Source organism: Coregonus lavaretus (assembly GCF_964263955.1).
Source record: "Coregonus lavaretus genome assembly, chromosome: 23".
NCBI lineage: Eukaryota > Metazoa > Chordata > Actinopteri > Salmoniformes > Salmonidae > Coregonus > Coregonus lavaretus.
In genome coordinates, this window is record NC_140010.1 from 20,943,080 (window position 1) to 21,004,027 (window position 60,948).

General features: G+C 40.9%; 2 protein-coding genes across 2 annotated transcripts; one reads left to right on the top strand and one right to left on the bottom strand.

The window, feature by feature from the left end:
- Positions 1-9,279: 9,279 nt before the first annotated feature.
- Positions 9,280-27,405, top strand: trpa1a (transient receptor potential cation channel, subfamily A, member 1a; the record flags this gene model as incomplete). The annotated part of the gene is made up of 27 exons (XM_084139453.1): positions 9,280-9,375; positions 11,802-11,952; positions 12,146-12,321; positions 15,799-15,906; positions 16,061-16,169; positions 16,276-16,421; positions 16,932-17,068; positions 17,169-17,217; positions 17,311-17,410; positions 17,499-17,599; positions 18,013-18,182; positions 18,356-18,520; positions 18,691-18,805; positions 19,041-19,207; positions 19,379-19,469; positions 19,591-19,650; positions 19,790-19,888; positions 23,276-23,346; positions 23,562-23,727; positions 23,836-23,925; positions 24,198-24,367; positions 24,513-24,642; positions 25,933-26,124; positions 26,224-26,292; positions 26,414-26,518; positions 26,863-26,972; positions 27,192-27,405. The coding sequence occupies 27 exons, from the start codon at positions 9,280-9,282 to the stop codon at positions 27,403-27,405; spliced, it is 3,357 nt and encodes a 1,118-aa protein (XP_083995579.1).
- Positions 26,634-37,057, bottom strand: dnajb6a (DnaJ heat shock protein family (Hsp40) member B6a). The gene is made up of 10 exons (XM_084139174.1): positions 36,908-37,057; positions 35,915-36,002; positions 35,637-35,746; positions 35,142-35,207; positions 34,871-34,981; positions 33,813-33,956; positions 33,317-33,548; positions 33,054-33,124; positions 28,264-28,446; positions 26,634-27,908 (listed from the first exon to the last, which is right to left on the bottom strand). Exons 2-10 carry the CDS (start codon positions 35,977-35,979, stop codon positions 27,838-27,840), a joined length of 1,053 nt encoding a protein of 350 aa, XP_083995300.1. The 5' UTR covers positions 35,980-36,002; positions 36,908-37,057; the 3' UTR covers positions 26,634-27,837.
- Positions 37,058-60,948: the final 23,891 nt, after the last annotated feature.

Genomic DNA, 60,948 nt, shown 5'->3' on the forward strand with positions numbered 1-60,948 from the left:
GGCTGCCTAAGCGTGCTCCAAGCCAATACAAACTACGCATAGATCGTGAGTATCTTTCAGAGTAATGCTATAACCGCATGACTGGGGGCAGGATCTCAACCCCGAACCCGGCTTAGCCATCGTCGTCTTGGTCGTTTTCTTAGCCATCTTACTCATTGCACCAGCAAATTGAAGAATAACTAATTGTTTGTGATTCAAAAACTTATGAGAACAACATTTACATTACATTTACGTCATTTAGCAGACGCTCTTATCCAAAGCGACTTACAAATTGGTGCATTCACCTTATGATAGCCAGTGGGATAACCACTTTACAATATATATACACTGCTCAAAAAAATAAAGGGAACACTTAAACAACACAATGTAACTCCAAGTCAATCACACTTCTGTGAAATCAAACTGTCCACTTAGGAAGCAACACTGATTGACAATACATTTCACATGCTGTTGTGCAAATGGAATAGACAACAGGTGGAAATTATAGGCAATTAGCAAGACACCCCCAATAAAGGAGTGGTTCTGCAGGTGATGACCACAGACCACTTCTCAGTTCCTATGCTTCCTGGCTGATGTTTTGGTCACTTTTGAATGCTGGCGGTGCTTTCACTAGTGGTAGCATGAGACGGAGTCTACAACCCACACAAGTGGCTCAGGTAGTGCAGCTCATCCAGGATGGCACATCAATGCGAGCTGTGGCAAGAAGGTTTGCTGTGTCCGTCAGCGTAGTGTCCAGAGCATGGAGGCGCTACCAGGAGACAGGCCAGTACATCAGGAGACGTGGAGGAGGCCGTAGGAGGGCAACAACCCATCAGCAGGACCGGTACCTCAGCCTTTGTGCAAGGAGGAGCATGAGGAGCACTGCCAGAGCCCTGCAAAATGACCTCCAGCAGGCCACAAATGTGCATGTGTCTGCTCAAACGGTCAGAAACAGACTCCGTGAGGGTGGTATGAGGGCCCGACGTCCACAGGTGGGGGTTGTGCTTACAGCCCAACACCGTGCAGGACGTTTGGCATTTGCCAGAGAACACCAAGATTGGCAAATTCGCCACTGGCGCCCTGTTCTCTTCACAGATGAAAGCAGGTTCACACTGAGCACATGTGACAGACGTGACAGAGTCTGGAGACGCCGTGGAGAACGTTCTGCTGCCTGCAACATCCTCCAGCAAGACCGGTTTGGCGGTGGGTCAGTCATGGTGTGGGGTGGCATTTATTTGGGGGGCCGCACAGCCCTCCATGTGCTCGCCAGAGGTAGCCTGACTGCCATTAGGTACCGAGATGAGATCCTCAGACCCCTTGTGAGACCATATGCTGGTGTGGTTGGCCCTGGGTTCCTCCTAATGCAAGACAATGCTAGACCTCATGTGGCTGGAGTGTGTCAGCAGTTCCTGCAAGAGGAAGGCATTGATGCTATGGACTGGCCCGCCCGTTCCCCAGACCTGAATCCAATTGAGCACATCTGGGACATCATGTCTCGCTCCATCCACCAACACCACGTTTCACCACAGACTGTCCAGGAGTTGGCGGATGCTTTAGTCCAGGTCTGGGAGGAGATCCCTCAGGAGACCATCCGCCACCTCATCAGGAGCATGCCCAGGCGTTGTAGGGAGGTCATACAGGCACGTGGAGGCCACACACACTACTGAGCCTCATTTTGACTTGTTTTAAGGACATTACATCAAAGTTGGATCAGCCTGTAGTGTGGATTTCCAGTTAAATTTTGAGGGTGACTCCAAATCCAGACCTCCATGGGTTGATACATTTGATTTCCATTGATAATTTTTGTGTGATTTTGTTGTCAGCACATTCAACTATGTAAAGAAAAAAGTATTTAATAAGATTATTTCATTCACTCAGATCTAGGATGTGTTATTTTAGTGTCCCCTTAATTTTTTTGAGCAGTGTATATATGTGTATATATATATATATATATATCTTTTTTTTGGGGGGGGGTAGAAGGATTACTTTATCCTATCCAAGGTATTCCTTAAAGAGGTGGGGTTTCAAGTGTCTCCGGAAGGTGGTGAGTGACTCCGCTGTCCTGGCGTCGTGAGGGAGCAAGTTCCACCATTGGGGTGCCAGAGCAGCGAACAGTTTTGACTGGGCTGAGCGGGAACTGTGCTTCCGCAGAGGTAGGGGGGCCAGCAGGCCAGAGGTGGAAGTACAAACTTCAGCACACAACGTCCAGGGGGTGAGCACGCTCTACCACTATGGATCAGTTTAGTTGGCGCAACGTAAGACAGTCTCGTTTTCTAATTGTTTATTTTAGTAGCATGAATCGTTCCTGTTTACACCGAGGTGAAGCGCAGAATAATTGAAGGAATGAATCCGAGCCTCACGCTTATCACCTGTGGAAGGCGGGGCTTCCAGCGAGGCGCGGATTTCATTGGCCTTGTTAGGCATGATTGTAGATCCTTCAACCGAAGTCGCGAGAATGCGACTCCCCATAGTATGTTGTACCGAAGTTGACTGACTGAAAGGGAAATGTTGTTTCATGGGTGCTGTGTCATTTGGCTTAGGGAAGCCGCAACGTGGTTAGCTTTTAAGCTAGGACCGTTATTTCTTGTCCCGGAATCCCACTTAACTGACTGGTTAAAGTCTGCTTGAAAGAGCAGCTAACCTAGCTAAGCTGCTAATGTTAGCCATCAAGCTAACGAAGTTAGTCCCAGATGAGTTTTCCAATGGAGCCCTCTTTGTCTGGAGAAGTAAATGAACGGTTCCAGCGCTGTAGGAGCTGTATCTACTACGCTTTGTTTCAGGACAAACTGGATCACTCAGAGTTCCAATGTGGCAATGAAAGCTCTTACAATATTCGATGATTACATTTCTCTATACAAGGCTATAGGCTACATGTGCACCACCAAGTCAGAACAGTAAGCTAAATTATGAGGGGAAAACGGACCAAATTATTAGGGTGAGGCACATGGGCTACTAACAGCTTACTACACAACATACACTTAGTATTACTTTCTTAGCTACAGTATACATATCTCCCTGGCATATTACATCATTTATGCAGCAGCATACAATACATTTTTGGACCCACCTTGTTGTGCTGTGCTCACTTGAACAGGAAGGTGGCGCGGTGGTCCTTCGTGGGCAATTTTTTCGTCAGACTTTGTCATCAAAGTCTGGCATTCTCTGGATGTATGGTGCTTTTAACACAAATGGGAACTCTGAAAAAAACAAGGTAGAATCATGATGTTAGTGATCTTCAGGTCGGAGCTCTAGAAAGAGGCCTGAGTTCCTGACTAGGAATTCCGAGTTGGATGACCGTTCAAATATATTTTCCCAGTCGGAGCTAGTTTTTTTCAGAGTTCCCAGTTGTCTTGAAAGTGGCAGAAGTCATGCTGGATTGACAGCATGGCCAATGTTGAATGTTTCTCCTTTTAGGCTTGGAAAAGAGACCCTTAAACCAAGACTTGGACCACACATTCACTCCACTGAATAGCAGGCTAGGGATTGCTTTGTCATGCTTGCAGTTAGCCACTGATGCCTTCCAAACCCCTCATTGTTGAATTTGCGATTTCCAACTTGTTGTGTAATGTTTATGTCCAATGGCCGATGAGCACCGATACGTTTATCTATAATTTCTCTTCATAATTTCTCTTCATATGACAAGGATTGAAAAGGATTTGCCAGTAGATTGTCGACTTGATTCATGATGATGACTGCTAGCTTGCTAGCTAAGATTTTGAAAGTATGATGTTGACATGATCAGTCCAATCAAAGTTACTGTAGCTATAACGTGATTTGATGTCATTTTATCTGTGGCCAATGACCCTGAGCCTTCTTGGATGGGCACTTCTAATGCAACGCTATGGCAGCACCCAAGGGGCTTGAATTTTCGAGCCCTCCCTGTGAGAACATTACCAACCCCTATGCTCCGTATTTTCCGCTGGCTGCCCCACCACCATAGAAAGCACTGAGCTAGGCTGAAACACCTGCATTTTGGAGCGGCCTTACTCAAGAAAGCAAAAAAGAAAATGTTTGTATGCGGCTTTATTAACTCAATTTTTATTAATTGTTTTACATTGTTTGCAAACTGATATGTGACACGTATTAATGCCAAAATAACATGCAAAACAGGCACACAAAGAAATGCATATACATTTACATTTTAGTCATTTCGCAGACGCTCTTATCCAGAGCGACTTACAGTTAGTGAGTGCATACATTTTCATACTGGCACTATACACCCGATTCCACTCAGACCCAGTTACAATGGCTTGATATTGAGTTGATTATTTGAATCAGGTGTGTAGTGTTAGGGGAAAAAAACAAAAATGGGTCCCCAGGACTAGGATTAAGAAACACTGGGTTAAGGTTGCAACAATATAATGGCAGAGAAGGTGCTGTGGTCCCATTTACATTAAATACTGTATTTAACAATGCACTTTCAATCAATCTCAAGTTAGTCATCAAGTACGTTGAATGCGAGAAAATGTGTTTCCTGGTATGTTTGTAGAGTAATTAAAAAGTCTAATGAACCCCTTAATTTTTGCCATCTCCGATCAGTAACATAAGGATACAGAGCTTGTGAGGGGCATATATATATTACTTTTTTTGTTGCTAAGCAGGTGGGGATCAAAACAGGTGGGGCACCTACTCTGAATGACGGGTTGCCATTGACTGTATGTGGCTTTCTAAGAAGATCCTGTTTGCCAGGGATGTGGATATCTATGACTTCATGATGGGTAAAATAAATAGCTGTATCAAAGGTGACCACAAGAGGGGGTAGGTTGCTTATTCATAGTATAAAAGATGTTCCACATAAGCATACAGTATAAGATAATACTGTTTTCCGTAAGAACATTATTTTGCATTGACAAAGTTTGACATTCAATCCAGTGGACTACTTACATTACTACTAAAGAAATCAGTCAGAGTTATCCATTGAAACAGCATTGACTCTTGCATTGCACCAGTAAAATATGAAATGACAGTAGAAAATTCCACTCAATTAAATAGGCCCTTACATTATTATTTCATTAAATACCGTATATAATTATTATTTCATAAATGTAAAAGCAATATTTCATGACAGTTATGACTAATAACTCTATGTGTTGGGACATTTCTAGCTCAACTACAGTGCATTCGGAAAGTATTCAGACCACTTGAATTTTTTCACATTTTGTTACGTTACAGCCTTATTCTAAAATGTATTACATTGTTTTTTTCCCTCATCAATCTACACACAATACCCCATAAGGACAAAGCTAAAACTGGTTTTTAGAAATTGTAGCAAATGTATTACAAATAAAAACAGGAAAAATCACATTTAAATAAGTATTCAGACCCTTTACTCAGTACTTGTTGAAGCACCTTACAGCCTCGAGTGTTCTTGGGTATGACGCCACAAGCTTGGCACACATGTATTTGGGCAGTTTCTCCCATTATTCTCTGCAGATCCTCTCAAGCTCTGTCAGGTTGGATGGAAAACATCCCCACAGCATGATGCTGCCACCACCATGCTCCACTGTAGGGATGGTGCCAGGTATCCTCCAGACGTGACGCTTGGCATTCAAGCCAAATAGTTCAATCTTGGTTTCGTCAAACCAGAGAATCTTGTTTATCATGGTCTGAGAGTCCTTTAGGTGCCTTTTGGCAAACTCCAAGCGGGCTGTCATGTGCCTTTTACTGAGGAGTGGCTTCCGTCTGGCCACTCTACCATAAAGGCCTGATTGGTGGAGTGCTGCAGAGATAGTTGTCCTTCTGGAAGGTTCTCCCATCTCCACAGAGGAACTCTAGAGCTCTGTCAGAGTGATCATCGGGTTCTTGGTCACCTCCCTGACCAAGGCCCTTCTCCCTTGATTGCTCAGTTTGGCTGGGCGGCCAGCTCTAAGAAGAGTATTGGTGGTTCCAAACTTCTTCCATTTAAGAATGATGGAGGCCACTGTGTTCTTGTGGACCTTCAATGCTGCAGACATTTTTCACTACCATTCCCCAGATCTGTGCCTCGACACAATCCTGTCTCGGAGCTCTACGGACAATTCCTTCGACCTCATGGCTTGGTTTTTGCTCTGACATGCACTGTCAACTGTGGGACCTTATATAGACAGGTGTGTGCCTTTCCAAATCATGTCCAATCAAGTGAATTTACCACAGGTGGACTCCAATCAAGTTGTAGAAACATCTCAAGGATGTTCAATGGGAACAGGATGTACCTGAGCTCAATTTCGAAGTCTCATAGCAAAGGGTCTAAATACTTATGTAAATAAGGTATTTTGCTTTTAATTCTTATAGATTTGCTAAAATTTCTAAAACCTGTTTTCGCTTTGTCATTATGCGGTATTGTTTGTAGATTGATGAGGAACAGTTTTTTATTTCATCCATTTTAGAATAAGGCTGTAACGTAACAAAATGTGGAAAAAGTCAAGGGGTCTGAATACTTTCCGAATTGGCAATCAATCAAACATAGTAACATACAGTGACTTCAGAATGTATTCACACCGCTTGACTTTTTTCACATTTTGTTGTGTTACAGACTTAGTAAAAAAATATATTACATTGAGATTTTGTCTACACACAATACCCCATAATGTCAAAGTGGAATTTTTTTGTAGACAATTTTTGAAATTAATAAAAATGTAAAAGCTGAAATAAGTCAATAAGTATCCAACCCCTTTGTTATGGCAAGCCTAAATAAGTGCAGGAGTAAAAATGTGCTTAACAAAAATCGCATAATAAGTTGCATGGACTCATTCCATGTTCGATAATAGTGGTTAACATGATTTTTGAATGACTACCCCATCTTTGTACCACATAAGTACAATTATCTGTAAGGTCCCTCAATCGAGTAGTGAATTTCCAGCACAGATTCAACCACGAAGACCAGGGAGGTTTTTCAATGCCTCGCAAAGAAGGGCACTGATTGTAAAAATAAAAAAAACAGACACTGAATTTCCCTTTGAGCATGGTGAAGTTATTAATTACACGTTGGATGGTGACACCCAGTCACTTCAAAGATACAGGTGTCCTTCCTAACTCAGTTGCTGGAGAGGAAGGATACTGCTCAGGGATTTCACTATGAGGCCAATGGTGATTTTTAAAACAGTTACAGAGTTTAATGGTTGTAATATGAGAAAGCTGAGGATGGATGAACAACATTGTAGTTACTCCACAATACTAACCTAAATTACAGAGTGAAAAGAAAGAAGCCTGTACAGAATACAAATATTCCAAAACATGCAGCCTGTTTGCATTAAGACATTTAAGTTATACTGCAAAAAAATTGGCAAAGAAATTAACTTTTTATTCCTGAATACAAAGCCTTATTTTGGGGGCAAATCCAACACAACACATCACTGAGTACCACACTTCATATTTTCAAGCATGGTGATGGCTGCATGATGTTATGGGTATGCTTGTCATCAGCAAGGACTAGGGAATTCTTTAGGATAAAAAGAAACGGAATACAGCTATAAGCACAGGCAAAACCCTAGAGGAAAACCTGGTTCAGTCTGCTTTCAAACAGACACTGGGAGACGATTTCACCTTTTAGCAGGACAATAACCTAAACCACTGGAGTTGCTTACCAAGATGACATTGAATGTTCCTGAATGGCCTAGTTACAGTTTTGACTGAAATTGGCTTGAAAATCTATGGCAAGACTTGAAAATGGGTGTCTAGCAATGATCAGCAATCAACTTGACAGAGCTTGAATAATTTTTAAAAGAATAATGGGCAAATATTGTACAATCCAGGTGTTTAAAGCTCATAGAGACTTAGCCAAAAAGTCTCACAGCTGTAATCGCTGCCAAAGGTGTTTCTACAAATTATTGACTCAGGGGTGTGAATACTTACGTAAATAATATTTTTCTGCATTTCATTTTCAATACATTTGCAAAAAAATCTAAAAACGTGTTTTCACTTTGTCATTATGGGGTATTGTGTGTAGATGGGTGAGATAAAAAATCAATCTAATTAATTTTTATTTCAGGCTGTAGCACAACGAAATGTGGAATAAGTAAAGGGGTATGAATACTTTCTGAACGCTCTGTACTTTAATTCAAAATACAACAATAAACCAGATGTTTATCAGATGATGGCAAGGGAGCATTATGAAATATAACACCATGTTTGCCCCTCTGTAATGCTAACCAAACAAATATTGACTGTGATTGGACTCAATAATGGAGGTCCCTATCTTTATTGAAAATATTCATGAACATATATATGGTTCATTGCCCAGGCTCCCACAGAGCATTGTTATCAGCAGAAAACCTGAATGCCTTATGAAAGCACGCTAATGAAATAATATAATAAAAGAGCTTAACAAGCTGAAGCTTAAGTCAATAAATGCCGAAAGATTTGTTCATACAGGAGGTGTATTCTTTTTTCTTTTTTTTTTACAGCGGACTGAGTAAGAGTAAGCATTGTGAATGGGGTATTTTATACTAAATGTAATGTTTTGGAACAACTACGTTCACAGAGTTGAATTGGCAAAGTTAACACAATGCATGTAAATTGAATATAAGCCATGATAGAAATAAGGTAATTTCCTGGTTTTAATAATTGTTTATGGTACTATAATGTTTTATAAGGATTGGAAAAGATCCTCAGCTATATGTTACATATGAAACATAAGTGAATAGGTCCATTCCATTGTGGTCATTACATAATTCGGAACAAAGAGAGAATTATTGATTTTAGTTTACTACTGGAAAAACATAGTACCATAGTGCTGTAATGAGATTGTGAATCTCATAGGTTTACTCTAAACCACAAAGTTACCCCTCAGTTTCAGCTAATGTTGTTTTTCAGGAAGGACTGTTTGTCCAATTAACTTGTCTAGTCTGTGACAATGGACCAGATGCATTTACATTAGGATAATAAGCCTCTCCACTGTCAGTCCAAAGTCTGACCAACCAAGAGGCAATGTAATTCGATTTGTTTGGCAAATGTCTCTATATAAACCCCACCCCTCTAATAGCAGCAGACACTAGAAAGCTCATCTCACACCCAGAGAACATAAAGGTAAGATCATATATTACATCTTACTGCTTGGACTCATTGGTTGACATGTTTTAATATTTTACAGCCGGTTATGCAGCCTGCTGGATGTGTTTGTTTTCAATACTGTATGTTTTTTATGTACACTTAGTGCTTATACATTGACAGCTGTTTACTGTAGATATTAATGTATGTTGAAATGTAACTTCTCTGCTCTTACCTATTGTAGAACATACTACAAATCTACACATTCTGTCACAAACCAAACCACATGAAACGTTCAAGTCCTTGTGGAAATGTCTACATGAACAGAAAAGCCTGATGAGCTCCTCAAAGACCGACCTGATGCAGGACAAGACCTACCAGTCTATGATTCATGGAGATGATGCTACAGAGATTTCTGGCAAAATATTTGAGGTAAGTCATGTGGAAAACAGATCTTGCAGATGTTCAATTCCTCTTTCATGTAGAGTTTTTTATTTTTCAACTTTACTCATTATTAGTTGAGTATGAGAGCCATCATCTCCAAATATGCTAAACTATTTTAATATGTTTTTGTGATTAGTAAAAAATATATTGCTCTAAATCAAATCACATGCACCGAATACAACTGGTATAGAGTTTACTGTGAAATTCTTGCTTAAAAATTGTAACACAAGACAAATAAAATAAAATAAACAAAAATGGAGCTACAGTGCCTTAAGAAAGTATTCATACCCTTTAACTTATTCCCCAATTGTTGTTACAGCCTGAATTCAAAATGGATTAAATATATGTTATTTCTCATCCATCTATACACAATACCCCATAATGACAATGAAAACATGTTTTTAGAATTTTTTGCAAATGTATTGAAAATGAAATACAGAAATATCTCATTTACATAAGTATTCACACCCTTGAGTCAATACTTTGTAGAAGCACCTTTGGCAGCAATTACAGTTGTGAGTCTTTCTGAGTCTCTAAGAGTTTTCCACACCGGGATTGTGCAATATTTGCCCATTATTCTTTTCACAATTCTTCAAGCTCTGTCAAATTGGTTGTTGATCATTGCTAGACAACCATTTTCAGGTCTTGCCATAGATTTTCTATTCGATTTAAGTCAAAACTGCCACTCGGCCACTCAGGAACAGTCACTGTCTTCTTGGTAAGCGACTCTAATGTAGATTTGGCCTTGTGTTTTAGGTTATTGTCCTGCTGAAAGGTGAATTCATTTTTTTAAAAGTGTATTAGCTAGAAAGATATCTTGCGTCGTAGAGAAAATGTTGCTGTTGTAAAGCACATTTTCAGCAACTCTACACATTTTTCCATTGAGCTGAGTGAATTTTGCAGTTTTCAAGCTAATTTCCTGAAATTCTATGCATTTTGCCATCGATAATGCTGTGTTCCTCTGCTCAAACATTATAATAAAATCAATGGGCATGTGCCCTGATTGCCCTTCTTTTTTTTAATTCTTTTTTTTTTTTACTGTAACTTGGCAACTCAGGAACAGTCACTGTCTTCTTGGTAAGCAACTCCAGTGTAGATTTGGCCATTTAAGTTATTTTCCTGCTGAAAGGTGAATTCATCTCCCAGTGTCTGGTGGAAAGCAGACTGAACCAGGTTTTCCTCTAGGATTTTGCCTATGCTTAGCTCCATCCCGTTTCTTTTAATCCTGAAAAACTCCCCAGTCCTTCACAATTACCAGCATACTCATAACATGATGCAGCCACAACTATGCTTGAAAATATGGAGAGTGGTACTCAGTAATGTGTTGTATTGGATTTGTACCAAACATAACACTGTATTCAGGGCAAAAAGTTGTAATTGCTTTGACACATTCTTTGCAGTATTACTTTACTGCCTTGTTGCAAACAGGATGCATGTTTGGCAAAAAAAATCATGAACTTATTTAGGCTTGCCATAACAAATACTTAGTGACTCAAGACATTTCAGCTTTTCATGTTTAAAAATTAAAAACATAATTCCACTTTGACATTATGGGTATTGTGTGTAGGCCAGTGATAAAAAAAAATCTCAATTTAATCCATATTAAATTCAGACTGTAACACAACAAAATGTGGAAAAAGTCAAGGAGTGTGAAGACATTCTGAAGGCACTGTATATACAGTGAGTACCAGTACCAGATCAATGTGCAGAGGTACGAGGTATTTGAGGTAGATATGTACATGAAGGCAGGTTAAAGTGACTGGGCATCAGAATAGATAATAATAAGAGTAAAATAAAGAACTGAGTAGCAGCAGCAAATGATGAGTGTAAAAGTGTGTATGGGTGTGTGTGTAATGTGTATGAATGTGTGTTTGTGTTTTGTCGATATGCGTGTGCGTGTTATGTGTGTGTGTGTGTGCCTATGTAGTGTATGTGAATGTGTAAGGGTTTTGTGTGGGAGTGTCAATGTAGTGTTGTGAATGTGGGAGGGTTTTGTGTGGGAGTGTCAATGTAGTGTGTGTGAGTGTGTATATGTTGTGTATACTGTATATAGTCTAGTGAGGTATGCATAGGGTCAGTGCAAATAGTATGAGTACCATAAATTGACTATTTAGCATGTAGTCTGGCTATTTAGCAGTCTTATTTCTTGGGGGTAGAAGTTGTCTCGGAGCCTGTTGGTCCGAGAGCTGATGCTCCGATACCGTTTGCCGGACGGTAGCAGACTGAACAGTCTATGGCTTGGGTGGCTGGAGTCTTTGGCAATTTTTTCTCTGGTTTTAGTTCAGATGTTTTACTTAACTGTCAATTGAACAGTAACAGAATCCAGTATGTACAATAGTCTTTTGAACAGATGTGTTACTGTAAACCAGATCATAATACAGGACTGATATGGTCTTTCCACACTATGATATTAGTGGGCTCTGCAAGGTGACTCGGCAGTGTTGGGAAAGCACTCAGCCCTGCTGGGGGTCCGTGACCAAGCCAATGCCAGCCCTCTGCATTACGCAACCTCACACGGGCATATCAGCACCATACAGCTCATTGTGCAGTTGACTGGTCCAGATGGTAAGACGTATTTATTTACTGTATGCAGTGGTACCACAGGTCATAGGGAATATCTTCCTTTAAACATCATTATTGTTTGTCATTTGATATTGTCGCCAAAATCTTATTTATTTTGTTTTATCAATCATTTGGTATTGATGCATGTATTTAAATGTATTGAGAAAACAAATATCTATCTGTGACCTTTGTGAAGAACTGAATGCCAGTGATGAGGAGGGTAACACTCCATTGCACTGGGCTGTGCAGAGGACCCAGAGAGAGAGCTGTGCTTGCCTGCTGGACCTGGGGGCAGACCCGAACATCCTCAATCTCCGCCTCATGTCTCCCCTGCACCTGGCTGTCAGCCTCAGGCACAACGCTCTCGTCGAGGTCCGTCCCCTACCTGACCCCCCATTCATCTCTACTCTAGGGGTTTTCAAACTTTTCTTGCCCAAGGACCCCAAACCCCATCATATGTTAACAAAAAAATGTTTTACGTCTTGTCTTCAATCAATCAATTTTATTTTATATAGCCCTTCTTACATCAGCTAATATCTCGAAGTGCTGTACAGAAACCCAGCCTAAAACCCCAAACAGCTAGTAATGCAGGTGTAGAAGCACGGTGGCTAGGAAAAACTCCCTAGAAAGGCAAAACCTAGGAAGAAACCTAGAGAGGAACCAGGCTATGAGGGGTGGCCAGTCCTCTTCTGGCTGTGCCGGGTGGAGATTATAACAGAACCATGCCAAGATGTTCAAAAATGTTCATAAGTGACAAGCATGGTCAAATAATAATCAGGAATAAATCTCAGTTGGCTTTTCATAGCCGATCATTAAGAGTTGAAAACAGCAGGTCTGGGACAGGTAGGGGTTCCATAACCGCAGGCAGAACAGTCATCAGGTGAATGATAATAGCAAGTAGAAGTAATCAACATTTGAAAATGAATAGATTTGGTGGACAGTTCCATTATATAGACCTCCCCACAGTTCATTGGAAGAGGAAGTGTACACTCTAACATAGTCTATTAGCTAGAAAGGTGTCTTGGCATGTAGTGAAAATGTTGCTGTTGTAAAGCAAATATTCTGCAATTCTAAAAAAAATTCCATTGAGCTGAGAGAATTTTGCAGTTTCGAAGCTAATTTCCTGCAATTCTATGCATTTTGCCATGGCTAATGCTGTTCCTCTGCTCAAACATTTTAATAATATCAATGGGCATGTGCCCTGAATGTCCATTTACTTGAATTTTCTATTTTCCCTGACTGTCTAGCTTTTATTTTATTGTTCATTCTCAAAGATGGTATTATTTTAAAATATAGTTCCAATATCTTTCCTGCATGCTTTCTATCCGGTTTTGGTTGTTTAAGTTGACACTGAAACAGTTGATCCATCCCGAAAAAAATACCACAATAATTTTCTATACAGAAAAAAACTGTAATTAGCTCCAATGACTGTAATTTCCTCCATATTAGTTTTGAGATTTGGCAAATAAGCTATTTATCCACTTCCCCAGAGTCTGATTAACAGGAACAGCTAGCATGCTAACTGTTCCTGTAGACTTCCAGTCATTGTGCTAACGCTAGCGAGCATTGGCTCGTGAAACTACCTCTAACTTCATACTGGATGTAGAGACATACAAATGGTATGCACGATGGTATTCTGTTGCAACTCGAGGTCTTCACTGATCCACCTGTAGCCCCTGAGTGGGTCCGTTTCCAGAATTCTAAATAATGTCACGGTTTTTGGGTCGGATCTGCTATGATTGTCACCAGGGCGATCAGAAAACGTGTGATGAGGCTGCACTTACCACAGCACTTTTCAATCCGTTGTGGCAGCTCCACCCCACTTTTGATTTAGTTGAATAAAATAGCGTTAAAAAGAGGGGAAAAGTGCAGTTTAAAAAAAAAACAATTTGCCTCATGATTTGTCAAATAACACATCATTTCTATGTCCTTCACATCGGAGTGCTGCTGTTGGGTCTTTGTGTGTCTTCTTGAGCGATCAGATTCACAGACATCTCAGGTCGGGCCGGGCACAACGCACAAAGCTCAAGGCGCGCGCTCTCCACTTTCCTCAGGTGTTTAGCAACACATCACTACTGACAGACACAAGCAAAAACTATTATATAAATGTAGCAGCCTATACACATCAACATTAGCGATCTGACATATTGTATTCCATGGAAACGAAACTATTTTTCAGTCTGATCAACTGTAGGCTACTAACAACAGCAGCTGCATAGTCTAGCCAACTGTGCACCCTGTTCCTCTGGGCTGGCCAGGTTAAACAAAGCGGTAACGTTTTGAATTTATAGCCCATTTGTTTGTGAGAAAATGTGAATGGGATCCTTTTGGTTTATATTCAAACTTGGGCTGACTAGGCTACCTATACTTTTTCAATCCAAAATGATTAACTGGAATTAATCAGTAAACACAATAGCTGACATAAACTGTGAGTTAATGTTTAATTAGGCCTACAGTTGCATAGGGTAGGACTACATAATGCAAACCTGCATAAAGAAAGCTCAGCCCTGTGAGATTTATTGTCCATTCATGTTGCTTTCTATGCATAGCCACAGTAGGGGTGCTGAGGGTGCTGCAGCACCCCCAAATACATTTTGGAAAAAAAATATCCACAAAATGTTCAAAATGTGTTAACTAGGCCTTTATTACTCCCCCCATCGACAATACTCCCAACCCAAAACATCTTCCCGCGGCCATGTTTCTCTGTGTCTGTGTAGGATATAGGTAACCTAACGTAGCAGGCTTAAGAGAAACGCTTGAGCAGAGTTCCCACATCCGGTTTTCAGCAGAAAGAAATGTAACATATGGTTGTTGGCAACTCCGCTAAAGCTAGTGTAGGCCTATAGGAAACCCCCCTAGTCTTTAACAAATAATTCAAATGAACAAGTACAAGGTTACTGTAGTTGACAGGGTTTTCATCAAGGCTAGGATTTTTTTTTAATGACGTGACCTGATAAGAAAAACTCTGCCCATTTAAACCTTTTACAACAGATTAATCAGTCATACCATATAAGGTCTAGAGTTTTACCTGGTTAGGTTACCAGATCGGGAAAAACTACGGGCCCCACCACTCTGGGCCCCACCTATCTCGGATATGTGTCATTTTAACTGACGTTCCGGAAGGACCCGTACAGACCCGAACCCAACTGCTGTAAAGAGAGAGAGAGAGTGGCGCGTGGTGCATGTAGCTGGTCGCGTGTAGCTCAAGTGGTGCGCATGGCCAATCATAAGTCATCAAAATGGCAATAGTCATAGAGCCTCAGTGTGTGGCAAAAGTGAGGAGATATCATGGGAAATGTAATTAAAATGACAGAATTAAAAGTTAAAGGAGAAGGATAGGCTACAACGACCAAGAGCCAACAGGTAGGCTGCTACTTAATATTATGAATGGAGTTGTTGTTATTTGTAACTGTAGGACAAGAAAGCACAAGCAGCCTCAATTAGCCTAGCTATCTAGCTAGCTTAACTAGGTTCTCCCAGTTTGATGCAGTCAAGACAGGCACTACTTAATCATATTGGATGATAAATAACCTAGCTATGGCAGCTATTAGTCTGCTATAGCGTGAGTCGGCTTGGTTGGTTGCGGTCTCTCGTCTCTCTCTCACAGAACGTGCACCCAGGGGGGGCCCCGGGACCGAGTTTGGGAAACCATGTTCTAATACACCTCTATAACACTTCTACACTTCTAGCTAGTGCACCTCCATGTACTATTATTCATTCAGTCTAATAACATATATTATGTGATATGATATACTACGATATTATATGATGATATGATATTATATGATATAATAAGATATGATATCATACAGTATGATTTATATTATAAGTAATTGGGTTTTTCCACAGCTGTTACTGTCTCACAGCAACACGGATGCCAACCTGGAGGGAGACCAGGGGAACACACCTGTAATGTTGGCCTGCTCGCTTGATAACCATGAAGCTCTTCGTCTACTTGTGTGTGAATATTAAATATATGGCCACTGTATAATTGTCAAATTGTGTGTTCTTTTATGTTTGAACAAGGATATGTGTGTGATTCATCGTTCATTATTGATGTCCTATGAGGTTTTTGTAATGTAACTGCTCAAATTTCACGTACTGTTCTCAGTTTAAATACAGAGCCAGACTATGTCAACAGAACAAGCTGGGGCATTATCCCATTCACGCAGCAGCATTTGCAGGTGCTAAAAAATCAATGCTGGTGGTTCTTCAGAAATGTAAATAAGAAACATTTGCTTTCCTATTATAATAATCAAATACACATTTTGGTACTCAAACAATGTTAATCAGATAATTCTTACTCACTAATGTTCTCTGCTGAAGGTGAGGAGATGGGTTGCTCAACTGAAACGCACATCAACTACGTGGACAAATCATTCAGCACTCCTCTTCATCTGGCCGTCCATGGAGGCAACCTGGAGGTGATCAAACTCTGCATAGAACATGGAGCAAAAATCGACCAACAACAGGTATGTCAGCTGGTGATGATGAAGTTAAGAAGCTTTTTCTGTGGATATGTAAATAATCATTCAAACTGCACCTACAAATATCATATACATATATCTAACACAAAAATAACTTTGGTTCTTTCTCAGAACCATAGACAAAAACACATATATTTCTAAGGCTTCTGAGTAATAAGAAAGACCAATTATGAACCTTAATTATACTTTTCTTCCAATATAAAACAATGTAAATATCACAGTTACCATTACAGGCATTCATTTGAAAGGTTCTTAGAACTGAGGTTCTTACAATGTGTTACAGTAAGTAACAATAGGTTATTATGCATCCATAAGCATCCACCCATAATGGGTACATTGTCAGTTCATGTTACTCCCACGAGACATTGGAAGATTACCAAATCCACTCTAAATCTAATCAAGGGGAACCGACCGGTGTCTGTAATATCCTGACATAATTTCAAGCTGGTCTGAGTCATTGTAATCTCTGTTATGTCTTTCTGCTTCTCTTTACAGTGTGACAACTCCACAGCCCTCCACTTTGCCTGCACCCAGGGAGCAACCGAGGCGGTCAAACTCATGCTATCAGCATATGATAGAGTCTGTGATGTCATCAATATCACAGATGGAGCTAGCCAAACCCCACTGCATAGGTAGTACACTGTATACTGTATGCATTTTTCATTGGAAAATACTTTTAGGTAAAAATTATAACCTACTCTCTTACTCTTTTATCATGTTTTTCACCAACAGGGCAACAATATTTGACCATGTTGAATTGGCTGAATACCTCATTTCAAAGGTAAACACAAAACATGAAAAGAACCATGAGAAAATTATGAATATTTTTCCAGTGTTTCACGATCTTATCATATTAATATTTATTCTTTGACAGGGCGCAGACATTAACTCCATTGACTGTAAGGGTCATACCCCACTGCTTCTGGCAACAAGCTGTAGTGCATGGAAAACAGTGGGGCTTCTTCTTACACATGGTACGATTCTCAAAGAGAGGCGAATGTCACATTTAGTTTACACTAGTGTATGGTTTGTCGTAATCATGTTCATCCTCTCCTATTTTAGGCGCTAATTTGAAAATAAAAGACAAATATGACTGCAATTTCCTTCACCTTGCCATCTTGCAGCCTAAAGGTCTGAAAAACCTTCCTCCAGAAGTCTTACAGGTAATATTATATGATGAAGGTACCTGCTAGAAGTTTCAATAGCAATGATGAAGCTTCCAAAATGACCCTGAGATCCATGTTAAAATGTTCAATGCAAAGTCATAAGTTCTAAATATTGCAATGAACTCATACAGTATGTTGTAATGAGCACTAGTGGGGGATCTTGTAAGAACACGTAGTGCATTACTGCCACCTAGTGTAGAGAACTTGAAGCAAATCCAACACACAGAGAAGGATCCCAGAATCATATTGTTAGCCTTTGTATTAAACAAGGTTCAATATTAAAACCATATATCTTCTTGTGACTGTCTCAGTAGGGTTGACATGTACAATCATTTTTAATCAAGTTGGCAGTAAACGCTTAGTTTGACTCATGAGATCCCAAACTTATCATATTGTCTCTTGCCACACAGTGCAGCAATGTGAGAGAGCTCCTGGGTGCGGAGGACAATGAGGGTTGTACTCCCCTGCACTACGCCTGCAGACTGGGAATCCCAGAGTCAGTGACGAACATGCTCGGACTCAATGTCTCACTGGACCAGAAGTCTAAGCAGAAGAAATCTGCACTGCATTTCGCAGCCGAGTTAGTTACTTCTGAATACATTTCTACATTATTGACTAATTAAGTTGTCAATAGACTCATTATACTCCAACAACATGAATGATTTTCCCTGTTTTCTATTTTGGCTGGTTTTCAGTTTAGCATTATTTGTATTTGATAACTTACTTTTTAATGATCAATCTTTTCTATTCCAGGTATGGGAGGATAAACACCTGCCACAGACTCCTGGAGAGCATGACCAGCACCAGGCTGCTGAACGAGGGAGATGAGAGGGGGATGACTCCCCTCCACCTGGCATCCCGCGGCGGCCATATTAAAGTGGTAGAGCTGCTGCTGCGAAAAGGAGCTCTGTTCCACAGGTACAGTACTTCAGACCTGCTACGCACACACGCACTCACACTCAACGCTAATCCGAGTGAGGTGAACCATTATTGCCCAAACCAGTGGAAACCAAGGTCTATCTTTTTACTACATTTTCCATTTTGAATCAGCTGCAGTAGTAATGAATGTTTACAGTATGCCATTGCAGTGATTATAAAGGTTGGACCTGTCTACATCACGCTGCAGCAGAAGGCTACACCCAGACCATGATCATACTCCTGGCATCAAATATCAAACTGCTGGACAAAACAGATGACGAAAGGGTTTGGTTCCTCTCTTTTTCCACATTTCCTTCACTTACCCTGAGGTGTGCTCATCTTATATGTTTCCTTTCTGTTTTGCTTGAGGGAGTAAGATGTCTATGTTGAAATTCAGAGGAAGTCTTCCACAAATAGATATCATTCCTCTTTCTGAAAAAGTCAATCTAAAGGTTATTGTTGCGGTTATATACAATCCTCTGTTCTAATTTCAAAGTGCTATGTTTTACTTTTGGTCCAGAACACAGCGTTACATCTGGCTGCCAGGGAGGGTCATGCGGCTGCAGTGACACTGCTCCTGGGCAGAGGGGCCCAGATGATGCTCAACAAGAGTGATGCCTCCTTCCTCCATGAAGCTGTTCTCAACGGCAGGAAAGACGTTGCCATCGCTGTCATCCACAATGAGAGGTTGGGCCACTGTTCTAAGATACAGTGGATACTTAATCTATTAACTATGTACAGTATGTGCTGTTATGATGCTTTGACAGTACAATGATGTGTTTGATTATTGGTATTCAGTTGGATTGCATGACAATGTCATGTTGACATGTAAAATAAAATATAACCTGTTTGTTTCAGATGTGCTGAGGCTATGCTATTGTTCGAAGTGAAGTCAACTAAGCGATGTGTTGTCATGGACATGATAGAGTTCCTGCCAGAGTCATTCAAAGTTAGTTTTATCCAAGAAACTATGCATAAAGGAAACTGTCATAAAGTAAATGGATACAAAACTCTCCCATTTCCCAGTCAGCATGTGAGAAGTACATTTATCGTGCAATGTTTTTCCACAGCATCTTTTGGACGCTTGTGTGAATGAGTCAGATGATGACGTAAATAGTTACAACTACTCTGTAAGTCTGTTCTCTCTATTCTGTATGTGGTATTACCTTCTTAAAACTCAGGTTCATTATTGCTTAATCAAATTCCCAAAAACATTCCAGTTAGGGTATGTGTTGTAATGTAAAATAATGTATTTTTTTAAATCAACAGATCGAGTACACTTTCAAATGGCTACAAGCTCCCATGCATATCATTAAGCTTGCAAAAACGGACAAAAGCTACTACTTCCAGCCTCTCACTGCTCTGAACGTTAGTACCCATTACAATACTGTAGACTGAACTTCACTGTCTTCAAACATGCTATTTTGCTCCAGAGTTAAGGGCCATGAAGTTTCAACAACTAACATTTTAAAGCAAAACAGTGCAATATCAGGAACAAGTCATATACAGTGCGTTCGGAAAGTATTCAGACCCCTTGACTTTTTCCACATTTTGTTACGTTACAGCCTTATTCTAAAATTGATTAAATATTTTTACACAAAATACCCCATAATGACAAAGCAAAAAATGTTTTTTAGAAATGTTTGCAAATGTTTTAAAAATAAAAAACTGAAATACCTTATTTACATAAGTATTCAGACCCTATGAGACTTGAAATTGAGCTCAGCTGCATCCTGTTTACATTGATCATCCTTGAGATGTTTCTACAACTTGATTGGAGTCCATCTGTGGTAAATTCAATTGAGTGGACATTATTTGGAAAGGCACACACCTGTCTATATAAGGTCCCACAGTTGACAGTGCATGTCAGAGCAAAAACCAAGCCATGAGGTCGAAGGAATTGTCCGTAGAGCTCCGAGACAGGATTGTGTCGAGGCACAGATCTGGGGAAGGGTACTAAAAAATGTCAGCAGCATTGAAGGTCCCCAAGAACACAGTTGCCTCCATCATTCTTAAATGGAAGAAGTTTGGAACCACCAAGACTCTTCCTAGAGCTGGCCGCCTGGCCAAACTGAGCAATCTGGGGAGAAGGGCCTTGGTCAGGGAGGTGACCAAGAACCTGATGATCACTCTGACAGAGCTCTAGAGTTCCTCTGTGGGGATGGGAGAACTTTCCAGAAGTACAACCATCTCTGCAGCACTCCACCAATCAGGCCTTTATGGTAGAGTGGCCAGACGGAAACCACTCCTCAGTAAAAGGCACATGACAGCCCGCTTGGAGTTTGCCAAAAGGCACCTAAAGACTCTCAGACCATGAGAAACAAGATTCTCTGGTCTGATGAAACCAAGATTGAACTCTTTGGCCTGAATGCCAAGCACCACGTCTAGAGGAAACCAGGCTCCATCCCTACAGTGATGCATGGTGGTGGCAGCATCGTGCTGTGGGGATGTTTTTCAGTGGCAGGGACTGGGAGACTAGTCAGGATCGAGGGAAAGATGAATGGAGCAAAGTATAGAGAGATCCTTGATGAAAACCTGCTCCAGAGCGCTCAGGACCTCAGACTGGGGCGAAGGTTTACCTTCCAACAGGACAACGACCCTAAGCATACAGCCAAGACAACGCAGGAGTGGCTTCGGGACAAGTCTCTGAATGTCCTTGAGTGGCCCAGCCAGAGCCCGGACTTGAACCCAATCGAACATCTCTGTGGAGAGACCTGAAAATAGCTGTGCAGCAATGCTCCCCATCCAACCTGACAGAGCTTGAGAGGATCTGCAGAGAAGAATGGGAGAAACTCCCCAAATACAGGTGTGCCAAGCTTGTAGCGTCATACCCAAGAAGACTCGATGCTGTAATCACTGCCAAAGGTGCTTCAACAATGTACTGAGTAATGGGTCTGAATACTTATGTAAATGTTTTAATAAATTAGCAAACATTTTAAAAAACCTGTTTTTGCTTTGTCATTATGGGGTATTGTGTGTAGATTGATAAGGGAAAAAAATGATTTAATCAATTTTAGAATAAAGCTGTAACGTAACAAAATGTGAAAAAAGTCAAGGGGTCTGAATACTTTCTGAAGGCACTGTATGTACAGTACCAGTCAAAAGTTTGGACACACCTACTCATTCAACGGTTTTTCTTTATTTTTACTATTTTCTACATTGTAGAATAATAGTGAAGACATCAAAACCATGAAATAACACATATGGAATCATGTAGTAACCAAACAAGTGTTAAACAAATCAAAATATATTCATATTTGAGATTCTTCAAATAGCCACCCTTTGCCTTGATGACATTTTTGCACTCTCTTGGCATTCTCTCAACCAGCTTCATGAGGTAGTCACCTGGAATGCATTTCAATTAACAGGTGTGCCTTGTTAAATGTTAATTTGTGGAATTTATTTCCTTCTTAATGTGTTTGAGCCAATCAGTTGTGTTGTGACAAGGTAAGGGTGGTATACAGAAGATAGCCCTATTTGGTAAAAGACCAAGTCCATATTATGGCAAGAACAGCTCAAATAAGCAAAGAGAAACGACAGTCCAACATTACTTTAAGACATGAAGGTCAGTCAATACGGAACATTTCAAGAACTTTGAACGTTTCTTCAAGTGCAGTCTCAAAAACAATCAAGCGCTATGATGAAACTGGCTCTCATGAGGACTGCCACAGGAAAGGAAGACCCAGTTACCTCTGCTGCAGAGGATAAGTTCATTAGAGTTAACTGCACCTCAGATTGCAGCCCAAATAAATGCTTCACAGAGTTCAAGTAACAGACACATCTCAACATCAACTGTTCAGTGGAGACTGCATGAATCAGGCCTTCATGGTCGATTTGCTGCAAAGAAACCACCACTAAAGGACACAAATAATAAGAAGAGACTTGCTTGGGCCAAGAAACACGAGCAATGGACATTAGACTGGTGGAAATCTGTCCTTTGGTCTGATGAGTCAAAATTTGAGATTTTTGGTTCCATCCGCCGTGTCTTTGTGAGACGCAGAGTAGGTGAACGGATGATCTCCGCATGTGTGTTTCCCACCGTGAAGCATGGAGGAGGAGGTGTGATGGTATGGGGGTGCTTTGCTGGTGACACTGTCTGTGATTTATTTAGAATTCAAGGCATTCTGCAGCGATACGCCATCCCATCTGGTTTGCGCTTAGTGGGACTATCATTCGTTTTTTAACAGGACAATGACCCAAAACACACCTTCAGGCTGTGTAAGGGCTATTTGACCAAGAAGGAGAGTGATGGAGTGCTGCATCAGATGACCTGGCCTCCACATTCACCCAACCTCAACCCAATTGAGATGGTTTGGGATGAGTTGGACCGCAGAGTGAAGGAAAAGCAGCCAACAAGTGCTCAGCATATGTGGGAACTCCTTCAAGACTGTTGGAAAAGCATTCCTCATGAAGCTGGTTGAGAGAATGCCAAGAGTGTGCAAAGCTGTCAACAAGGCAAAGCGTGGCTATTTTGAAGAATCTCAAATATAAAATATATTTAGATTTGTTTAACACTTTTTTGGTTACTACATGATTCCATATGTGTTATTTCATAGTTTTGATGTCTTCACTATTATTCTACAATGTAGAAAATAGTACAAAATAAAGACAAACACTTGAATGAGTAGGTGTGTCCATACTTTTGACTTGTACTGTATTTGTCATTCCCACAATACAACATTGTTGGATAGAGGAAAGGAAAACATAATTATCTGACATGTTGTCAAAGTGTTTATTTTGTTATTTGTTTACTAGTCCATGGTGCAATTTAATCGCATAGAGCTTCTGACCCATCCTGTCTGCAAGAAGTATCTAGAAATGAAATGGTGAGTGACACTGCTAGACTGCATATTATGCATGAACGTTATCATCATACTACTGTCTCCAACACTGTAAATATTGACAACATCATACTACTGTCTCCAACACTAAATATTGACAACATCAGATTAAAAGTCATGCCAAGCTACAGTATATACAAAATATATTAGTGCACAATCACCTGCGAATATTCACCAAATGGTTTCTTTTATCTATTTAGGAACGCCTATGGTATCAAAGTGCATCTGCTCAATCTGGCCATCTACTCACTTGGTCTGGGGCCTCTGACACACATCATTCATACTCTGAAGCCCATCCTCAACACCAATGTCACCAATACTACATCACCATCATCAGTAAGCATGGTGACCACCTCCCTTGACAAGGTGCCGTATGAGATCCGATTACATCCACAGCAAGACATTAGACTTATTTTCTAGTGTATTTGTTTGTCTCAGAAACCTAGTTCAATAACAACTCCTCCATCTTCACAGCAATGCTATTTTATCACCACCTGCATGTTCCTGATTCTTGCCATGAATATGTACACAGTTGGCAAGGAGCTGGTGCAGGTAGTTCATCAGGTAATCATGGAAATCTAAAGCTGTTCTAAATACTGTAGCCTCAATCCATGGTATGTGATTTATCTGGTAGTGTGATTTGATCATTTAAATTATATTGTAGCGAAGTTAACCCAACACCTAGCAACCTTGTCAAGGAGTTTGGATCACTTGGTGTAACGTTTAAGGTGTTGGTTTGACAGCCCCTGAACCCAGGTTCGAGTCCCAGTCGGGGCTACCGCCCGAATTCATTACAATATTGAAATAGACGTTAATTTGATGTGTTTCTATTCAAGGGTTCAAAGTACTTCCGTGATGTGACCAATGCATTGGACTGGGGTGCTTCCGTCACTTCTCTGATGTTTGTGATCCCGTTACTGATGGACTTCAAGGACACATGGCATTGGGAGGCTGGGGTAGTGGCAGTTCTTCTATCCTGGATCAACTTTCTTCTCTATTTCCAACGGTATGGAGACAAAGTTTTTTTTTGCCATAAAATAGTGTAGGTTTATTGAGATCCATCTTTGAAGAAACATTTATATAAATTGATCAAATGTATTTGTTGATCAACAAAAGCAATTTTAACAAATAAAATCACTCTTGGTCCACAGGTTTGAATGTGTTGGGATCTACGTGGTGATGTTTTTAGAGATTGCAAAAACTCTTTTAAGCATCATTGTACTGTTCTTCTTCTTGCTGCTGGCGTTTGCTTTGGCTTTCTATGCCCTGATGCTAGAACAGGTATGTTTACAGGACCATAGAGATATAACAATGTTTTATCTCTATGTGAAGAACATTGTATTGTATTGTTTTGTGTAATGTATGTAGCTGAGTGTTTTGTCTGTGAACATCTGTTTAAAATGGGCGATAACTTGTATTTGTATAATGCATTTCTACAATTACAGTGAGCTCCAAAAGTATTGGGAGAGTGACACATTTGTTGTTCTTCTGGCTTTGTACTCCAGCACTATGGATTTGAAATGGTTAAAGTGCAGACTGTCAGCTTTAATTTGAGGGTATTTTCATCCATATCGGTGAACCGTTTAGAAATTACAGCACTTTTTGTACATACTGTAGTCCCCCCATTTTAGGGGACAAAAATAATTGGGACAAATTCACTTGTGTGTATTAAAGTAGTCAAATGTTAAGTATATGTTGGATGCATGATAGCACGCAATGACTGCTACAAATTTGTTGGATGCATTTGCTGTTTGTTTTAGTCGTGTTTCAGATTATTTTGTGCTCAATAGAAATGAGTGGTAAATAATGTATTGTGTCATTTTGGAGTCTCTTTTATTGTAAACAATAATATAATATGGTTCTAAACACTTCTACATTGATGTGGATGCTACCATGATTACGGATAATCCTGAATGAATCGTGAATAATGAGTGAGAAAGTTACAGATGCACAAATATCATACCCCAAGACATGCTAACCTCTCACCATTACAATAACAGGGGAGGTAAGCATTTTTTGGGGGGGTATGATATTTGTGCATCTGTAACTTTCTCACTCATCATAATTCACGATTTATTCAGGATTATCCGTAATCATGGCAGCATCCACATTAATGTAGAAGTGTTTAGAAACAGTGACTCCAAAATGACACAACACATTACTTACCATTCATTTCTATTGTGCACAAAATAATCTGAATCGTAACCAAAACAAACAGCAAATGCATCCAACTAATTTGTAGAGTCACAAACTAGATACAATCATTGCGTGCTAGGAATATGGGACCAAATACTAAACTGTTGACTACTTTAATACACATATTAGTGAATTTGTCCCAATACTTTTGGTCCCCTAAAATGGGAGGACTATGTACAAAATGTTTCCAAACGGTTCACCCGATATGGATGAACATACCCTCAAATTAAAGCTGACAGTCTGCCCTTTAACCTCATAGTCATTGCATCACTTCAAATGCTGGAGTACAGAGCCAAAACAACAACAAAATAATGTGTCACTGTCCCAATACTTTTGGAGCTCACTGTATATGACTTTATGCATCTTTGTTCCCAGAACTTTTTTGACAGTAGATCTAGTTTACTGCTAGCAATTATGCAAGCATTTGTCATGATGGTTGGAGAATTCAACTACCAAGAAAATATCCTGAAGCCATTTCTGGAAGGGATTCTGCCATTCCCTTCTTTGACCTACGCCATTTTTGTTATGTTCACCTTCGCTGTGCCCATTCTCCTCATGAACCTAATGGTAAGTCCTAAAATCCTACATGAAGCCATTTACCTATACTCCCATTATCAACTAAGGATGCTTCATTGCATCTACATGACTACATTTTGTGTGACATAGATTGGCTTGGCTGTTGGTGACATAGCAAAGGTACAGGAGAATGCTGTGCTGAAGCAAATGGGAATGCAGGTGTGTTTTGACTTCTTTGTCATGCTTTTTCAAACTCATAAAGAATTTTCAAACTCTTTACTAGTGTTTGACTGCCAGGATAAAATAAACTATGCATGTATTATAAACCATTATTCCACAGATTGAGCTTCACACTAGTCTAGAGGAGAAGATGCCGTACTGGTTAATGAAGAGGGTTGACCAGGACTCTCTCACTGAGTACCCTAACAGAGCCTGCAGCAGAAAGGTGTGTCCTTTCTACAAGTGGTCGTATTTAAAAGAATATGTTAATAACTGCCCTTTGAATGTTTGTGTAAAATTGAAGGGCTTTCAAACTGAAGAACAGAACAAATATTTTGAGATCCTCTTGAAGGCGTTTAATACAGGACTTTCTTCAGTGTATCTATTGACCTATAAAAATTGTGAATCAGTTAGTTTAAAGGATTGTTTAATCAACTAATACTCTGCATGTAAATACTTATGGAGAGACATGGAGGTTGTCCAAGCCCACCATAGGACACTGTTAGTGTTTGGTATAGGTGTTTGGTAAACAACATAGTCATAATGAATAGTCTGAATCTCCTTTAACAGAGAGAAATGTTCTTTGCAATGCTGGGTATGGGGCATGAGAGAACCCGTCTCAACTCCACTTCCCATCGGTTTACACCTATGGAACAGGAAATCAGTAAACAGAAGTACAGGTGAGGACTTAGTTCACACCAGTGGTTTGTTTGACCTTATTCAAATACAACAGCAGAGCAATGCACAAGTATTAACATTATATTGTGTATCAGTATTTGGTTTATCAGTATTTAAAAATCTATCAGTGTTTAAAGTGCATTCTATCAATTTTGTATTAAGTGCTTCAATACTACACCGTTTTTGAGACTATTAAAATAGACAATATATGAATTCTCCAGGCTGAAGGAGATGTCTAATGTTATTGAGAAGCAGCACAACCTGCTGAAGCTGATCGTTCAGAAGATGGAGATCAGTTCGGAGGCGGAGGAAGAGCATGACGGTCCTCAGCTGTTCCAAGGCTACAGGGATAAGCCCCTCCCCCCCAAGAGCAAATGGAACCCTCTGCTGAGGGCACTGGCAGCCAGGGAGTATCATCCATCACATATATTATAATGGACTGTCCCCCCCCCCCCCCCCCCCAACGCAACTACCATTCCCCGTTAACTTTTGACAAGTCGACCCCTGCACATCACCCATTCAATATTTAAGCTAAACTAATTGACAGTGTTCCTTTAGTAATGTATATTACTGGATGTAAGGAAAGACAAGTGTCATGATTTAAACTAATTTCAATTGTAGTTTGCATGGTTTTCTGAATCATTTAGTCGGATGCACCCCACATTTTCGTATGGTTGTAAAATAGGATATATAATAGAAAAGTAGTCAGGATTATACATTTACTGTATGTGTGCATGCTTGCTAAAGCGCTTTGAGGACCCCATATTTAAGTGTCCTTTAAAACAATATTCATTGTTAAGGGTGTATCAATAACATATTGTTTCCGTAGCTGACTAGGAGGAAAAGGATCTGTGTGTACTGTATCCATCATGTTTTTCTCTTTTTGGCATCCTCTGTGGGCTCAGGCATGGGTTTCTTCCTCTTGTTTTCACTGTGTACTGGAGAGAGATGCATAAGAAAAAGACAGCTTATTTGATTGTGGATCCAATGAGTCCAGGGCCCATATTCACATAGCATCTCAGAGCAGGAATCCTGATCTAGGATGATATCTCTCCTTGTCTTATTCATTATGATTTACAAGGCTAAATTGATACTAGATCACCACTCCTACTCTTTTGATAGGCCCAGAACTACAGTATGAAAACAAATAATACATTATTCCACTTTGATTGAGAATTGAATGCCTGCACACCTTCTCCATGATGTTTCAAAGAAACGTATAAATTAAAGAAAAATTGCCCACTGTACTATTATGGGAATGTTAGGGGATCATGTATTAAAAGGGGTTCTAACCTGAAGCTGGGCTCCTTCCCTCCTCTCTGTCTGGAGTGGGCCTGTGGGAGGAAGTCTTTACATGATGATAAGGAGGACGGGGAACAGGGGACCGGGAGGCATGTGCACTGGAGGAGTGTGCAGTAACAGTTTGTCTGCACTCTTCCTGTTGGACTGCTTGAACTGTGGCATTAGGCTTTGCCCCTGAGGAGAGGAATGGGGTGTTGTAAGAAGAGAAGGGTGACACCAGTTACCCCCTACAATACATTCGGTCTTCAATAGGAAACGCTCATTGAATTTCCATGCGTGGATCAGGACAGACGTACAGTATGTAAATGAATGAACCTAAACAGGGGCAACCATCAGATGGATAATGTTGAACTGAACAGTTAATTGCTAAATACATAAAGGGGACAGAGGCAAAATGCTGTGAAATATCAAACATGCCGTATTGTGAGTGAAAGTTGTGGCTTATTCAATAGGGTGCATTATTTTGGGACATAGAAACAAAGGAGTGAGAGAGAGAACACAGTCTGTTCTACATTGCATCTTTCTATCTGCAATAACGCTAAACATACTCCAGTAAAGAATAATCTCCAGGGCCTGGAGTGAAATGTAGAAAATTGGGATTTAATAATCTCACATACAGTGCATTCGGAAAGTATTCAGACCCCTTGACATTTTCCAAATTTTGATATATTACAACCTTATTCTAAAATTGATTAAATAATGTTTTCCCCTCATCAATCTACACACAATATCCCATAATGACAAAGCGAAAACAGGTTTTTAGAAATTTTTGCAAATAAAAAACAGCAATACCATATTTACATTAGTATTCAGACCCATTGCTATGAGGCTCAGGTGCATCCTGTTTCCATTGATCATCCTTGAGATGTTTCTACAACTTGATTGGAGTCCACCTGTGGTAAATTCAATTGATTGGACTTGATTTGGAAAGGCACACACCTGTCTATATAAGGTCCCACAGTTGACAGTGCATGTCAGAGCAAAAACCAAGCCATGAGGTCAAAGGAATTGTCCGTAGAGCTCAGAGACAGGATTGTGTCGAGGCACATATATCTAGAGAAGGGTACCAAAAAATGTCTGCAGCATTGAAGGTCCCCAAGAACACAGTGGCCTCCATCATTCTTAAATGGAAGAAGTTTGGAACCACCAAGACTCTTCCTAGAGCTGGCCGCCGGCCAAACTGAGCAATCGGGGGAGAAGGGCCTTGGTCAGGGAGGTGACCAAGAACCCGATGATCACTCTGACAGAGCTCCAGAGTTCCTCTGTGGAGATGGGAGAACCTTCCCAAAGGATAACCATCTTTGCAGCACTCCACCAATCAGTCCATTATGGTAGAGTGGCCAGACGGAAACCACTCCTCAGTAAAAGGCACGACAGCCCGCTTGGAGTTTGCCAAAAGGCACCTAAAGGACTCTCAGACCATGAGAAACAAGATTCTCTGGTCTGATGAAACCAAGATTGAACTCTTTGGCCTGAATGCCAAGCATCACATCTGGAGGAAACCTGGCACCATCCCTTCGGTGATGCATTGTGGTGGCAGCATCATGCAGTGGGGATGTTTTTCCGCGACAGGGATTGGGAGAAGGACGGAGCAAAGTACAGAGATCCTTGATGAAAACCTGCTCTAGAGCGCTCAGGACCTCAGACTGGGGCGACGGTTCACTTTCCAACAGGACAACGACTCTAAACACACAGCCAAGACAATGCAGGAGTGGCCTCGGGACAAGTCCTTGAGTGGCCCGGCCAGAAGCCAGACTTGAACCCGATCGAACAGCTCTGGAGAGACCTGAAAATAGCTGTGCAGCGACGCTCCCCATCCAACCTGACATAGCTTGAGAGGATCTGCAGAGAAGAATGGGAGAAACTCCCCAAATACAGGTGTGCCAAGCTTGTAGCTTCATACCCAAGACTTGAGGCTGTAATCGCTGCCAAAGGTGCTTCAACAAAGTACTCAGTAAAGGGTCTGAATATTTATGTAAATGTGATATTGCAGTTTTTTATATATATATATATATATATATATATACACTTCTCAAAAAAATAAAGGGAACACTTAAACAACACAATGTAACTCCAAGTCAATCACACTTCTGTGAAATCAAACTGTCCACTTAGGAAGCAACACTGATTGACAATACATTCCACATGCTGTTGTGCAAATGGAATAGACAACAGGTGGAAATTATAGGCAATTAGCAAGACACCCCCAATAAAGGACTGGTTTTGCAGGTGGTGACCACAGACCACTTCTCAGTTCCTATGCTTCCTGGCTGATGTTTTGGTCACTTTTGAATGCTGGCGGTGCTTTCACTCTAGTGGTAGCATGAGACGGAGTCTACAACCCACACAAGTGGCTCAGGTAGTGCAGCTCATCCAGGATGGCACATTAATGCGAGCTGTGGCAAGAAGGTTTGCTGTGTCTGTCAGCGTAGTGTCCAGAGCATGGAGGCGCTACCAGGAGACAGGCCAGTACATCAGGAGATGTGGAGGAGGCCGTAGGAGGGCAACAACCCAGCAGCAGGACTGCTACCTCCGCCTTTGTGCAAGGAGGAGCAGGAGGAGCACTGCCAGAGCCCTGCAAAATGACCTCCAGCAGGCCACAAATGTGCATGTGTCTGCTCAAACGGTCATAAACAGACTCCATGAGGGTGGTATGAGGGCCCGACGTCCACAGGTGGGGGTTGTGCTTACAGCCCAACACCGTGCAGGACGTTTGGCATTTGCCAGAGACCACCAAGATTGGCAAATTCGCCACTGGGCCCTGTGCTCTTCAAAGATGAAAGCAGGTTCACACTGAGCACGTGACAGACGTGACAGAGTCTGGAGATGCCATGGAGAACGTTCTGCTGCCTGCAACATCCTCCAGCATGACCGGTTTGGCGGTGGGTCAGTCATGGTGTTGGGTGGCATTTCTTTGGGGGGCCGCACAGCCCTCCATGTGCTCGCCAGAGGTAGCCTGACTGCCATTAGGTACCGAGATGAGATCCTCAGACCCCTTGTGAGACCATATGCTGGTGCGGTTGGCCCTGGGTTCCTCCTAATGCAAGACAATGCTAGACCTCATGTGGCTGGAGTGTGTCAGCAGTTCCTGCAAGAGGAAGGCATTGATGCTATGGACTTTCCCGCCCGTTCCCCAGACCTGAATCCAATTGAGCACATCTGGGACATCATGTCTCGCTCCATCCACCAACGCCACGTTGCACCACAGACTTTCCAGGAGTTGGCGGATGCTTTAGTCCAGGTCTGGGAGGAGATCCCTCAGGAGACCATCCGCCACCTCATCAGGAACATGCCCAGGCGTTGTAGGGAGGTCATACAGGCATGTGGAGGCCACACACACTACTGAGCCTCATTTTGACTTGTTTTAAGGACATTACATCAAAGTTGGATCAGCCTGTAGTGTGGTTTTCCACTTTAATTTTGAGGGTGACTCCAAATCCAGACCTCCATGGGTTGATAAATTTGATTTCCATTGATAATTTTTGTGTGATTTTGTTGTCAGCACATTCAACTATGTAAAGAAAAAAGTATTTATTCATTCATTCAGATCTAGGATGTGTTATTTTAGTGTTCCCTTTATTTTTTTGAGCAGTGTATATATATATATACACATACATACACACACACACTTTTAAATTCAAAAAAACTATTTTTGCCTTGTCATTATGGGTCACCTATACCTAAACTACAATAAATTGATTCTTATGGTAAAAGTAGCTCTTATGCTACTTTATTATGGACTCAGCTGACCAGTTGATATTATGTACATTGCAAGAATATCCTCCACTGATTATGCCTTCACACCATGAAGACATAGTAAATGACAAGACAGCCATTTCATGCAAGATAGGGAAAATAGAATGCATGTAGAAAGATATCTAGAAGATAGAAAGCCTGTTCATGCAGTTAGTACAGTAGCATGCACTCACACAAAAGGATCAATCCTCTGTATGCAAAGCAGCAGTTAGCAATTTAGGACGATGAATTGCTTGTTCTGTTAGAAGAAACAGCACACCACGCCACCCAAGACTGTCGGTCCCATCCCCAAAAAAGGATGAAATTCATATTTATTGATTTTAAATTGTTTTACAAAGTACACAAAATTCCTTGTATATTCATGTATCATTTATATAATGAATCGTTAATTTGTGCATGGTTATGCAATCATAACATTAAGACTGAACAACATTTATTGGCATACATGCTGAAATGAACAAAAAAACTAAAAACACTTGTATTAGAACAAATAAAATAGCATATTAACACTTTCTACCAGCATTTATAAAATAAATGTTACTAACAAAGGTTAGATAAGCAATCAGGTCGTAAACAGGGTTTTAAAGCAAGGCTTACGTTTTCCAGTTAACACTCATATCAATATCCAGATGAAAAAGCAAAGTCATGCTTTATCCAAATGCACAAAGCGTTCCTTGTCCAAAACACTATCAGAGAGACTGCAATAGAGCGAAGAAGTGCATACAGAAAGACAGTACAAACAGAAGTTCTCTGGTCCTAACTTACTTACACCATGGTCCCAAACGCAAGTAAAACACACCATCCTGAGCCAAATTGTTGACAGCTCTAATTCATAAATACATTAACAAAATGCATAGAAAATGGAATTTACCTAATGGACACTGACCTACAAACGCTAACAAGGGAAAAACAAACAAAAGTACATACATCCAAACAATGACATAACATTGTTTTTTGAGCTCAAGTTTGTGCTGGTAATGCTCCAGGAGATTACTTGTTATCCAGTCGCAGTAGTTGTTCCTTACCATTGACGGTTAGTGATCTTAACTGTCCGTCTTCTTCCACCTCTACGCGTTCCTGTCCATTCTCCACAATTCTAAAGTATTGGGGGGATTTAAGATACATTTTAGTGTTCCTTTTCTAAATCAATGCACTTCAAAAATAACCAATGTTAAAGGATACACTATCATCAGAGGCTACCTAGTTGCATTTTCCCCTTGAAAACATAATTAAAGACTAAACAAAACAATATCAACTTCACTGTGTGGTTAGAGAGCTACTAATCCACCTTTTTGTTGTGATTTTCCTGCCGTTGATGAATTTGGTGGAGGTTGATACAGAGCGGAAGTTGCCCATCCCGCCTCCTCCACCTCCACCCCCGCCGCCAAAGGAGGTGGAGGAAAAGGCGGTGAAGCCACCATGGCCTCCTCCTCCTCCTCCTCCCAGATGACCCATGTGACTCATATGGCCCATAGGACCCATATGACCCATGTGTCCCATGTGTCCGAAAGAGGTAAAGCCTGTCAGGGAACAGAGAGATGACATTCACTTATAGATCCATAACAATCACATCTCTCAATGCATCAAAAAATACATCCTCTAACTGCTTTAAGGAAAAGTAGTTCTGGATTGATAGCTGTACACTTTATTTGACAGTACAGACAGGACCAGGTGTTTCCTAAGAAATTACAAGGTGAACTGATCAATAACTTATGAATTACGTGTTTGTTTCTTTGGGCTAATTTTTTTTTAAACATCTATATCTGGGACCAGTGTTTCCTGACCTGGGTCAAATGCTGTGAAGCCTGCACCGAATGGTGGGAAGCCACCGAATCCCCCGAAGAAGGGTCCACCCGTTCGACTCCTGCTCACCCCCCTGTGGTGCCTCCGCCCTCCACCGAAGAACTCATCCCCAAACGGATCCCCTCCTGCAGGAGAAGAGAAGGAAGAGTGTGAAGAGAAGAGAGACTGTGTTCAGTTTCTGGGTGACAGCTAAAGTTAAACAACAAGAAATAGCCTGCATGCTTTCAGATAAATAGACCTACACCACCTACGATTTGAAAGTGAATGTAATGCAATTTACTGACTGTAATACTCCAATCTAGTAGATGCTAAATGATTCATATTATTAGTTTCTGGGATAAGCATACTGAGTCTATAGTAACCAACCCAACATGGTCCTCATAAAGGACGACTGGCTCCCTCTGTCATCTCTGTCTTTCCTTCTCTGGTTGCCTGTTTCATCTTTCCTTCTCTGGCTGCCTGTTTCATCTCAGTCTTTCCTTCTCTGGCTGCCTCTCATCTCCGTCTTTCCTTCTCTGGCTGCCTCTCATCTCCGTCTTTCCTTCTCTGGCTGCCTCTCATCTCCGTCTTTCCTTCTCTGGCTGCCTCTCATCTCCGTCTTTCCTTCTCTGGCTGCCTCTCATCTCCGTCTTTCCTTCTCTGGCTGCCTCTCATCTCCGTCTTTCCTTCTCCGGCTGCCTCTCATCTCCGTCTTTCCTTCTCTGCCTGCCTCTCATCTCCGTCTTTCCTTCTCTGCCTGCCTCTCATCTCCGTCTTTCCTTCTCTGGCTGCCTCTCATCTCCGTCTTTCCTTCTCTGGCTGCCTCTCATCGCCATCTTTCCTTCTCTGGCTGCCTCTCATCTCCATCTTTCCTTCTCTGGCTGCCTCTCATCTCCATCTTTCCTTCTCTGGCTGCCTCTCATCTCCGTCCTTCCTTCTCTGTGCTCGCCTACTGATTGTCCCTCTCTTCCGTCTGCAGCTCTCTCTGTAAAAGCTTTAAGATATATGTTGTTGACAATGTATTACCAACACTCAAAAAGCAATACTCAGAAATGTTCACCAAAGAAATCAGCAAAAGGATCTCGACCGCCAAAGAACTCCCTGAAGACGTCTTCGGGATTGCGGAAGGTGAACCCTTCGTTGAAGTGATCACCATTGTGGTAATGTCCACCTAAATGAAAACACAAAGGATGAACATGGTCAGTGGAAATAATAATAAGTGTTATGATAGTTACTCTATACATCTGTAATAAACAAACAATGAAACTTTCCACAAAATAATTGTATACATTTCTGACATTTGCCAAGAGCCTAATAAAGAAACGACTTACCACCTCCAACGCTGTTTGTTGTTAGGCCTTCTTTACCATAGCGATCATACATGTTCCTTTTGTTGGCTACAACAGAATATAAAAACGTAAACTCACGTCAAAGTAAACAGTGAAATGACAAACAGGATGACAACAAGTGAGATACACTGGATGCTTGCCAAGGGTTCAGAGGGACATCACACTGGGTAAGTACCTGCAGATCAGCGTATACAGCCTTTATGGGATTATTAACGGGAATTTCAGAAGGAAACAAATGCAATATTTTGCAACCTCAACTACTCACATCACATTAACACACAGTTTAACAATAGCATAACAGTGGTGGATGCTGTTATTGTATGTGAACAAATAGCTTCCTTGAAAATAAAATAACTTATTTTGGTTAGATGTACTTTACGTGTCATGGATGCAGATATCAGTGCATTATTTATTGTTCATGTATTATAAATACTGTGTTCTCTTGACTTCAAACACCTTTCAAAATGTATGACTTACCATCTGACAGAACCTCATAGGCCTCAGAAAGTTCTTTGAACTTTTTCTCTGCCTCTTCCTTATTTTCTGGGTTTTTATCTGGATGCCATTTTAGTGCCAATTTTCTGTACCTAAAAGTAGAGAAATACATTAAACAGCAACTCAAGGGGAATTTTTTAAATGTAAGCCTATAATATCAGTAGATTGAAACATTTAAAACATTTGAAAATCCCATCATCTACATCTAGTGCCAGTCTATCTATTGGAATACATACGCTAAACTTAACAAGGATACTTACGCTTTTTTAATGTCTTCTTGAGATGCATTTCTTAGGACTCCTAAAATGTGATAATATTCCACCATGGTTTTGTATAACTTTTTCCAACCTGTGTGAATAGGAAACAGTAATGTGCACTCCTGCAAATTCTACATCTTATACAAGTTATGGTGTAAATGGGCAATTATTTCCCAAGCCTCAGGGAACAAAAAATTGAAGTACAGCAGCACCTTGAATATGGGCTAATCTATGACTTAAATTACTTTATCCTCCCCAGACTGGACTGGCAGTTGCCTGGTAACTAATTGGCATGCCTGAGTGACAGCTGGAGGATGGGGGCTTATGGTGCCATTAATGGGCAACGCTTTATCGTCCAAAGAGGTCACATTCTGGCTCAGTGTAGAACATACCCCCTGGTGCAATTTAACAATAACCAGGCCTGATTGACAACTCTGGATCAACCACAGGGGGAATGCTACAATTGTCCGTATATGTTGAAGCTCCTGATCTAGCTAACTAACATATACTAGTGGGGACATGAGTCGTTGTGCTGCGGCTGCGCTAGCCAGGTATACAACGTCAGCTAGCTAGCTACTGTTTAACTATCGATTTTATCGGAAATAATTGTATACAATTAGGCAGTCTCATCTTTTTCTCTTTCCGCCATATCTCTGAAATGTCACTCTGCATTATACTAGCTAATGCTGCTCACTATGTTAACGTTAGCTAGAAGATTGCTAACTCGATAGCATAGCCAGTTTTGTTCGCTGTCCTGTGTCTCCTAGCATTACACATCACCTAACAACTCAAAACCAATAATACCAAAGCTAAAGACCATACTGAATGTTCTAGCCAACATCAACATTTTGCAGTAATTTGCGTTGCTGTGAAAATTATCATTCTGTCTAGCTAACTAAGAGGCTAGCAAGCTAACTAGCTAGCTAATGTTTTTGTGATGATGCCCAGCATCAAAGGAATGTGTCACTGGTAAAACAAAAGACGTGGTCAAATTACCTTGCTCTTCAGCCGTCCCAGTTTTCTTCTATAGCCTGATAAGTTTCCAGTGGTGATGTATTATCGTTTTCCAGTTATGGTTATTCTAGAAAATGCTGCTTTGCTCCAGATAATTCAGCAGCCTTGGGTTGTTTGTAGATTTGACGTAACATCCGGTTAGCTAATCCTCTTCTTCTTTGGTGTTTCTTGACGACGGCCAGACTATAAATCCCATATTTTTTAAGTATGCTGGGGTGTAATCAATGAAAAAACAGGGCAAATTCAAATCAAATCAAATTGTATTTGTCACATGCACAGAATACAACAAGTGTAGACCTTACAGTGAAGTGCTTACTTATTACCTCAACTACTTCAACTAGCCGGTGCCCCCGCACAGGGACGGCTTGTTCAATAGGGCGATATGGGCGACGCACTAATCAATTATATCACGGCAACAGCAGTTATCAGTGTTCACGTCTGATCTGCCAGCCACTAAATGTCAAATCAGGCTAAAGTCGTGCTTCAAATGGCCCTGCCCGTTTTTTGGGCGATTTCAGTCAGGTTGAAAATTGCCCAGAAGTCTCTCATAGCCTGTCATGTAAAATCTATTTTTTTCAAATTTCAAAGCTTTCAATACATTCTCTATGGGTGTCTGTGGGCATGCACTTACGCGCTTTCGTCATACGTGACGTAACGTTGAACGTAACTAAGACAATGGCGGCTAACAGCGTCTATGTTGCGACCTGCAGTGTGGCGTTATTTTATGTTTTTAATTTGTAGACTTAGTTTACAAACATTCTGCTTTGGACTGATCTTCGGTTTTGGACTGATCTTGTTGATCGTGTACATACCCGCTACGAACGGACTAAATAATGAAAACGCTGCTGGCAGCGGAATCCCAATACAGCTGGGAGACTTGGCTGGATGACAGAGTCCCGGACAGAGAGGTGGAGCCGGCCGGCTTCACCCTGGTCAGAGCGGACCGCGATCCTGGTAAGAGAGCGACTCTGTACCCCGACATTGAACTGCTTTCTGTGTCATTGAACCTTACTATTGTTGATAAAACAAGTTTACTGGAGAACGGAGACCAAGTAGAGACTTTTGGACAAGGTGGATAATTGTATAATATAAGGCAGTTTATTCAGAGGTAAAGATATCTGGAATCGCGTGCACGGACCCGTTCGTCAAACTCGTAGGGAGTTTATCAGAAGAGCCCCTAAACATTGTGTGCTGACATTTTATACAATAAAATGAAGTAGGTTGAATCTAGTAGTTCTGATCTTCTGATTGGTCCTGATGAGTTGGGCGAGGTCACCTCCAGGCTAGTGTCACTGTTGCATTGGCTCTGAGTCGGGTTCTCTGTCTTCAGATGTTCAGCCTAAGAGAAGAGGATTTGTGTGTGTGTGTGTGTGTTTGTTATCAGTGTGTGTGTGTGTGTGTGTGTGTGTGTGTGTGTGTGTGTTTGTTATCAGTGATGATGTGTGTGTGTGTGTGTGTGTGTGTGTGTGTGTATCAGTGATGATGTGTGTGTGTGTGTGTGTGTGTGTGTGTGTGGGTGTGTGTGTGTGTGTCCTCAGGGCAAGAACTCGTGAGTTGGAAGAACTGAGAGACCTATGGCGTGGGTGTTATCCTTAGCCACCTGCTGACAAGGCTGACAAGATAGGACTCTTGTTCATTGTATTGAATACAAAGGCCCAACACAAAATGGGTCATGCACAAGATTTTAGTCAGACCAAGCTATAACATTATATATTTACTACGACAGTACATTCAACCAAAAGCTAATATAACAAAGGCATCAGAGATTATTTATAATCTGTCACAGAAACTGGAATCCATCTCCCCAGATCAGTCAATAAATGCTTCTGGTATTGACTTATATGCTGCCCCTGTCTTCATGTTGTTGCTGGACATATCTTTTTAAAAATGTGTGTAGGTCACCTAAATCATCAGAAAAATTGCCCCTCCTGAGATTTTTTTCAGGAGCCGCCACTGCCCCCGCACATTGACTCTGCAACGGTACCCCCCTGTATATATAGCCTCCCTACTGTCACTTTATTTTAACTTCTGCTCTTTTTTCTCTCAACACTTTTTTTTGTTGTTGTTTTATTTTTACTTTTTTTGTTAAAAATAAATGCACTGTTGGTTAAGGGCTGTAAGTAAGCATTTCACTGTAATGTCTGCACCTGTTGTATTCGGCACATGTGACCAATAAAATTTGATTTGATTTTGATTTGATTTGATTTACCAGCTCTTAACCAACAACGCAGTTTTAAGAAAAATAAGTGTTAAGTGTTAAAAAGAGATAAATAAAAATAAGAAAAATAGGAAAAATGGAAGAATAACAAATTATTAAAGAGCAGCAGTAAAATAACAGTAGCGAGGCTATATACAGGGGGTAACGGTAAAGAATCAATGTGCGGGGGCACAGGTTAGTCGAGGTAATTGAGGTAATACGTACATGTGGGTAGAGGTAAAGTGACTATGCATAGATAATAAACAGAGAGTAGCAGCAGCTTAAAAAGAGGGAGTGGGGTGGTTGAGAAGCCTTTTGGACCTAGACTTGGCGCTCCGGTACCGCTTGCTGTGTGGTAGCAGAGAGAACAGTCCATGACTAGGGTGGCTGGAATCTTTGTCAATTTGTAGGGCCTTCCTCTGACACCGCCTGGTATAGAGGTCCTGGATGGCAGGAAGCTTGGCCCCAGTGATGTGCTGGGCCGTTTGCACTACCCTCTGTAGTGCCTTGCGGTCAGATGCCGAGCAGTTGCCATACCAGGCGGGGATGCAACCAGTCAGGATGCTCTCGATGGTGCAGCTGTAGAACGTTTTGAAGATCTGAGGACCAATGCCAAATCTTTTCAGTCTCCTGAGGGGGAATAGGCTTTGTCGTGCTCTCTTCACCACTGTCTTGGTGTGTTTGGACCATGATAGTTTGTTGGTGATGTGGACACCAAGGAACTTGAAGCTCTCAACCTGCTCCACTACAGCCCTGTCGATGAGAATGGGGGCGTGCTCGGTCCTCCTTTTCCTGTAGTCCACAATCATCTCCTTTGTCTTGATCACGTTGAGGGAGAGGTTGTTATCCTGGCACCACACGGCCAGGTCTCTGACCTCCTCCCTATATGCTGTCTCATCGTTGTCGGTGATCAGGCCTACCACTGTTGTGTCATCGGAAAACTTAATGATGGTGTTGGAGTCGTGCTTGGCCATGCAGTCATGGGTGAACAGGGAGTACAGGGGGGGACTGAGCACGCACCCCTGAGGGGCCCCCGTGTTGAGGATCAGTGTGGCAGATGTGTTGTTACCTAGCCTTACCACCTGGGGGCGGCCCGTCAGGAAGTTCAGGATCCAGTTGCAGAGGAAGGTGTTTAGTTCCAGGGTCCTTAGTTTATTGATGAGCCTTGAGGGCACCATGGATGTTGAACGCTGAGCTGTAGTCAATGAACAGCATTCTCACGTAGGTGTTCCTTTTGCCCAGGTGGGAAAGGGCAGTGTGGAGTGCAATAGAAATTGCATCATCTGTGGATCTGTTGGGGCGGTATGCAAATTGGAGTGGGTCTAGGGTTTCTGGGATAATGGTGTTGATGTGCACCATGAACAGCCTTTCAAAGCACTTCATGGCTACAGACATGAGTGCTACGGGTCAGTAGTCATATAATATAATATGCCATTTAGCAGACGCTTTTATCCAAAGCGATTTACAGTCATGTGCGCATACATTTTTACGTATGGGTGGTCCCGGGGATCGAACCCACTACCCTGGCGTTACAAGCACCATGCTCTACCAATTGAGCTACAGAGGACCACATTTAGGCAGGTTACCTTAGTGTTCTTGGGCACAGGGACTATGGTGGACTGCTTGAAACGTTGGTATTACAGACTCAGTCAGGGACAGGTTGAACATGTCAGTGAAGACACTTGCCAGTTGGTCAGCGCATGCTCGGAGTACACGTCCTGGTAATCCGTCTGGCCCTGCGGCCTTGTGAATGTTGACCTGTTTAAAGGTCTTAATCACATCGGCTACGGAGAGCATGATCACACAGTCGTCCAGAACAGCTGATGCTCTCATGCACGCATCAGTGTTGCTTGCCTCGAAGCGAGAGTATAAGTAATTTAGCTCGTCTGGTAGGCTCATGTCACTGTGCAGCTCGCGGCTGTGCTTCCCTTTGTAGTCTGTAATAGTTTGCAAGCCCTGCCACATCCGACGAGCGTCGGAGCCGGTGTAGCACGATTCAATCTTAGTCCTGTATTGACGCTTTGCCTGTTTAATGGTTCGTCGGAGGGCATAGTGGGATTTCTTATAAGCGTCCGGGTTAGAGTCCTGCTCCTTGAAAGCGGCAGCTCTACCCTTTATCTCAGTGCGGATGTTACCTGTAATCCATGGCTTCTGATTGGGGTAGGTACGTACAGTCACCGTGGGGACGATGTCATCGATACACTTATTGATGAAGCCAGTGACTGATGTGGTGTACTCCTCAATGCCATCGGAAGAATCCCAGAACATATTTCAGTCTGTGCTAGCAAAACAGTCCTGTAGCTTAGCATCTGCGTCATCTGACCACTTCTGTATTGAGCGAGTCACTGGTACTTCCTGCTTTAGTTTTTGCTTGTAAGCAGGAATCAGGAGGATAGAATTATGGTCAGATTTTCCAAATGGAGGGCGAGGGAGAGTGTTGTACGCATCTCTGTTTGTGGAGTAAAGGTAGTCTAGAGTTTTTTTTCCTCTGGTTGCACATTTAACATGCAGGTAGAAATGAGGTAAAACAGATTTAAGCTTCCCTGCATTAAAGTCCTCGGCCACTAGGAGCTCTGCCTCTGGATGAGCATTTTCTTGTTTGCTTATGGCCTTATACAGCTTGTTGAGTGTGGTCTTAGTGCCAGCATCGGTTTGTGGTGGTAAGTAGACAGCTACGAAAAATAGTGTGGTCTACAGCTTATCATGAGATACATGAGGAAGTCTCGAGCAAAACCTTGAGACTTCCTTAATATTAGATTTTGTGCGCCTGCTGTTATTTACAAATATACACAGACCACCACCCCTTGTCTTACCGGAGGCAGCTGTTCTATCTTGCCGATGCACCGAAAACCCCGCCAGCAGTATGTTATTCATGTCGTTGTTCAGCCACGACTCGGTGAAACGTAAGATATTACAGTTATTTGGTAGGATATTCTTGATTGGAGCTCATCCATTTTATTTTCCAATGATTGTACGTTGGCTAATAGGACTGATGGTAGAGGCAGATTACCCACTCGCCGTCGGATCCTTACAAGGCACCCCGACCTACGTCCCCGATATATCCGTCTGTTCTTCATGGGAATGACGGGGATTTGGGCCTTGTCGGGTGTCTGAATTAAATCCTTTGCGTCCGAGTCATTAAATAAAAAATATTTTCCAGTACAAGGTGAGTAATTGCTGTCCTGATATCCAGAAGCTCTTTTTGGTCATAAAAGACGGTGGCAGAAACATTATGTACAAAATAAGTTACAAATAACGCGAAAAAACACACATAATAGCACAATTGGTTAGGAGCCCGTAAAACGACAGCCATCTCTTCCGGCGCCATTATTTCTGCGAAATAACTGTGTGAAATAATAGAAGATTAAAGCATATTTGTTTACTCTTATCTTCAATGTAAATTATTTGCTGCATAACCTTAATTTGCCTTATTTTTATTGACATGTATTTATTTGTCTACCGTGTCTGTCCTCTGTAGCTCAATTGGTAGAGCATGGCGCTTGTAATGCCAGGGTAGTGGGTTCGATCTCCGGGACCACCCATACGTAAAAATGTATGCACACATGACTGTAAGTCGCTTTGGATAAAAGCATCTGCTAAATGGCTTATTATTATTATTATTTATAGAAGTGAACAGGAAGGGGGGAGTATTTTGCCACTAGAAAACCGTTTAGCCCAAATACATCCTTGCCCTCTCTGGCAAATGATCATTACTTCTCACCAATATTTCCTGTCTCTATAACTCTCCTTATTATCCACAGTCAGCATAATTTTCTTCTTGAAGACCAATAATAGATGAACCAAGCAAATGATGACCCCATCCAACCTTCAAAGGATTATCCCTTCCTTCCCTTCCTTAGCTCCTCAAGTAAGGTTCTATGTCTATTTCTATCTCTAGTCATTAAATAACAGCTCATAAGAATGTAGAGTCAGAGTCAGTCTGAATAATCGTTTCTGCCATCCTCAGTCGCTCGCAGTCCTATAAATAGAGCCTGGCCTGGTGTTGCATTAGTGGGAGAGGGACTGATTGGTCTGAATTTGCTGTGTGAAAAAGGTGCTTAGACCTTTCTCCTGATTACCTTGGTTGGCTAAAACAGTGGGCTGCATGCAACTAAACAGAGACCTATACATTACCTTTCCAATGATTACACCTTAGAAATTGTTAGATGCGTTTTTTGCAGATTCCACAGGAAAGAACCCCTCTATGAATCTAAAGAGATATAAATAACTCAGCAACACACTCATCTGAAAATATTGTCTAGGCCTGCATTTTACATAAACCAAGTGAAAATGGTAGGTTTATTATAAAAAAATTATTTGTCAGTGTTTTTTCCCCATTCAACAATTTGTGAATTAAGGTTTGTGCTAACCAATTCATAATTCCTTATTTATTCAGTGGTTTGGGAAGAGAGAGAGAGCATGAAGGAGAAGATGAGACTGGAGTGAGAGTTATAGGCTTTTTAAAGGCAATGCCTTGAATTAATTGCATCCAATGAGCAATGGAGTCAGATTAGAGTCTTGTAACAGGACTTCCAATTAAGCCTGACAGACCGCACTGGGGAAAGCAAATGTGATCGAACAGAATTTCACATTGTGAGACTGCATTGTATTACATTGTAGGCCATGTAGAAAGAGTTAGAACACTAGCATACATTGTTATGTACCAGATATAGGATAGTAAAGCATGGTGACCTTAAGCATGAACATTGTATCAGCGACTTCATGAATAACCTGAACCAAATTGTTGCACATTGTCATTCTCTCAAGCTGATGCTGGCATTGTAATTTGCTATGTCTCAGACTTTGGGTAAGATCTAGATGATTCACTTTCAACTTATTTGGGAGAGGGGAGGAGCTGCTGCTAATGCCGTTGGTGATGGCATGGAGCTTTAGGCCTACCTAGTATTGATTGACTTCCTTCATATTGTACCTTTGGGAGATTGTGAGAGGTGCAGAGGCACTTAGGATATTAAACAAGATGCAAACTTTAGTGGGCCAAACCTTTTAGTGATGCCATTAATTAAACTGGCATTGTGTACATGGGCACTGTCTGGCAGCTGAGGCAGACAGCGTGGGCATGCAGGGTAGCCTGGCAGGTTCACTCTCAGAGAACAACCAGTGCCAATGAATGATGCAATGGCGCTAACGTTATATTCCCATAGGTGCAAACTTGTCATGAGAGTTTTTCTCAAAATACTCCATTACTGTAGACCTTGACTGTATTTTCAATAGCATGAGGTCCAATTTAGTTTTCATTCTACTGGAGTACATGAACAAAGATTTCACATTTGGCCATAAACTTTCACCAACTCATGAATATGCTGGGAAAGCTATACATCACTTCCTTCCCGAAGAGATTTTCCCGCCTTTGAGCTCCATAGCAAAAGCCACTCCGGAGTCACACTAACATATAGTATCTTACATCAAATGTAGCCATGGATGTTGCCTGGGGTATCATGTTAAAAATGATCATTATCCCTATCCGGCTTGAAGGACCACGAAAAGAGTGTGTCGGGTGGCATACCAACCAGAATTGTAACCAACATTTTTACTGAGTGTATTAATATAAATTACATTTTCAATATATGGTCCTTTCCCTCAAAGTAATAGAAACTGGAACCTGTTCCTTCTACGAGACAATGAACAATCAATATAGCTCCTAGGAACATGGTATCTGAGACATTCAATCATAGTGCCATTACAGCAGCCAACAGCTACCGTATTTGTCCAAGCCTATGAAAAAATAAATAATTTATTTTAACACATGAAATGCTCAGAACCAAAAATGTTTTATGTGCTATTAATGGTTGTTTCAAAATCCATTAACACCCATTCATGGGAGGTTAACTTGACATAAATCCTAGATCAATATTTTACAATTAAATAAGGTTGTTTGTCTCCGTATCATTTTATAATGGATTTTCCATATATTTTCCTCCATGTTAGCGAAATATTGCATTAGCAACATATTTCTGACATTGGAGAATGTGAGGTACTATATTCCTGATGTATAATAATGACTAAAATCACTGTATGAACCTGAAGCAGTTTTTTTTTATTCTGTACAATGGACTCAATTACTCGGTTTACTCTAATGGCTTCATAGGCACACTTGCACACTTCCTTAATTATCTTCTCACGTTGTGCCTACAGTACCACCATATCATGCTTTCACACTTCACACACTGTTGTTTGTCAGTCCACTTCAGCTCATTGTCAATAGTAAATCAAGCAAGATAACCTGGAAAAACCTGAAAGTCTGACAAAAGCTAAAATCGTCAAGATAAGGATAATAGCATCTCCTTTACAACGTCTCAATTGAATAGTACAAGTATCTTGGTGCAGTACTGAGAACATAGCCTACTGGCCCATGTCAGATTTATAGTCACTCTTAAAACTACTATTTTTCCTACGAGTTCATTTGGATTACCTGTCCTATAGCAAGGTGACTGTTGAGCGACCCTCTGTCTCAGACCAGCTAATTGCAGAGAGACATACATGGGTGTGTGTGTTTGATGGTCGACTATGGGTAACGTTATGAGGCACTTCAAATGAATGATAGATCACGTCAGTTGTCTGTGATGTCCTTGAGCTGCTTATAGTGGGTAATCATTACCACCCATAAAAAGGAAATACGATGTCTTAATGGACATTCTATGTCTGGTTCTCTCTTGCAATTAAAATGAAAAAAACATCAAGAACAACCATAGGTCCATTAATACTTTAAGGTGGACCTTGCTGCTCTCTATTCCAAGTAGTCTTTTTTTATCAAAAATGTCTTGGTATGTATATTTTAATAATTGCTGGCCTTAGCTTCTTTATGGTCTGCCAAGGACACCAAGGGCTCCTAAGAGAAAGAGTTTTACAATTGAGGAAAAGTGATTCATAAAACGTTATCACAATATTGAAAGATTTTGTTGTAATACTCATAATTTGGCCTCAGATATCCTAAAAGGAAACCATATCAAAACATACATGATTATTTCCCTGTAGTCGTTGTAATAGACAGCTATTGTCTGTAGGAAAATCTATATCAAATAAGAGCCCTCCGTTCTATACTGTATTCCCTACAGGCTGTATGTAGTTATTGCTATTTCTGTACACCTCAGCAGATTTATCATTAGTGCAGTCAGTGTATTCTAACAGAGAGACTTGTGCCTTCAGTGCCAATCACTTATTTGATTATAAAGCAGTCAAGTTGAGTCAGCTGCTTTGCTCCATTTGATGGAGTCTTGGCTACTGTAATGGACAAACAAACAAGAAATAAGACAAAAAAAACAGGGTTATCTTTGGTCTCTTTGTTGCCTCTCTGATTAATGCCCTCCTTGCCTGGTCCGTGAGTTTTGGTGGGCGGCCCTCTCTTGGCAGGTTTGTTGTGGTGCCATATTCTTTCCATTTTTTAATAATGGATTTAATGGTGCTCCGTGGGACGTTCAAAGCTTCTGATATTTTTTTATAACCCAACCCTGATCTGTACTTCTCCACAACTTTGTCCCTGACCTGTTTGGAGAGCTCCTTGGTCTTCATGGTGCCGCTTGCTTGGTGGTGCCCCTTGCTTAGTGGTGTTGCAGACTCTGGGGCCTTTCAGAACAGGTGTATATATACTGAGATCATGTGACACTTAGATTGCACACAGGTGGACTTTATTTAACTAATTATGTGACTTCTGAAGGTAATTGGTTGCACCAGATCTTATTTAGGGGCTTCATAGCAAAGGGGGTGAATACATATGCATGCACCACTTTTCCGTTATTTATTTTTTTGAATTTATTGAAACAAGTTATGTTTTAAATTTCAATTCACCAATTTTGACTATTTTGTGTATGTCCATTACATGAAATCTAAATAAAAATCCATTTAAATTACAGGTAGTAATGCAGCAAAATAGGAAAAATGCCAAGGGGGATGAATACTTTTGCAAGGCACTGTATCTGTCCATAGGACCACTTTAAGCCATACACTTCACAGAGCTGGGCTTTACGGAAGAGTGGCCAGAAAAAAGTAAGCAAAGAAAAAGAAAAAAAGAAGCAAACACATTTGGTGTTTGCCAAAAGACATGTGGGAGACTCCCCAAACATATGGAAGAAGGTACTCTGGTCAGATGAGACTAAAATTGAGCTTTTTGGCCATCAAGGAAAACGCTATGTCTGGTCAGAATTTAAGGAATGATGGATGGCACTAAATACAGGGACATTTTTGAGGGAAACCTGTTTCAGTCTTCCAGAGATTTGAGGCTGGGATGGAGGTTCACCTTCCAGCAGAACAATGACCTAAGCATACTGCTAAAGCAGCACTCAAGTGTTTTAAGGGGAAACATGTAAATGTCTTGGAATGGCCTTGTCAAAGCCCAGACACCAATCCAATTGAGAATCTGTGGTATGACTTAAAGGTTGCTGTACTCCAGCAGAACCCATCCAACTTGAAGGAGCTGGAGCAGTTTTGCCTTGAAGAATGGGCAAAAACCCCAGTGGCTAGATGTGCCAAGCTTATAGACGTACCCCAAGAGACTTGCAGATGTAATTGCTGCAAAAGGTGGCTCTACAAAGTATTGACTTTGGGGGGGGGGGTGAATAGTTATGCACGCTCAAGTTTTCTGTTTTTTGGTCTTATTTCTTGTTTGTTTCACAATAAAAATTATTTTGCATCTTCAAAGTGGTAGGCATGTTGTGTAAATCAAATGATACAAACCCCCCCAAAAAAATCTATTTTAATTCTAGGTTGTAAGGCAACAAAATAGGGGGGTGAATACTTTCGCAAGCCACTGTATATAATGATAGTATTATCCTTTGCTTTTTGTTTCACCAGTAATAAGTTAATATATTTTTCATACTTCTCAGATTTTTCAAGATTATTGTGCTCTATGTTTTATCACACAAAAGTCACAGCCTCCCATGGTGCCACATTCAGTCTATTTGCAAAGTAAACAAACACACCAAAGGTATTGAGTGAATAAGTACCAGTAAGAGATTAGATCTTGATCTTAATGTTAAACTGAATTAGATAATTTGGTTCAGTGAGAAGATCTAAAGTGCCCTTCATTAATTATTGGAGATGATGAAAATGTATGCACTCACTAACTGTAAGTCGCTCTGGATAAGAGTGTCTGCTAAATGACTAAAATGTAAAAATGTAATGATGTTGCCATGTTTTTTTTTATCTCAAGAGGCACATAACTAGAGAAAAAAATTACTGAATTAAATATAAATCCTAAATTAAGGTTTTACTTAATTTACTAAGTGCCACGTTATGTCAAACTCTCGTCTTAAAGATGGATTTTCAATAAATCTGTATGTGGTTAAGATGACAGAAAGCTCCACATATCACAATATGTGGCAGAGCTTATTACAGCCTGAGAAGTTATCGATCGTCCATTTTGTTTGATATTTCACAGGGCCTTATGGCACTCATGCCCTGAAAGATGCCCAATACAAGCCTGGCTGATGCGGCCCATGTGATCACAGTGCAGGGAGAGCTGTGACAAACTGGTCTGGAAAGGAGGCTATTTGTTAATGCAATATTAGCTCAGAAATGTTCGTTATTTTTCCCTCTCCGGGGTTGAGACCTCTCGTTGTTTGGATTTTAAAATCCAACCTTTGTAATGGAAGGGGGCGGCGCTCGGGGACTGTGTGTGGCTGTGCCTGTGGGTGTTTGAGTGAGAAAGATACAGAGGATAGCCAACCAGTAAAAGCAAAACCCCCTTCATTATCAACGCATTGTGCCGACAACATCAAAGAGCCATTCAGGAGGACTTCAATAGTTAGGTGTTAGCCAGACTAGCCCAATACCACTTTCAAACCAAACAATCATTATGCACATGTCTAGTGAGGCATGTTTGCTGCTGAAGTGTAGCAAAGGCACCTCACACCACATATTCTTACTTGTAACAAACACAAGAATCCACTTACGATTGACAAAAGCATGGCAATCTATACAAATATGATTGAATTGTCCATTTGTTGGTAGAACTGATCGATTTTAACACTGGTTACTGAATGTTTGTGGTGATGATGTCAACGTGAAAGGTTATGAGGTTCATATGCTGATCCATTGAATGGTGGCTGGGAAAAAGATTAGTGGCAAGAATTATTGCTAATTCCTGTACACATTTCCCATAAAATCCTCTTTTGTTAGTCGTTCAGTGCTGACACTCCATGTTGTTCTCTCTAATGGGCCATTTAAAGTTCCATAAATTCCCCCCTGATGAGAGTGGTTTTGACCGAAACAGGATTACATATTTTATTTGAATGTTTGTAAAACTGCGTTGTTTTTGTTTTTCGTAATGACATTGTCTAGTAGTTGCTTGCATTGTAAAAGAGGATGAGAGTCATTTTATACTGTAGCTCCATGTTAGAAAACTCTACACAAACACAATTTTAACCACATTTCTAGTGATTTCCAATTTCCAAAAGTTAACTCAGATGTTTCCTTAACGTTAGCATCTAGACTAAATAGGTCATCAATTTATGTGGTTGTCGGGTTGGGTTATCACATTTACCAGTAAAGACAAAGATTTTTACAAATGTGAATACACTGCTTATCCAACAAACCCTGTTGTGGATTTGCAAAATGATTGCCTTAGTTGCCTTGTAACTGTTGCAAAAGGCTTATCAAGAACAATCTGGAACCTATGGTGACCTTTTCTCCCCTTCAGCACTAGAGAATGTGGCCGACTTAACTAGATATCTACAGTAAAGGGAAAATAAAATTACCCCATGAATGAGCTTTGTGTGGAGGATTTATTATAACAATCTTCACTTTCCTCCTATTTCTATTCTTCCTAAAAGACAAGGATCTGAGCATAATACATCACTTGTTAAAGAGAACCGCAACAGTAAAGTCGTTAGGACAATACGTCTTCTCATACAATACATCTACCATTACGTCATGGAAGGTCCATGACCACAGGTGTCAGTCAAAAAGGAGAAAAGGTTTGCTGAAGGGTTTTTTCTGTCTAAATTGTTTTACTTTGGTGGAAGCATTATATTTCCTGCTCTAGAACATGAGACAAGACTCAACAGAGGAACGAGGTGTGGAATACTTGCTATACTATAGCTGAGCAAAAATCCTGTGGCTGTGAGTTTTGGGTGTGTGAATGTGAGGAACTTGTGCCAACGTTGGCCCATTTTAATAGGTTGCTCATCATTATGGTTCTTGTCAAGCTTACTAGCGTATTTTCAATGATTTTGTATACTTTTGGATGGGGGCGGAAGTAGGTCTGAGTAGTGGTAAATCTGAACGATTGATATTTTTGTATTGATAGTGAAAAGCGCAATACACTTTATGAAAAACAATTTTCTCTAACACTGAACACATTTCATACAATCAAAATCAATTAATACAAATGTTATTTATATAGCGCTTTTCACAACAACGATTGTCACGGAGTGCTTAACAACAACTCGGCCTAGACCCGCAAGCAGCAGTTATGTGGCAAGGAACAATAAAGAAAAGATGGAAGGAACCTTCTTTAGCTGTACAGAGTAGGAGGTTGGAGTAACAAGCTGAGTATATGTGACCACCAGACAGTTGTTCAGGCAAGACAAATCATAATAAGCTCATGGCATGGATGACCAACAGGATCATAGTAGATCAGAGTGTACAAGACCCTAGCCTGAGAGTTGTCCATATATGCGGACAAAGATCTAATGTTCTATATACTTACTCAATCCACGTCATCCCCATTGGGACATAAGACCAGAATTAGTCTATATCTGGGCATTCTTAGAATGTGCCCAAGACGTCAGTCAGCTTCTCTTGATGTGTTGTGTAACATTTTGACAAACAGTGTTCTTGTCCTGCTCACTGTTGTGTATTTTGTTCGGCCAGAAGAGGCAGCAGATTCTCCTGAGGCCTCCACTGCTGAAAGACTCCACCCGTCTCTTGTCGTTCTTGACAACACTCCAACTACCCAAACCATACAATAAAACCAATTTGACATTGCTGTTGTATAGGTGGATATTTGTTTAGAGGCTGCTCTGCTCAGACCTCCAGATGGGATGAGTTGGGAAAATGCACAATGTGAGGTTTTAGAGATTTTCCAGATGGGAGTACAGGGTCCACTGAATACCTCTGGGTTTGTATGGTGTGGTTTTGGTCATGATCCAGTCAATGGTAATAAAGAAGAGGATCTGAGGGATGAAGGAACCCTGTCTCACTCCAGACTCCACAGTGAACCACTCAGACTTGTCCATAATGACACTGCATTCAAAGTGGTCGTAAGATGTCCCTATGATTGTAACAATCTTGAATAGTATACCTTGAATAGTATATATTCAATCGGCTCTCATGATCTTCAAGAGAGTGTCACCATGTATACTACCAAAAGCCTTGAAATCTATGAAGTGAGAATGGGGAAGTGGGGGGGACCATACATCCTTGTCCCGTTCAGAATCCTGCTTGCTCCTGCCTTAGCTTGGTGTCAATGACTGACTCCGTACATTTTCGATGATGCAGAATAAAAAATGGTTGATTAAAAAATGGTTGATGGCATTACCCCCAAATTGAGATTCACTTTCCAGCATTATGTAAAAAATATATATATTCTATTGTGTACGTTGTCAGAAACAGCAATTTAATTGGATTTCTTCACCTATGGCTTACCCACATTCACCATTATATAATATCTGTTTATGATGTTGTACTTGGCAACATTGTAATCCTTGACCATCAAACATAGCCTGTGTTATCATGTTTAGTTCAGCAGATATGAAGGAAAATGCGTTGTCTGGCTTTGGCCAGGGGCCATTTTGGAGGTTCGGCACTAGTTACGACAGCCACAAAGTCATAAACCCTGCCTATTTCTTCAATTTCTCATCTTAAAATGTGATTTAAACCTAACCTTAACCCTAGCCTTAACCACACTGATAACCTTATGCCTTAAAATAAAGACCAAAAATTAAGACCGTTGGTGAGCAGGCAAGAGGTTAGGCTGGAGGTAAGGTCTTTGCCAGAGCTCCATTGATGGGCATAGCAGCGTAGATAAATAATAATAATATGCCATTTAGCAGACGCTTTTATCCAAAGCGACTTACAGTCATGCGTGCATACATTTTTGTGTATGGATCAGCTCCTGGCCCCTCATCAAAGATACTGGTCGGTCACACACAAACAAACACACACACACACACACACACACACACACACAGAGAGCACTGATTACATTATCAATGGTGGTTATGATTAGCCTGGTGGAACCAACCTGATCGCTGCGTTAACCTTTCTATGTCACTTCAGATATCATAAAATGTGAAGTGAAATAGAACGGTGAACACAGTGATCAGGCTGGTTCCACCAGGCTAGGTTCTGCCCTGGACATTTAAGTGCATTCAGAAAGTATTCAGACCCCTTGACTTTTTCCACATTTTGCTATGTTACAGCCTTATTCTAAAATTGATTAAATTGTTTTTTTCCATCATCAATCAACACACATTACGCCATAATGACAAAGCAAAAACAGGTTTTTAGAAAAAAACGGAAATATCACATTTATATAAGTATTCAGACCCTTTACTCCGTACTTTGTTGAAGCACCTTTGGCAGCGATTACAGCCTCGAGTCTTCTTGGGTATGACGCTACAAGCTTGGCACACCTGTATTTGAGGAGTTTCTCACATTCTTCTCTACAGATCCTCTCAAGCTCTGTCAGGTTGGATGGGGAGCGTTGCTGCACAGCTATTTTCAGGTCTCTCCAGAGATGTTCGATCGGGTTAAAGTCCGGGCTCTGGCTTGGCCACTCAAGGACATTCAGACACTTGTCCCAAAGCCACTCCTGCATTGTCTTGGCTGTGTGCTTAGGGTCGTTGCCCTGTTGGAAGGTGAACTTTCACCCCAGTCTGAGGTCCTGAGCACTTTGGAGCAGGTTTTTATCAAGGATCTCTCTGTACTTTGCTCCATTCATCTTTCCCTCAATCTTGACTAGTCTCCAAGTCCCTGCTGCTCAAAAACATCCCCACAGCATGATGCTGCCACCACCATGCTTCACCGTAGGGATGGTGCCACGTTTCCTCTAGATGTGACGCTTGGCATTCAGGCCAAAGAGTTAAATATTGGTTTCATCAGCAGAGAATCTTGTTTCTGATGGTCTGAGATTCCTTTAGGTGCCTTTTGGCAAACTCCAAGCAGGCTGTCATGGCCACTTTACCATAAAGGCCTGATTGGTGGAGTGCTGATGGTTGTCCTTCTGGAATGTTCTCCCATCTCCACAGAGGAACTCTGGAGCTCTGTCAGTGTGACCATCGGGTTGTTGGTCACCTCCCTGACCAAGGCCCTTCTCCCCGGATTGCTCAGTTTGGCCGGGCGGCCAGCTCTAGGAAGAGTCTTGGTGGTTCCAAACTTCTTCCATTTAAGAATGATGGAGGCCACTGTGTTCTTGGGGACCTTCAATGCTGCAGAAATGTATTGGTACCCTTCCCCAGTTCTGTGCCTGAACACAATCCTGTCTCGGAGCTCTACGGACAATTCCTTTGACCTCATGTCCAATCAATTGAATTGACTACAGGTGGACTCCAATCAAGTTGTAGAAACATCTCAAGGATTATCAATGGAAACAGGATGCACCTGAGCTCAATTTCTAGTCTCATAGCAAAGAGTCTGAATATTTATGTAAATAAGGTATTTCTGTTTAGATTTTTTATACATTTGCAAACATTTCTAAAAACCTGTTTTCGCTTTGTCATTATGGGTTATTGTGAGTAGATTAATAAAAACTAATTATAATTTAATCAATTTTAGACTAGGTCTGTAACATAACAAAATGTGGAAAAAGTCAAGGGGTCTGAATACTTTCCGAATGCACTGTATATGCATCTAAGAAGTAGAAAATAGGCAACACAATGTCAGTTTACATAAATGATGTTTCACAATTGGGTTATCAAATGTATCAAAGTAATGAAGTGGGTTACCTTCTGTATTTGTACAAATGATGAGCCTGTGAAAGCTGTTGCTGCTGACAGGTGAAGGTTGCTGGCCGGATACTTGCCAACATGTGGCTGACTGTTCTATTCATAGGAATGCTCACATCGAGGGCATGTCTGCATGATGCTGGTGAGGGCCCCCTTGATTGTCTTCTCTATGCTGCATGTTTGGCTGCAAACTGGACAACTCTCGAACAACTGCAGCAGGCAGTCTTATGAGGTGGTGTTGACTGGGAGGGCCTATGAAAGGGTGAAATTATAGACAACCAAGTGGTAAATTCCATTTTGTTCTAAAGAAAGGACAAAGCTTTTTGCTAATGCACTTCACAACCAAAATTACTCTACTAGCTGTATCTGCTTGGCTGGGGAATTAGCCTACTAGTTTATCAAGCCGGGTGTTTTTAAATACAGCTGTTTATGTTTCACATAACACACATTACCTGTCATTGTTCATGAAGCCGTCTGTGTCATCAGGGCAGTAACTCGGGTCACTATCAGAGGCCTCATGATGGCATGTCCTTTTCATAGGAGTCAAGGGAGACTGGCAACAACAGAGGAGGTGTCACAAGGGTACACTTTTATTCTGAGGTCTTGCCTGACAAGCTGTGAAAATAGTAAGTGAACAGTGAAAAAATTATTTTTGGAGGTCGCTAAACCATTGCAATCACATTGCTGGACATATTATGATACCCACCTTTGCTCTTTCTGGTAGGTCCCAGCATACCTTCATGATCAGGGGATCAGTCTGGCACCCAACTATGCACTTGGTCTAACAGAAAAACAGGGTCAACGATTGTCATCATCCCTCAATTATAAACATAGCTCGAGAAATAACGTAATCTCGTTTGGAAGCTAATTCTATGCTTTACAGATGAAGACGAACTGGCTCCAGATGGGATTAGATTCAGGCCGATGACACCGTTACACTATGCAACCAACTGTGACATGTTTTTCTATGGCTGTGATGAGGTGATGTTGAAGGAGTCAGGCGCAGGAAGGTAAATCACAGAATAACAGGCTTTATTCCGCAACCACAGAGTTACGCAGGAACGCGTCAAAACACTCCAGTGCGCAAAACAGGCGCACTGGAAAATACAAGGCACACGGGAAAATCCCGGCGATACAAAATACAAGGAGCGCCACCGAGCTTCACTACTCTACACAAAAAAAAATCACACACAAAGACAAGGGGGCAGAGGGAACACTTATACAGGTACTGATGAGGGGATATGAACCAGGTGTGTGTAATAAACAAGACAAAACAAATGGAATGATGAGATGAGGAGCGGCAGTGGCTAGAAGGCCGGTGATGACGAACGCTGAAGCCTGCCCGAACAAGGAGAGGTGGCAGCTTCGGAGGAAGTCGTGACAATGGCCCTGGGTTGGTTTGTACGGAAGTGCAGACAGGACATATGAATAAATAATGAAATGTTCGTTATGTCGAGATCACGACTTATTTATCTCATGATCACTACATAACAAAGTTGTTTTGTAAAGATCACAAGATAATTTTCTCCTGATCACGACATAACAAACGTTTTTTTGTCGGGATCACGACATAATCAGAAGTACAACAAATCATCCATTAATTTGTTCAGATGCACGATAACCACCTCATCAAGGAGCCCTGTGGCTGCGTTGAACGCAATGCGTGCGTGGGGCATTTAAGCCCTGAATGATGCCTGACAGGTAAGCCTGTTATCGTATCTGAAGATTATGCCTTTATTAAATGTTTTGGAGGAACAAAGAATGTTGTTTTATGATCTTAGTTCAAATGTAGCGTTGGGATGCTGATGCCCCAGGGGAGACTGGTGATTGGCCAGAAGAGGGAGTCACTCCTCTTTTTGCATTGTTTATAAATAGGGGGTAAACGATGAGACGGCAGAACGGCCATAGCAATCTGGGGAGCCGTTCTCCGGACATCGCGAGTCTGTATCTATGCTGTAAATTCGTGATTTTAATAAAAGCCTCGAACACGATGCAGCATAGCGGACTTTTTGTTGACAGCAATAATTGCTACCACTCATCATATACGACATAATGGCGCCCAACGTGGGGCTGGGTTTGCGTCTCTTCTGTGTTTCAGTCAACCGCCGGCCTAACTCTCTCTGAAGCATGGAAAAAGGGTGAGTGTTCTTACCGCTTCGGAGGTTGTTAGATTGGATATGACTTGTGTACACTGAGGAGATGTTCCATTATGACCTGGCCTCGGTGGTGTTATTGCGGTCGACTGGAGTCTGCTAAAATTTATTCCATCAAGAACGGCAGTTAATTGGAATGTAGAGCATTAAACGGTAGGATTTAAGTATTGAAAGTGTATAATTCATTGGTAACGGGTGACAATGGATTGGTAGATAATAAATGTTGGAAGACGTCTGCATAGTTAGGGCACCGTGAATACGGAAAAGACCTCTTGATCGAGGCGATTCTTTAGGAATGGGCTACAAATCCGGACTTAGTTAGATTGGGTCAGGTTGATTCCTTAAGCGGGAATTATGAAGTGAATGGTTGTATTTATGTTATACTTCTTCTATAGCCGACGGGAGATATGTTGGGGATAACCGCTTGATATGAGATTCATCTTTCAAGGCAACAAAAAGTTAGACGGAGATAATTGCGATGATGATGATTTGGCCACAGTGCGGGGTGTTCATTTGTATAGCTAGTAGGCCGCAGTTAGCTGGAGGCTAGGGCTAATGCTTGATTGTTTCAGGCCACGTGGTACATCGTTGCTAAGGCTAATTTTTGTAAGGCTAAAGTGTGAATCATGCTACATTACATGGTGGCTGAGGTGGATGCTAATGCTACATGCTAATTGTGTTTTGTGTCGCAGTGTGCCTTAGGCTAAGCTAAATGCTAATGCTACATGCTAATTGTGTGGTGTGCTACATGCTAACGGATATCCTTAGAGATTCCATTGCGATGGATTAAAGTCTCTTAAACTTGTCACTGTCTGTAAGTCAGGTTGTATGTTTTGTGAGCGCTGTTAAATGTTGTTTGACTAGGAGGGGAACGAAAGGTACAGCTGGACTGGTATCCGTTTAGTGGAGGTGAAAATGTGTTTTTGATTGGATGTGCGCATGCGTGTGATTTTACAGGGCTAGAGCTACGACATGCGGTCGTGCTGAGTCGACGGAACAAAATGGTGGCGTAAGGTCATATGTTGTTTGGGGTTTCCTTTTAGGGGTTTAATAGCTACCGAGAAGGACAGGTGGACGCGAATCTTTTAAAAATGGTTAAAGTAACTGTTATTTGAACGTTAAACTATTTGTTGAGATGTAGTACATTTATAAATTGAATATATGTTGACGAAGTATAATGCATTGAATTGAATAACGGATTATAATAGATTGAATTAAATTAAATTAAATGACGGATGAAAATAAAATTTTAAATGTTTTTGAGCGATCTATAATTCGTCCTGAGTTAAAGTCTTAGAGCGAATGTAAAACGGACGAATATTGAATGTGGATAACTTGGTTAATTGCATAAACTGCTGAAATCTTGTGTGTTTCTATGTTTTTTGAAATATGAGAGGAACATGGAACGGCGAGGCGAGACGAGAGAGAGAGGAGGGGCTGACGTGTGCGTGGCGTGACGTCACATGACGTGACATCACATGACGCAGCAGAGGATCAGATATCAGGCTAGGTTGCAACATTTTCCAATTTAAAGATATGTGATGTTATGACAATTTTACATAGGCTTGGCAAATACTATTTCATTAAAAATTGCATTTTGGAAGCTCTGTATCACTGGGGTTTGATTACAGATGTGTTGGGAATTAAGATGGATTGAGGATTCTTCTGTAAATTTATGATAATTAGGGGTTAGAGCAAGGGGTTAAAGGCTTTGTTTATGGGTATTTTAGTCTGAAGTTTACTAACTTCATTTACTTGCATTTGATGGGTTGTGGTAAGATAGTCAACACTAATTGATAAATTGGTGATATAGGAATAAAGAATTGGTTTTAAATTATTCATAATTTTTAATTGAGTTTTTAATTGGTTTTTAATTTTTTAATTAAATGGTTTTTGAATAAGGCATTTAATAGAATTTTTTAATATTCATATTTTATTTTATTTTATTTTTGGGGTTGTTAGGGTTATATTAATAATTTAAGGGGGGAAGCCAGAGGCTATACAGTCTAAAATAGCATAGTTCACAATAAAGGAATTTAAAAGGGTTGATATAGGGGAAAATTGACTAAAATAGTAATTATTTAACTAAGGTAGTGTTAGGAGAGACTAATGGCAGATGTTAGTACACCTTTCTCACATACGGATTCAGCAAAAAGACACCACCCACCTTATGAGAAGGAAGCTTTCAGTGATCATCTAGCATGGTGATTATGGCATCAGAGATGAAGACGAATACGAGCAGAAACGACGATGAAGATGAATTCAAAACTCCAGAAGGAAGGAAAACCGAGATGTCTGGGAACTTAAAGAAGATGAGGATGATGAAGATGAGAGTGATTGAGAGAGGTCATTCATGGGTGGATATGACTCTGTGATCAGAAGGAAGTTGGCAAGAGAGAAACGAAGAAGGATATGCGAGATTTGATCTCTGATGGAAGTTGAAGATGAAGAAAGTGATGAAGATTTGGAGATTAAAGGTGCTTTATTTTCAAGAGGAGTTTGTCCTACAAGGACTGGCACAGAAGAAAAGTAAGAAGATGATGGAAGATGATATTTCGAGGACAGAACTTAGAACTAAGGTTGAAAAATACTGATATGTCAACGACGAGAAGGAACAGGACTAAGAAACGGCTGAGAGGATCCCAAGAATTGGAGAAGAAGAAACTCTGAAAACTCAATCATACAACGGGTGGAGAAGATAAGTTTTGGTTATGAAGAATCAGAGTGAACCAAATCAACAATCACTGTTACAGCTTTAACTGAACAATATCCAATGCAATTGTACCAGCCAAGAGGGTACCAGTTGATTCATATCCAAAGCCAGTTTCTGGACAGACACATAATGGCACCTGTTAGTGTCTAGAAGATCCGGAAGGGGGGTGCATTGCTGAGAGCCTCGATTAGAGGCGAAGAGAAAATAGCTAACAGTTGAAGTAAAAACAGAGGACTGTGATAGTGAAGAGTGGGAAAATGTATGTGTTCAGCCTAAAGAGGTTAAACATCTCACTATGTAAAATTAATTAGGGTAGGATAGGGATTTGATGTAGTAAAACAGTTTAATTACTCTTAGGGAATCAATTGAGCTCTGCTATAAAAGTCAAAGAGGAAGTAAAAGAGACATACTAATATTAGGACAATATACCTATGGCATTGTTGGGAAAGAGATGCATGGTGTAAATTGAAGCGTACAATAAGATGTACACTAGACGACTGACTGTCTGGTAGAATATTTTAAAAAGTAGGGTTTTTGGGAATCATTTGCTTAAAAAGATAATATCATAGGAAGGATGATAATTTATTAGATTGCCTATTAGACAATCTGTTTGGGAAAATAAACTTAATAGGGTGACTGTTATTCGGGGTTACATTCTTACACAAAGAGATTTGAGGCTAGGCTAAAGGAGGTTTAATCATTTGCCAAGTCTGTGTAATGAGTCAGAAGCAGGTGGGGAACTTTCCCAATCACATATTCTACAAATTTGGTGGTAAGGGATTTTGTGAAAATTAGTGGAAAAAGTTAAATGTTATGAGAGAAAAGATTAGATTAAAATAAGTTAGGAGTAGATTAGGGTTGGAAGAACTCTGAGACAGTAAGCTAAGTTTCAAAGTTAGTAGTAAGACAGAGAGAGAACAGTGAGGAAGGACATTTTAAAGTTTAGTGGGAAGATATGGTAGGAGTTTAAATCGGTTAGGAGCAGATGCATTGAGAAAGTATGTGTTACTGAATGATTTGAGGGTGATTGAGTATCTATATTTACAGTTTCCAGCAGGGAGATCAAGGTCATTATAGGTGTATTTTGTGTAATCAAAAGTTTGAAAGTCAGGGATTTAGAGAAAGGACTGAGATATAGGGGAAAACTGGGGGAAAACTAGGAGTAAATAAGGACATTAACACTTCAGTCTATTAGAACAACAGGGAGAAGCAATTTAACTCTTTCAACATGGATAGTTATTAAAGCCATAAATATATCGCATTTGATTATAAGGGAACCAATACAGCACCAATTTTAGGGGGAAAATACTTATTAGGGTTTAGGATGGGGACGTTCCTCCCATACGGAGAGATAATTATGGAGAATAAGTATTGTTATCAGGACCAGGAGTAAAAGGAGGTATAGTTTAGAAGAGGGTTAGGAGGGACTGTTCACTTATGTTGCGTAATGTTACAGAGAAAGGTCAGGGAGAATATATGTGTACTTATTTAGGGCAAGCATTAGAATTTGTTCCGGTTAGGAATTATTGGTTAAAGGGCTATGTAATTCATAAAGTAACGCTTATAATGGAAGAGTTGAGGTCTGTTGTAGCCTCCACAGTCATTGAGGGAGTTCAGGAGGAGTAGAACTGAATGGACAGTAGTCACTCCAACAGTAGATAATACACCGAGGATAATGGGAAACTTTGCACTAGAAGTAATTAGGGTTGATACAGCAGCTAAATCAACTACTTTAATGGTAACTTTGGAAGGGATTAATGATACTATGGCAATAGCAAATATAGGAGTATGATACCGACAACAACTGTTCTGAAATTAAAGGGGGTTAGCAAGAAGGACTCAGGGGTTTAGGTTACGGATGGAGAGTGCTGTCAATGATAGTACGAATAGGGTTAAAATAGGAGAACAGATAGTAGTAGAGAGAATATAGATTCATCATGGAGATACAGGATGAGGTCTTTGATTTTAATGACGGAACAGGGAGAGGTATCTGATCAGTACCGCTCGTTCTTCTGTTGTGGAAATTAGAGATAGATTAACTCATTCTGTAAGATCAGTGA

What these genes read in the sequence shown, in the direction of transcription:
- dnajb6a (XM_084139174.1), bottom strand. Translation starts at nt 35,979, where the DNA reads ATGGTGGAATATTATCACATTTTAGGAGTCCTAAGAAATGCATCTCAA. An exon ending in CTATGAGGTTCTGTCAGATG is followed by an intron (nt 35,208 to 35,636) that starts GTAAGTCATACA and finishes ATTCTGTTGTAG; the next exon opens with CCAACAAAAGGAACATGTAT. An exon ending in AACAAACAGCGTTGGAGGTG is followed by an intron (nt 34,982 to 35,141) that starts GTAAGTCGTTTC and finishes GTTTTCATTTAG; the next exon opens with GTGGACATTACCACAATGGT.